This window comes from Scomber japonicus, chromosome 1, assembly GCF_027409825.1.
Source record: "Scomber japonicus isolate fScoJap1 chromosome 1, fScoJap1.pri, whole genome shotgun sequence".
Taxonomy (NCBI): Eukaryota; Metazoa; Chordata; class Actinopteri; order Scombriformes; family Scombridae; genus Scomber; species Scomber japonicus.
Window position 1 is genome coordinate 10,900,609 of NC_070578.1, and position 61,080 is coordinate 10,961,688.

Below are 61,080 nucleotides of genomic sequence, written 5' to 3' on the forward strand. Positions count from 1 at the left end.
GCTCTTTTAAAGCACTTTACATTTTAATCTTTCATTTGCATTCTATGTCCTTTTAATGATTTTAAAGCAAATCATTATTTTATGCTGCAATCTTATATTTAATGCTCTATTCTAGCATTTTATTTCTCTCTTTCTATTTTTCTGTACTTTGTTTTTATTATTAGTATGTGTGTGTGTGTGGGGGGGGGGGGGTAAATTGTATGTTTTAATGTTTCTCAAATTACATGTTTTTCTGTTTTATATAAAGCACATTGAGTTGCCATTGTGTATGAAATGCGCTATATAAATAAAACTGCCTTGCCTTGCCTATAGAGTGTGTTCCTGTGTCCCTTACCTGCACCCACAAACTTAACACAACCCTCTGAATCACATGACACAAATAACAAAATGATGCCAGCACTGGAAGCATGTGACCCATCCCAGCAAACACACCCAACAACCCTCCTCAGATAGTTCACACTAGTGAGCTGTACACATCATCACCAGCTGACAACATGCTACTGAATAACAAGCAGCTAACATGTCAGACAGACATCCTGCCAGAACTGCCATTAGAAATGCTATTCATTTGTTTATGTAAGAAAAGGGACCAGAATGAAAGGATCTATCTTTTTATCATCCTCATCATAAAGCTGTATACATTATTAAAATAAAGAATGTAAATAAGAGACAGATTCGAGTATACAGCCAAGACTTGCTGTGTTTATTCCTGTATCTATTCATACCTCGGCTGATGACGGTGTTGACAGTATTCCATGAGGAGGGGAGCAAACAGATGATGTATTAGTCATAAGTTTGGTGTACTTGGCGGTGAATGCAACACCTCTGCTAGACGCGTCTACCAGAAAAAGACCCTGCTCTCACTTTTCTGTGAGACCCAGCTGCCTTTATCATACGAAGGCTGAAAGCTTTATTTATGGAAACATATAAGTTTCACCACTGAGCTTATATATGAGTTTGCCATACATCATGTAAGGATTAAAAGCACCTGCTGTGTACCTGCTGGGGCACCTGTAGTCCTTCAGTGATAATCCATAAAAAAGTGAGTGAGACCTGCATGGGCTAGGAACAGATCCCATGGGTGTGAGATATCAAAAGCAAGAGAATATAATTTGATGTTGAAACATGCTGGTTAGGAAAATTCTTTCTTTTTATTCAATTTCACAGAGATTACAGGTTTGATCTTATTCACTGCATTACGCTGCGATCTATTCACCTGTGTCAGCTTTGAAGTTTGAGTGAGATTTTTTAAAGCGAGCCAGGTATAGGCTAACAGGTCCCCGCTTAAGCCTGTGACAAAAAGACACTTTGAGCGCTCTGTCTCTTCTGATCCACAGGGACCAGGAAAGTAGGCCAGGCTTGGTGTCAGACTGCTGCGAGGATCAGGACGCTGAAGTTGTTGACTTGTGATCAAAGTTCCTTTTTTTCCCACTTTGGATGTTGAGAATCTCTCACACACACACACACAGACAGAGAGAGAGACAGAGAGAGGGAGAGAGGGAGAGAGAGAGAGAGAGAGAGAGAGAGAGAGAGAGAGAGAGAGAGAGAGAGAGAGAGAGAGAGAGATTTAAAATATTCCACAGGCACACATAAACACAGGTCATATTTTTAGAAGTAAGGCTTTCCAGCTGAAACAGTGCGTCACACAGTGTCATCCAGAAGCACCCAGCCAGCCTTTTAATAAATCATCTTTTCTGGTGATGAGGTTGAACTGTTCACCCCGCCTACTCCCATCAAAGACACACAAACAGAAACATTAGAGGAAGCGGCACAGAAAAATCCTATAGGAGACCCGATTAGCATATACGTGAGTGACTACAAAAATATTAATGGGGAGATGCAACTGGAGACAAAGTTCTTTTGTTTTAGTATATCAATGCTGTTCTGTAACACCAATCCCTCAATGTCAAGGATAATAAATATTTACAGGGGCATTAATTGCGCATGGAGGATAAATATCTGCTAAGAATGAGAGACGTATTTGCGCAGCGGGGACGCTCCATCATCTCAGTCTCCTCTCATCTCCTGGAAACGAGCGCTTTCCTGTACATCAAACAAACTCCAGAGAAACGAGCGCCTCATCCTTTCTAAGTGATGAGGCCAATAAACCAAACTAACCCGTGGGTTAACAGACAGCCATTTGACTAATTTCCCAATTAGGAAGCTTTTTGTGTGTTGACAAACTGTGTAGAAGGCTCCAGCGCACATGACCCTGAAAGAGACAGAGGCAACAAAACAGCCAGGAGACACTGAGGCTCGTCACGTGTTGTTTGTCGCCCCTGAGTCCTGTCTGACTCCATCGTGAGTTATAATCAGACGGCGAATCACTGGATCCCGTGCAGCCCACGATGCACACCCAGTCCGGCGGTGCTTGGGATTGGGTGGAGGGAGTGGTGGCTGCGGACGGAGTCACAGGATTGGTAGAGTTCAGCGCCAAACTTGTTGACTCATAACTGAGCAGCTCCTCTCCATCCTTCACGGCGCGGAGCTGTCCAGGGCCAGTGGTGCTGAAATTGCCAGCTTCCGACGCGCCGTTGGAATTATTTCAGCGTTTCTTTCTTCCTCACGTTCACCCTTTTGAAAGTTAGATGCTCTCGTGCAACACTTCCAAACGTCTGGTTTAAACATCACTTAGCGGCTATCTACCGTCTCTATCTAAGAGCGCGCATCAAAAGCCTTCAACTTCTTAGCCGATCACACAGAGGACACTCCGAGGCGCAGCTATGGCTTTCATGGTGAAACACATGATGGGAGGACAGCTGAAGAATCTGACAGGCGGACTGACGGAGGAGAAACCCGAAGCGGAGAAATCAGATGCCGCCGCGCAGGGGATGACTCAAGAGGAATTTGAACAATATCAGCAACAGTTAGAGGAGGAAAAGTAAGGCAATGATTCAAGCTTGTGATTGTGAAGTTGTAATGGAAAGATACACTGTGTGTAGGGAGAGCATGGCGTATTGAAACAGTGTGTTTTTTGTGTGTAAATAGCAGAGTGCTCCCAGCGCGCCGTGCGCTTTTTTACGCATCAATGCAATAACGCGGGCGCTCCACACACAGCTGCTCCTCTCGCCCAGGGAGCTCTCTGCCTCTTAGTTTCAAATTTTCGTACCACCGTCTATTAATTTGGCTTTCCTGGAGTCGTTCCTCCACGGAAATGTCCACAGGGATTCGTGCCTCAGGTGAGAAATGCTCACATTACTGTGCGTGCGGCTGAATAATGAATCGGATTGTGTGGTAAATAAAGTGGGTAAAGTCAAACCTCTGTTCAGTGATTCTCAGAAGGCAAAATAACCAACAGCATAAAGTTAATATTCTTTCTTTTAACCCACTCTCATCGGTAATAAAAGTTACTAGTCATTATGGTTGCAATCATTTTATCATTTCATGCTGTAAAATTGTATGGCAGCCTAAAAAGGTGGATAAACTGAATGAAGACTGGTGAATCCTTTTATTCTTAGTTATATTGGGTTTATTTATGATGTACACATACAATTCAAGCTATGTGGTTCTTTTGTAATGATTGATCTGTTTAATCTTTACTCTGTGTCTCAGTGAGACCCCCCCCCCCCCCCTATAATTTAAATATTTGGTGTGATGTTTATCTCCTGGGCACATTGAAGGACAGTATAATATTACAGCAAGGTCATTTGGCAAACCAGAGTTCACCCAACAGACAGTAATTCACTATTGATTTGTGTGATGCTTAATTTAGAGCAGGACTCCACACCCTATATCAGATGTTCACACTCCAGGTCATCGCAAATAAGTAACTAAATGTTAATAATATGGAGTAAAGAATGTTATAGTTATATATTTCAGTTTAACATAGATTGTAGGCAGCTACAGCGCTGTATGCTCTTTGCTGGGGGGCAGATTCTTATAAAAAACATTTTTCCCCCATCAGCACCGACACATTGGATGACTTTTAACCACAGTATCTCGCTGTACCATGTGCAGACACTGAATGCATGAGTAGGAAGTGAAATCCTAACTCAGACCGCTGAGTTCTACAGGAGGCCAGGCGAGGAGATGCTTAACGTTCTGCCGTCATGATGTGACCTTCAGTGGAAGTGAATTATTAGTCAGAGGTGCTAAACATGAGCGTAGATCACTGAGAGGCCCATACCGCTCAGATTAAAGCAGAATAAGGTTGGGGGTGGGTTGCTCATGCTGGCATGTCACATGAAGACATTTTATCACCCTCGGCATCCGGGACACAGTGACAACGCTGGTCATCTGATGCCCTTGAGAGGGGAAGACACACAGCTCTGCTCATTGGCTTTGATTGAGCGCCACATGGACCTACGTGCCGTTTGGTGTTTGGCCCGCTCATGTTAATACAAAGTGAACTCGGGCTCACATGGACAGCACCATGAACGCTGCATCTCTAGATAAAACAACCTTCCTCTGACACATTGGGTACAAACACTTTGCAAACCATGCCCGTGGTCCTCCAGTGTCCCCACGCCTTTAAATGCTGCGGCTGATTTGATTCATCTAGGCATACAATGTAACCTCTGCCACTGTAGCTCCGATTTGAAGAACATCATCCATGGTGTTTGTTCTGTTTTAAGCACATACTGTATTTCACTGACTGTGATAAAATGTGGTCTTTTGTCTCTGTATTGGTGCTATGTTTGGCCTCAGGCCATACAGCAAGTTTGTTAAGCATTATATCATATTGTTGACTCATGATGTCGAAGGCATTTCAGCAAATTTAGCAATTTACGAGGGACAATTATGAGCTACATTGAAGCCATAAATATTTCAGTGAGGTTGACTGGAGTGAGCGTTGCCAGCAGCCCATTGCCTGCCCTCTACTGGAGGCATCACATACTGTAGGCTGGACTGTTAACAAGACTAGCTTTAGGATACAAATGACAACAACACACACATAGGCAGGGTTAGAGATTAAGGTTTTCCTGGACAGATGTGTAGAATTTTAGAGATAACACCTCCCTTTTATGCACAGATTTATGAATATTATTAAAATTGGGGTTTTTTTTACACTTCATAAACTCTTTACCTTAAACTGCTCATATTGTAAAAACAGTTAATAAGCTCTTTTCAGGGTTCCCAGGCTAAAAACATTGTAAACATCACTACAAAGTTTCCCACTTAAGAAAGGCCACAATACTACAAAGCTAAGAGAAGTGAATTGAGGACATACCTATGTTAGATACACCTCACTTAGCTCTGCAGTATGTTGACCTGTGATAGTGTATGTGTGTGTGGGGGGGGGGGGGGGGTGGTGGTGGTGGGAAATCTGCAGTTAGTAGGTTACCTCTACTAGTCTATATCCCTAGAGGATTTGAAATGCCCTCAGAGGAGTGTCGGGCTGACAGGATACTGCATCTGGGTCTTCTAAACATGAGCGGAATATTTCTTCCTGCTTTTCTCCCCGTGGCATCACTGCAGCTGCTGCTCCACCTTCTGCTGGCGCTACACATAAAGAGAACACACAGTCAGTTTCAGACTTAATATGCTTGCTGTTTGTAATATTTTGGAGGTTGTGCCTCTTTAAATGCATGTTGCTCGGTTAGTGTTGCTATTCCAGAGTCCCCCACAGGTTAAAGAGTGCACTGTTGATTACTATTGAGGACATTGTCTAACTGTCTTAGTTTGGAAGCTGAGATAAAAATGCGTATGTACTGTGGCACTGAGAAATTCTGCCTAAATCAACATTTTTTTCCTTTCTTGCAGACAAGAACGAGAAGCCGATTTTGCCCAGAAGAAAGCTGAGAGAGCCACAGTTAGGAGTCATTTCCGGGACAAGTACAGACTACCAAAGGTAAACCAATCCCACTCAGCTTTTGTGAAGAAAAGTGAACACAGTGCATTTTTGGATTGACCATGGCAATGACACACAAGCCACAGTGAAATTTGAAACCCATTTTGTTTTAAAGTTGCTGTCTTTCTTTTCCTCCTTCCCCATGCGCCAAATCATGTATCCACCTCAGAATGAAGTTGACGAGACCCAGATCCAACAGGCGGGTGAGGACGTGGTGTTGCCCACAGAACTGGCCAAGATGATAGCAGAAGACAACCAGGAGGAAGCGCACAAGCAGTCGGTGCTGGGCCAGCTGTCCAATATCCAGAACGTAGACATGGACCAGCTGAAAGACAAAGCCCAGGCCACACTGGAAGACCTCAAGAAGCAGACGGAGAATTGCAGTCTCATGTGATCTGGCCAACTCTTAAGTCCCTGAAGATTAGAGCTTGACTTGTACAAATATTTTTCAGAGGCGGAGCTGCTCTGGAGGTAGAAATATTCTTACTGGCACTGCTTGAATGGAATGTCAGTTGGCAGGGTCACACAACAGCAGTTTTTCTAGCTGTACAAAGTTAGACAGAAAAGAAAAGAGAGTAAGAAATGAGGAAGCTACTATAATCAAATCTAGATCTCATGTTACTAACTGGAAAAAAGAAGTCTAGACATACAGTACCACTCAAAATGTGGATAGACTATCTCATTTAAGGTAATAGGAAGTTGTGTCCAGACTTTTGACTGGTACTGTAGTTATCTTGCCTACTGATCTTCCAACATGAATGTCATTCATATTCCTATTGATATAAGCTAACTTGAACTCTGAAAAATTGTGGTTCCTTGGCTCCTCCCAATGAGATTACTTCCACCTTTCGAGCAACTCTTCCTCCGAGAAAAGTTTGGCTAGCCTATAAAATTCTTTCCTCCCTCCGTCCCCTAAACTCCCTTACTCTCTGTGCTTCATATGACCAGTGATACAACATTATGATCCTGCTGCAGAAGTCTCAGGTGTGTATGCAGGTTTTCATCAGCAGTCGATTTCGCCGATGAGTACCTTTAACCAGAGAGGGAAGACTGATCAGTGAAATCGGAGTCTCGGTTGGGATGAAAACTCGCATTCACAGGCTGACACTGGCTAATGTGAGGAGGCCATATGCATGTTGTGTTGAATTTTGGGGAATTTCTTTTAGGAAATGTGAAGTAAAGAAGCTCTTGATTGGGTTGTTTACATTCTACATACAAAAGCACAAAATACTACAAATGGGTAGAATGGATTTAAAGCAACAAACATGGCCGATCTTTGTCATAAGTAGCTTACTAATGTTGGAATGTTCCTAATGAAAGCTCCCTCTAAGCTGCAATGATCATAGTTTTAATCTTTTCCTAGACATATCAATATAAGAATTTTTTCTTTTTTAGCTTTTTCTGTACTTCATTGTGCCTTGGACGTCCGTACAAGGTTGTCTTCTCTAGATCTCCAAGATCGGTACGCTACTTTTGACAACTAAAATCAACAAGTCATTTGTGAGCAGGCAGAAATTGTGTCTTACTTTGGTATTTACAGTAAAGCGTGTGCAATAGCTTGTGTTCCCAAATGTAACCTAGCATCAGTATCAACCACATAGGGAGTAAATTTATTCGTGCTGCATCCAGTGGTTAAAAAAAGAACAACAAAAAATACGAAAGCTGCTCAGATGAGAGAAATGTAAACGCTTAAAAAGTTGAACGCCAAAGCCTTTGTTGAAACTCCAATCAACATAAAGGAATTGGCACAAATATGTCAAACTGTGTAACCGCAGTATGTGTGTGTGCGTGTGTGTATGTGTGTGTGTGTATGTGTGTATAAATCCAACTACTGAGTCTGCATACAAATATTTATGTTGTATAAAATGTAAATGTATCTGCTGTTTGCCTATACTGTCAGCAGCTGCTCATTCTTCACTCTGTTTTCATCAAATCGCTGGGTCATCGTAGTGTTGTTGACCGTCACATGACCTTTGACCTGTCCTCGATCTCATTGAGCCCCTACCCCCCCCCATGTCTCAGTGGTGCAGTTTTGTGCTGGTGGATTCGTGTTGTTTAGGCGATGTGCGATACGTCAAGTGGTGTCTTTGTAAACCTCATCCTGTGGCTGGGAGTGCTGTCACACGGTCGTAGTGTAACACGGCAGACGGTCATACTGTGGGATTACTGCGTAGAACTCAGTATTTTGTCTATGTTGTTTTCTAGCCAAACATAAAGTGAAGGCGGGCCATTTTAAGAGGGGATGTTGTTGATGTCGTGTTACATTCATATACGCCACATTTTGATTGATTGTTGTGTTTGATTTTATGAGCGGTGGTGCCGAGGGGTGACGTCAGCTCTGACCTCACATCTCTCCCCACTTTCTTGTTACAGTTCCACTGCCAAAAATGTTTTCTTTGTGCTCCTTATGATGATAAACTTTTTGCATTTAAAGAGTACAACACTGGATTTAAAAGGAAGTATATATTGACTGTTGTTACCTTATTCTCTAAGAGCAGTGGCCATTTATACTGCTGCTAAGTGAAAACTGCGGAAACACACATTTTCAGTCCAGTGGTTATTTTCATGTAATAGAAGAACAGTATATTCATAATATAAAGTAGAGGAAAAGTTGCAATAAGTCCTTTTGTAAGAGAGCTGTCATGTTTGATCATGAAACATTAATGGATGGAACTGAAGCCATAAAGCATATGCTTTGTACGAGTGTGTGATTTTAAATAATAACTCAGTAACAATAATAATAATAATAATAATGATAATAATAATTATAATATACAAGTCTAATTTCTGTGTTGTCATCATTTCAGGAAATGGCTGCCATGACACACAGTTTCTTCTCGTTCTCTGGCTGTTTCTTTGTTTCACAGTGTATCGCTACTGTTCTGTCTCTCTGAAAGTATTTCAGTGATTTTTTTGAGTTTAAACTGCAATAAACAGATTTTTAGGATAATGTACTTTGTTTCTGTTTCGTGTCATTCTTCCACAGAGTGGTTTCAAAACTATATATGTTCATTTATCAGTTTTCACTTTTAATCTGCAGCATCTTGAACACTAGGTGGAGACAAAAATGCTCTCACAGCTACAGAAACATGAAGAGGGAGGCTGCATACAGTGACCGATTGATTATGATTGACAGGTGAGTTATTGGATGTTGTGTTCAGTTAGCATCAAAAGATGTACCCTACATGTAAGTTGAAACACAGAAGATAGACCAAAAAATAACGCTGCTCTTCTGATGCTGTCAAAGGTGAGAATTTTGTGGTCATTTTTAGAAGCAGTCATTTTATAGTGTTGTATTGAACTGTATTATATATTCCAGTATTATAGTTGTAGTAGGCCTATGTAGTATTATATAGTCTGTTACTCTGCTGTATATACAGAACATAAGGCTTAGGCTGCATATACTGTATAAGCATTTTATTTGTGCATGTTTTAGATAGTGAATTGCAGTTTTTACAAGCTGTTATCTGTCATACTCTTGAATAGATATCAAGTCGGGCATCCATCTGGTTTGGTGAAGCTTGTGCAAAACTGGCACAATCTTCCAGGAGCAGACCTGAAACTGCTTTGCAAAAAAAAAAAAAAAAAAAAAAAACAAGAAGAAAAAAATCAAGTTACTTACCATTTCAATGGCAGGAAAGCCTGAGCTATTGGTAGTTTTCAAGTGTGGTTTGAAAGGGGATAGCTGTAAAATATATTGATGCTGAAACCCCTCTCTATTGATAGGCCGCAGTGCGTGAACAATCTTCAGCCTGGAAAGACACTGGGCCACTGCATGGCCAATCTGACACAATTGGGGTGAAACGGGCCAGAAAATACTATTCTCTCCCATTCTCCTCTATCAATCGGGGCTTAAAGCTGTGTAGAATGGGAGGCAGGAGCGGGAGAGGGAGGAAAGAGCGACAATTAGCGAGAACCTTTAAGTGAAAACCCTCAACGATGAGGCAGTTATCATAGAGGTTTCCCCCTGCTCTGTTTGTGGCTAAAAAGGAACAGATTTGTTTTTCCGCGCTGAAAGTTGGAGCAGTGAAGTTGCAGATGTGAGCTCCTTGCAAAGGAATGCGTTTTGCAAACCCCCCCCCCCCCCCCCCCCTCTCATGCCTTCCCCCTTCACTTGTGTTTTGCAGTAAGTGAAGAGGGGACCACACAGATCCTGTGTTTCATGCAAGGTAAATTATAAACATTTTCATCCAGCCTATACCGTCATGTTAGTGAGAGGATTTGTGCTCAGAGCTGTGCTGCTGTAGGCCTGGAAATGGGTCCCACGGCTGACTCCTCAATGACGACCAATCGGTGGCCAGGATTGTAAATGAGAGAGAGAGAGAGGGAGAGAGAAGGAGCGAGAGAGAGAGAGAGAGAGTGAGAGAGAGAGGGGGGAAGGAAAACTTTTCTTTCTTTTTTCAGCAGAAGGAGGGGTGTTGTGGGGAAATGCTCGGCGGACCGTGAAGCGTAACAGCAAGAAGAGGGACAAAGACGCACATAGCGGGACTAACTGCGACAGATAGAAACTTCTTCCAACTCATCTTAAAAAAGAAAAACAAACAAAAAAAACATCGGAATGCGCGGAGGGATGATAAAAGTGGTGGAGCTGGGAAGAGAAGTCGAAACAAACAATGGAAAGAAAGATGAGTTCAAGTATACAAAGTGAGTTGCGGACAATAACTGTGGTTTAGAGTGTGCCTTCACTTTGGAGAGCCCCGCGGCGCGTTTCAGTGTCCACTCCGGATCTGCACCGGTGGCATGGAGCGGGCACAGGCTGCTGTTTGGAGCATGGTTACCCACTTTTGAACGGACATAGTACTCGGAATGACTATTTCTGCTCTGTTTCTCTTTTTTGCAACCACGCGTGGTGATTTCCCTGAGTCAGATCCTGACTTCTACTTTTGCACAGCTCACTAAAAGGAGGCAAACTCAATCAACGTGCAACTTTGTGGATAATTTATGAAGGATCAAGTGTTTTTTTTTCTTTTCTTCCCCCGACTGCGTTGATAACAAACTGTTTTCATGTATGGAATATTTATGTTAACTTCAGTTTGTAAGATTCAATGTGTAGCGAAATTGTCCTGATCCTAATGTGCTGGTGGAGAAAGTGCACGTCCTCGGACTAGAACTCCATCCAAGCATGAAATGTTGGTGCAGCGCCCTGGCACTTCTCCCGTGGGTGCTGGTGGCCTTAGATGCCCAGCTAATCTGCTGGCAGGCGCTCCTTCGGTGCCACGACGAGCCCGAGTGCGATCTTGCATACAACCAATATTTAGCAGCTTGTGAAGGTAACATCAGAGGAACGAGGAGGCAATGTCCGAGCCACTGTATCAACGCGCTGATAAGGCTCAATCACACCCGCAGCGGTCCTGACCTGGAGACCTGCGACTGCGCACAGGACTTGGATTGCCTCAGCGCCAAGCGAGCCATAGAGCCGTGCCTCCCCAGGAGACACCCGAGCGATGCCGGGGGGATAGGCTGCATGGAGGCCAGGCAGCGCTGCGAGGAAGACAGCAACTGCCACACCTCCCTCACGGCCTACTTGTCATACTGCGGACAGCTGTTCAATGGTAGGAAATGCTCCTCCAAGTGTAAAGCCACCATTCAGCAGATGCTGTTCATCCCAAATGGCATGCTGCTCAACCGCTGTGTTTGCGATGGGGTAGAGAGGCCTTTCTGTGAAGTGGTCAAGGAGAACATGAGCAAACTTTGCTCCATAGGAGACCACAGTGTTATTTCAGACCAACCTGATACTGATGACATCTATGAGGATGAGGACTATGACCCTAGAAACGACAGAGAGGAGGTGTACACTGATCATTCCTCTGCTGCCCATAAGCTGCCCAGCTTCACAGTGCTCCTGTTGCTTCTTCTGGGATTGATATTGTACTGAGATGATGGCATTTGTTGGATTTATTCACCCCTGTTTAAAACTGCAAGATCAACCTTGGATTCGGTAGGGGTTTAAGTGACTTGCTCAAGGACGCTTCAGCAGGGGACTTGAACCCAGGTCTGCTGGATAAGGAATGATTTTTTCACCGCTGGGCCTCCCTCTGAGCCCATTTTAGTTGCAGGGTGATAGAGCACAGTAGTGATTTGTGTAGGCTTTCCACAACCATACAATTTGCATAGGAATTCTTTTCGATGCACATCTCACTCAGGAAACACGTCTTGATTTGGGATTCAAAGCTTCACGTAGATGGCCTCACAGCACTGCTAAATTTAGGGAACGCCTGTTGCCAATAATGGCAAAAGTACCTCTAAATGATGAGAGGAGGTGAACCAAACCTGACTCTTTTTCAGGGCAAATTTGTTGCAGGGCATTGACATTCTGTGTGCCTTTAAACAGCTCCTGTTTGTTTGGTTTGGTTTGAATGGTACTTGGAGTGTGGCTTTATTAAGACCTTAGACAAACATTGGACCCATCCAGTCTCTGTTTGCTCTGCTCTCCATTTCAGGGGCCTCTGCATTGTTGCAGCAACCACACTTCAAATATTTGTGGACACTGTCAGAGGACAGGCAAGGGTGTGGGATCAAGTACTTAAATTAACTGAAGCGCCTCTCCAGTACTCTGTCTGGGGCCCCTCCCCCCACACAAGATTGTTTTACTGAACTTTTCCTGAGACCACCCCTCCCTTTCCCTTCTTCCTCTCTGCCGCCGGCCCCCTTTCATGCTTTTAAAAGACCCCTGTCTTTATTACTGCTTTCACACTGAAGCGTCAGCCCAGGAAACCTGTCTGCTGCCGTTGTGAACAGGTCAACATATCATACCTGTCCGCACCGCCCCGCTTACGACATCAGCCTACCTGGTCTGACACTGCTCTGCTTTGTTATGTAACAAGATTCTAACATCTTAAGCTACCTACAATTAAACAAACTATGTGATTCAAACAGAAGTTGCAATAAGTGAGCAGGAGCTCCTCAAATAGATACTGGAACACTGCAGCAACAACACAATAATCAGTAACAGCAGCGAGATATTCACTCATTAGAGGAGTCAAACACAGGCTGAATTTATGTTTATCATTCTGTGTCTTACTCTCACACAGTGTTTGTTGAAGGAGAGTGAGTGCGTTGCCAACTAAACCAGAGGTGTAGTAGGATACATGTAGAGTACTTTTAACGTACAGGATTGTCACAAAGTGCTTTATGAATAAAATGCACAACTATGGAAAAAGCTTAAACTATTTTAACAAGAGATTGAATTGCTTCACAAATTCATTTTACAGTTCCTTTCCTCAGAAAACATACTTTGAACAATGTAGTAGTACTGTAATGTTTGTATGCGCACACATTTACATGAGGAGATGCTCTGTATGAAGCAGATAACAGGGCTAATGTTTCCTGTTTTGAAGGTCCACACCAGAAGTCCAGAGATCTGAACCAGCAGTCTTTCAGTCTCACTTCTTGCTGTCTCACATTAAGCTGTTTACTTAAAAGGGAAAGTAAAAAACAATGTTTTTGTTAGTTTTCAGTCACTTGTAATGAAGCTGCCAATGTATGTCTTCGCCACTTGAAATTGTGCCACAACTAATCTTTTTTGTTTTGTTTTGTTATGAATTCTTGGAGAACAATGTTGATAAATGTTAAATTATGAAGCTAGAATATGAAGAATGTGTATATATTTTCAATTATATGCAGTAAAACAAGCCAGCGTCTGGACACGGTTGATGAAATGCATTAAAGACAGTGTAATACACACAAACGTAGCTCAAGATTCTGTCTATGAATCCTCCTGACATGATTTACAGTTTTCAGTGTTTCATCTCATCTTGTGGGAATATAGCAGTAAACACTTCAGAGCAGCGTCTTCCATGTGGGAGGCTGAGTTTTTTAATAAAATGTTCATGAGCTCATGTTGTGTAATGATTTGATTTGTCCACGGAGATCAAGAAAAGAACCAATATGATCAAAAATGTCTGTGGCTAGTCCCCAAAGCCTGATTCAGTCCTACATTTTTTGTTAATTAGATTGTGATGTTCTTACATAAACAGATAGTTATTGGTTCAGGGGAACTTTCATGACCCTGTGAATATGTTTATTGATATGATATTGAAAGAGGAATATGCTTCAGTGGTGCTTGGGTTAACTTTTTAAAGACAGGTTTTCATGTTTCTCTGGTTAGATTTACTTCATAATAAGTTCCACGGCAGTACATTTTAGGTTTCTATATATGGTATTTAAATGCCAAAAAATAGAGCTAATTGTTTAAAAATATCCTTCTGAAGTCGTCAAAGTGACTCCACAGTAAACGGTGCATGTGGCCCTCCTCCACTGTCTAATATTTCAGGGATTAGGTCAGTGTAAGTGAAACCTGGTGAGGAATTTTAAGTGTCTAGTCATTGCATAATACATCCTCGTTAGAGTATACAGACAAATTAGGATTCTGTTTACATTTTAGACTCGAGTTGTAATTAAACCACTGTGACTTTTAAGCTGCTATCAGAAGGAGCTCTACTTCTTCTTTTCAGTATATTCACAATCTCTGCTAATGACCAAAAGTCTGATGAGGCACCGGCAACCATTTGGGGGCTTGTTCCACACTTACTAAGGTATTTACAAGTCATTAACAAACTGTAAAAGAGTCACTTAATGTTAGTGGTAGGCATGAGGTGTACACCAGTTTCCCAAATGTCAGTCACTTTAAAAAAGGTACTAAAGTGCAGAGTGTTAAAGAGAACCCTGTTTGTCTCTTTGGATACTTAATTATTCAACAGTTAGGATAATGAATGATAAGATCAGACATATTTTTCACATTTGTACTTTTCCCTTATTAAAAAAGACAACAACAAAAAAATACATCTGGACGTCACAGCATTGCGTGAGAAAAACACCTACATGTGATGATGAGTAATTAGGAAGTTTGTTACTTGCATTACAGGTGGCAAATTTCAACAACATCCCCAAGCATGGAGAGAACTGCTGCACAGCTTCTACTGATTCTTCATCGACCACAGGAATTCTCGAGCACTTCCAACTATCTGCTGTATCGTAAAAAAGCAGACAGATACAGAAACAAAGTGGCCTCCAGCTACAGTATAGAATGACTCCCTCTAGTTTAGTTACATTGCCTCAGGTCCAATTTTGTCTTAACGATTGCCATGTATCTTAAAGTCCTCCAACACAACCACCCCGCCCCCTTCAAACCATACCCCCCCAAACACCACCCCACCCCGATTCTGGGAGCAATATCAAAACAAACATGAGCAGAGCAGCCTTTGGGTAAGTGGGGGAGTAGAGTGTGTGTGTGTGGGGGGGGGGGAACAAGGGGGTTACAGAGGCAGCACTGTGCTGGAGCCCATTTTCTAAATTATCTTTATTCAACATTTCTCTGAAACAGACCCCCCCCCCCCCCCACTCTCCTGACCCCCACTCTCTCTTCAGTGCTCCAAAGTGGGAGTGACCCTGGGATTTAGGAGGCTCTTGTCTCTGATAGGTACAATGTTCCATTCATGATAGCCATCGAGTCACAGTGAACGGCTGACCTGCTCTCTGTTTTTCAGTGAGTCAAGAGTACCCGCTACCTTCAGGTCTAGAACATAGAGACCTCTCTTTAAATGTGACGTTGATGCCAATATGACTCGACTGCTGTCCCGTTAACAGTATCAACAGAGGGAGAGAGAGAGAGAGAGAGAGAGGGAGAGAGAGGGAGAGAGGTGGGAACCCTGAAGGGGAAAGGGCAATAAGTGGTGTTGTTGGAGCTGCAGAGAAATGGAGGCCAATTAAAGCCACAATGCCGTAGGTCGTGGTTAGTGAGAGGAGACTGGGGAGCGTCTGAGAGGATGGGGTGGTGGGTTGAGGTTTCCATTTTAGATTCCCCCCTTTTTCGGGTTGCATTACTGTCAGGATATTCAATGCACTTTTTGGGGGCAATATAAATTGGCGTTTCTCCCAGAAACAAGCAACGGAGCAAGCGCGGGGGTCAAAAATTGTATCCAAAGTTTTCCTGGCAGCAACATGCTCATGTCATGATTAAAGCGATGAAGCTGAGCCAACACCATGGGCACTGTTAGGCAATTAGAAACCCCCTCCTCCCCTTCTCCCCTGCCCCCCTCTCTTCCCCACAGCACCCAGTGGTTCTCCATCCTGTTGCTCCAGGACTAAGAGCCATGCTGCTTCTCTTTTCTAACCGTACAGTCTGGGAGTCATTTGCACCTGGCATGCCAGGTGAATGTGATTAACCAGATGGTAAAGCAGAAAACAAACATCACTGAATCCTGGTTAGATTTTAAAAAACGCTGGTTAAACTTAAAGCAGCTAGAGCCCCACTTTGTGTTTCACTGCTTTTAGGAGAAGGTGACGTGTTTTTCCCTAAGTCACTGATGATTTTTCCAGGATTTTATCCTCTTTTTTTTTAAGTTAGTATTTTAAAAGGGGTCTTCCAGTGATTTGGCATTGCAATTCAGGAAAAAATGGTAGAAATAAAAGCAGCAGACACCTAAATCCCTGGTCTGTATAAAGAATGGAGCCTACATTTCCTATAATACAACTAAAAAGCATCTCTCCATAGATCCTCCCTGACTGTTAAACTTGCTTTCTGTTTTTCCCCCCACCAGTGTAGATAATCCTGATGACATCACTATGACATCATCAGGATTAAACCATAAGGCTGAGTTCAACTAATCATTGTTAGTAAACTTTTCTTTATGTCTAAAATCAGTGGAGTGCCCCATTAAATCTTATTGGTTGACATTATATTTAATCTTTTTTTCAGTGATTGTGGTGCTGATGCAGAGCTCCACTCCAGGTTACTTTTCTCTTGTCCAGAACCTTCAATGAGTGTTCTGGCTAATTATAATAAAGGCAGTAGTAAGACGCTCAACTACCACTGTACTTTGAGAAGAGCTGGGTCTATCATGCATGGCAGAGGAGCTGTGGGCAACACAAGCAAATAAGATAATCAGCTTTGTGTCATTCCCATAGTCTTTGAGATCTGGAGATTTTCAAATTCAGTTTCGGAAGTTTCCCAGACTTCCATATGAATCATATAATTATCAAATGTCCTTACTTTCCCTGCCTGCCTTCCTCTCTCCTCCCCTTGTGGACATGAGCCAGCTGTTTCTGCAGGGCGGCCTTCCAGATGATGACGATGGCCAGCGACCAGCAGCGTAGCTCCCACGACGGCACATAAATCTTTCCTTCGGTTCTGGACAAAGACGAGCGCTCGCCTCGTGCTGTTGACAAAATGTCTGAAGAAGTTACAGACTAGAGTGACTTCAGAGATTTTATTTTTTACATTTTCATTCAATAAATACAGTACATTATAAAATCACAGCTGTATAAACATTCCAATATAAAATAAAACAACACAGCAGTGTGGAACTCTTGCCAGCAGACATACTTATACTTTACTCCCTTGTCTCCTATTCCAGGTATTTTCTTCAGTTGCCTTATAGTTAAAGCTTTTGGAATATTCAAGCACTTTACCTGTTTGAAATCAAAACAGTCAGTGAAGACCTACAACAGCGAGGATTATCAGCCTGCCACTGGCTGTTAAGCTTTTTACCGTTTCACAGAGGCCTAGTTATGAAGGCTTTGCTTGAGCGCTACAACTCACTATATCCCTCAAATACTCGGCCAGTGCCAAACCTAAGAAAATGCAAGTCTAGTGTAAATAAGGCAGAGGCCGCACCTCTCCAGTTTTCCCCTCATAGTGGTGGAGAGGGCTCCATCAGTGGAGAGAGCATGGTGAGCCTGTGGTTGACCCACAGTAAAGGCAGTGGGGAAGGAGGGATGAGGGAGTATCTGCATGTTTGCAGAAGCCTCAATATAATACATTTAATACTACAGTTGAAAACTGTTGGGACACATATTCACGTCACAGGTCCAATTTTAGTCTATTTTCATGTTTTCACAGTTTTTGGGTGTGCTGCAAATACTTGCTGAATGTCGTGGGCTGAAAACAAAATGTAAAAGTCTCGCTTTAACTCGTTTACCATGACAGTGTGGTATTGTCATACAAGCTGTCCAGCATTTACATATGAATGGCGTGTCAGGAGGAGGGATTTGAGGCTAAGCAGTGCAACAACACAGTGTAAAGAGCAGGGAACTCACTTTCACATTCGCTGGTGTGCAAATACAAAATTTTCAAGAGCAACTTTCAGTATTTTCCTATATTTTTCCCCCTTCAATCCTAATAAACACAAATTGTCTACCTGCCAAATCAACTGATAGAAAAAAAAACTTTCCAGCAACAACCAAAACATTGGCCACATTTGGCAGGCGACTGTAGTTTCCCACCCGGACAGTGTGTGTAGTTGGTTAGGGTGAGGTGTGATGCAGGTTTGATTTGGCCCAGGCAGAAACCTGGTCAGGTGGAGGTTTGGCTCTGTGTACAAACAGACATGCTCTGTGGGGCACCCTAGCTGGTTGCCATGGTACCTGTCGAGCTTACTGCAAACAGCAGGCTGAGAAGACAGAAATGATTGATGTGGGTTAGTTGTGGTGTATATAATAAATTAAATATTAAAAGTTGAGTTCACTAAGCAAACACAGTATCACACTGTGTTGGAATTTACTTTTTTTTGTTCACGTGACATTTCCAATGATACCTTTTAAATCCCAAAGAGGACTGAATCATTTCAGTGATCTGAATATATGAGCATAAATTTCAGAGGAATTCATATAAAATCGTAAATCATACAACTTCCTCTCTTGTCTCCTTCGCTACCTTCCAAATGATAAATCTTTATTTATTGGCATCCTGCTGAGTCTTATCCAACATCATGCAGTATACATGGACTCCCCCTTTGTTCACTATGAGATATTACAATAATGAGGGTAAGAAAACAACTAAACTACCACTACACCTTCATCCTTTCTATGTTAGGTTGATATATTCTCACTATAATACTATAAAACAGGGCTTCTACTGTTGATTATTTTCTCTTGGTGTCTCAAGCATGTATGTAATAGGGGATATCAATATCTAGTCCTACACAACAGATCTCTGTTAACTGATTAGTCATTTGGTCTATAAAATGTCTGGAAATGGTTAAAAATGATCATATTGTCCTTACCAACAGTCCACAATGCAAAGATATTTAGTATCACAGATGACTAACTAAACCAGAACATATTCATGTATGAGAATTTTGACATTTTTTCTTTAAAAAATGACTCAAAATGATTAATTGATTATCAGTATAGTTGGCAATTAATTTTCTTGGCACATAAACTGAAACTTACAGTACTTTGAGCATCACACAAAATACTGCTGCCTTGAAATGTGAGCTTTTGTGCCCTCTTACATTCAAACCTGTCATGCTGATGATGCAGGTGGTGTCAATTTAAGACTGTGATGGGTCAGGGCTTGGGAGGGGAGGGGGGGATTTTATGAGCAGGGCACTAAACCACTGCCTGCAGCGTAATGCCTAAAATGTAAATAGTCTCACGGTTACAGTGTAATAATTCTTAGCAAAACTTTGTCACTAGTCTTGATGTCGTCTACAGTCACCAGACGGACGTGGGCGTTGCTGCGACCCTCTCTTGTACAGCTGCTGTTGGATCAGAGCCAGCTAGTATGGCTGACCATAGTGTGGTTTTATTAAAATAACAGCAGCAGAAAAAGAAACCACGTTCCTCATGAAACTCAAGCAGCCTCTAGAGTCAATGGTGCACTTCCCCCATCCCCATTTTTTAATCCATAATTCCCCAGGAATTTCTTGCTGAGAACAGGATATTGTCTAGGCTTTAGGTATCCACTATCCATCTAGGAGCAGAGACCAGAAAATGCCAGGAATTACAGTATGTGTATATAGGTTGGAACTAGGGAAGTTTAAGTATATTAAAATGTAGTTTATATTAATAAAACAGCTTTTTATATGGTTTAGTAATAAGAATATGTAGTTTATAGCTAGAAAAGTTCCAATACATGAAATAATACTACAATACTGCTTTTTATGTAAATGTCATTTTTTTAGATTTATATAGGCAATGTACACTGACTCTTAGAATATATAAATGGCCAGTTGACATGTCTCTGTGTTAGGAGAGTTGCTTTTTGCTAGCACCAAGCTTCACTTTCACAAGGAAGGCTTTACAAGAGGGCAGAGGACAGAGCGGCCCAGGGCTGCACTGAAATGAAATCAAAGAGCCAGACAGTCCTGCAGGGTGGCCAGCACAGTAAGAGAATGGCTCATATTTTACTAGTGGAAAAAAACCTTCACTGAGAAGACATTTCATTACAACTAATTGTCCCCACCTCCCCACACAAAACCTCTATATAGTCAGTTATCAGTGTGGCTGCAAGCTTCTACAAAGCACAGTGTCATGACCGGAGACACAGTTTATACAACACAGGAGAGAAACTCACAGCTTCTTACGGAGTCTCCAAGAGGTTCTCGATCCAGAGATACATCCCTCTGAGTCTCCTGCATCTGAAAAATAAACACACAGCAGTAATCATCCAAAACCAATAAGCAAACAACTACAAAAAACATATACAGATAAATATAGATAGAGATATGATGTAACTACCTTTATCATTCTATCATTGTATCTTTTAGAAGATAATGAACTATGCAGTACAGAATTGTGGAGCATTAAACTGTTTTTGACCAATTTTTTCGGTGGGCCTGAAATCATGACATGATGAAGTACTGGAGCCATACTTAGCATGACCCCTCCCCTAACAATGTTAAAAAATAGTATTTACCTAAATATAACTCCAGTTCTATCATGGATGTATAATAACAACTGGATATGAGGCAGACGCTCTGCTTTGCTTCCAATTGTGCTTCACGGCCGCTCGCAGCCCACAAAGCATTTTCCCCAAAAACCACCATAACAAGACTGTTGACAGGACACCTCAAAAAGCACGTGGTCAGTTATGACTTTTTATTTTATGAAATTATGATCCATGGAGGATTTATATTTGTAAAACTTTCCTCAAGTTGAAGAAAGCGATTTAAAAATCCTTGACATCATCACAATGTAAAGTCGACCAGCCGAGCGGGAACTTGTGGGCAGGAAGCTAGAAACTTTTTTGGCTCATGCACCAGGCGAGCAATTCTTATTGGATTGAATTGGGTCTGGTATCCAGATCTTGTAATCCATTATGACTTCTATGAGTACACGTGGGGCCCTCTAACTGCAGCCTATAGTTTTCTAACCAGGGTAGTTTTATGAACTAGACAACTGGGATTCACAGTAAACCACTCTTACTGGTGAATGGGGCCCTTTTCACTCAATGAAAGCGCTTAAGGAGTTATTTCAATCACAGCTGAAGCAACCGTTGTTAGGTATGGTCGTTGTTAAAGTGGCACCGACCACTGTCTCTGACTTCAGCATCAGCACCAGCTGTTTGGATAGGAAGTCTCCAGGCAGAGGGAGAGCATTGTGGTGGCTACAATGAAGCCGAGGACTCTTCAGTAGAGAAGTGAGCAACGTTAACAACACTCCATTAAAAAAAGAGACAATTTAACATGTTAACTAGTTGTTTAAGTTACATTTGTACTGAAGTAAGCCTACATTTACCCACAAAATAGGTGCCAAATTAAACAGTTGCTCCTAGCGTTACATTCTTTTTTTTTAAATGCATCCATGTTGCTTATCCAACATCTACAAACAAGTCAACAAGTTATTTTAAATTGTGCGTTTTTATAAAGGGGACTTCGGTATGACTTTGAAACCATATTTTAAACACTTGGCAATTTGTATAATCTTTTCAATTTGTCTGGGTGGTTCAGTGCACATTCTTCTGGCGTGACAAACTCAGAGCACATATTTGTAAGCTTTTGAAACACAATATATTCTGTGTACTGAGTGGCAGATTTTGTCATGCAGTGGTGTATTCTTCAGCTGAATACCTGAAAGAAATGCTTACCTTGATGTGCTTTTTGAGGTACTCAGCCCTGGTCATGAGGCTTTTAATCTGGTAATAGAAACAAAATTCCTATGAACTGGACTGATTAAAATTCACACTTCCAATGCATGTGTTTGCCCCTGTTTTTAACAATGTGTTTTCTCCTCATGCTTTGACAACAGAAGTGATGTTAAAGGTTCCTGAACTGATTTGAGATTATTAGGCCTCCCATGCATTGTGAATATAATGAGATGATTATATTTAGCTTGAATTTTACACATGTGAAAGGGTGAATATTCTTTTAAAAAAAACACATTCATACAAAATGCAAAAATCTGATTTCTAAAAACATTCAGAATCTCTGATATATCATTACATTTTTCTCTTTACTGTTAAATTACCAGATGCATTTTTTGGGCTACGCATGTTTACTGTAAACATACACTGGTTGTTTTTATTTTAAAGGGGCGCTCCGCCAACTTTACACATAAACATCAGTTTTCTAGTCGTGGTTAGTGATGTTCAGCCTGTAAAAACAGCTGTATAATATCCTCTGTGGCTCTGGAGGGAGCTTTGTCAAGACTGAGAAAATGATTCAAGTGACAGCTAGGATTTGGAGAGTACAAATTTATAACCCTCTATTTCAAACTGGGGGACGTCAAGTTTGAAAGACGTGCGTGTATAAAAGTTCTCCAACTTTATGGAAGTGAAATACTAAGAGGAGCTCTTTAAGGGCTTTTAAGAAAACATTTCATATGGTGGACATGTGCAAGTAGTAACTGCTGTCATCATATGCTTGAGGGTGCTCTTTAATGTGGTATTCAGTCCTTTAAGGATCATCAAGGTTCTTGGCTGCACCTCATACCTGGTTGTGTTACTTTCTATATCGCAGTATAAAGTGAGGGCATCACAGCAGCAACATCTGTGGGGTCATAATGATCCGACCTAAACTGATGGCTTCCATAATGTCCCTTAAAAACACCAATCTGTTGCGGTAAATAATCATTGTGACCACAGGTTTTAAGCATCCCGCCCTGACCCCAACCTTACGTAGCCACAGCGCTTTAATCACAACCCCTTTAATCACTGAGTACAATAAATGTGGAAGAAATCTGCATGGGTGAGGACAGTGCACAGGGATGTATTGATAACTTGTTGACGTGACTTTTACTCTACATGCTCTGAAATACAAGCTACAGGACCTACATATGTTCAACCATGACGCTACATGGACATTCATGGTACAGATTACATATGAGAAGCCAGGATATTGAATTACGGCTTTGGAAAGGCTAATGTGTGCTCTACAGTAGATATAAACTCACATGGAGGCCAGTCATGGCATGTGTTGCCTCTTTTGGGTTCTCACATACACACATGCTTTCCATCTAATCCCCCACCCCTGCCTCCCTAATGCTGCGTTAGATTATTACAGCCGCATCTGAATTTACTTAAGACAAGCACCCATAAAACTTCAAATAGGGAGGTCTATGAGGCCCACTCAAACCCCCTTCAACCCCCACTTTGGGTTGTGAAATACTGTTGTCTGTTGTTGGCTCAGTTGCTGGCTAAACAATGCACAAAAACAAAAGCGCTCCGAGTATTAATGGCAGACATGCACAAAAAGCCTTTGCATGTGTTTGCCAAACTACAGTATCAATGCTTGTATTCAGGATCTTGATTCTCAAAAGTTACAGCTAGCAAATTTACTGGACCATCAAAATTTCGGGTTTATTCCAGTATGTTTGGTTAGGTGCCCAAAAGGATGTCGCCTGAAGGAAACTTCTTATTAGCGCACTAAAACAAGAAAACTATTTATTTTATTCATTTATTTCAGAAGAAATAAAAAACATTTTCCTGTCAAAACCAAAAATGTTTTCATCGTGGTCATCACATACTAGTTTTCTCTTCCAGGATACATTGTCTGTTAACTTCAATATCAACTATAATTCAATTAAAGTAAAGGTAATTAAAGTTGCAAACAGTTGCCTATTTACACATCGAACAGACACAGAGCAGTCATGTTTCTGGCTCCATGATGACAGCATGACCAATATTCACACTGCTTTTAGCTCCGTTTTTAAGTCTAAATGAACTCCTGAGAGAAATATCTGGTTGCTAAATGTTCTACCATCGCATGCTTTGTTTTTCACCAGCTAGTCGCTGACTTTTTCTGTCGTCTGTTTAGTTCTAGGCAGGTAGCGTGCAGTTGCTTTATCAGAGCTTCTCTGCTGTAAAAGTTGCCTGCTGCGTCTGAAAATTACACTGATGAGAGCCAGAGCAGTTAAGTTGGGGGTCAACGAGCCAAAACAATGAGCAAAAAAGACATAAAAGCTCTACGTGTGACCCTCCTTTAACATACAAGTCATGTTCATGTGATCCATTGTTGATATAAAACATGTATTACAGCCGCTTTAAGTATCCAATTATAAAGTGGGCAGTGATCTATGTGTATGAAAAAGTAATATAGATGATGGATGACGTTATTTGGGTTCCACTACAGAAAACATGCACATGTGACGATAGGAAGAAGGCTCATGGGTCATATGATGAAGCGACTATTGTTCCCTCAGAGCTAGGTGATCAGTCGAAGGCTCGATGGAGGTGACATATATAGTTGTTCTACCATGAGCAGTCAACCAAAAGGCCCCCCACACCTCCCCCTAACTCACCTCGCCGTGGAGCAGCTCTCTCCTGCGGCCCTGGGGCTCAGCTAGCTCACATAGAGAGAAAGAGAGAGAGAGAGAGAGAAAAAAAAGATACAGAGAATAATGAATAGAGGAAGGGAAAAGAGAGAGAGAGAGTCCACTACCTAATCACCTTGTTTGTTCAACACGGGGTCAACTACTAGATTGGATTTCTCTAGTGTGTAGACTGCTTTAATGTGGGCCAGTGTTTTCACAGTCAGTCATCCTGGAAGGGAAGAGTGACAGCGAGTGCAGAGAGAGGAGGAGGAGGAGGAGGAGGAGGAGGACGGCTCTCTGGTGGCGTGGCATGTTGGGAAGCTGTGCAACAAAGAGCTCTTAGCCAAACAAAGAACCAATGTTTTCTCCCCACAATCCCCCTGGTGGTATCTGCTGTGCCACACAACGAGGCTCTGAGGCGCTGTTGAGGGAGGCTGGTTGGGATGGCATGAGATTGGTTGGAATAGTATATCACATGTTACTGATCTACTGACAGGATGATGGTTGGGCCTAACACACTGGAATAAAAAACTTACACATCCATTCAATTGCTCAGCAGTATTTTTGTAAAGTATCTCTACAGCAACAGCTCAAAACCTCACGAAAAAAAGTTTAGGTTTCGCTCTGATGAAGAGAAAAACCAACCAGCACAAACTAAAAGTACTCTATTTCAAGTATTAAATATTGGGTTTTTTTAAAATTCGAACCCCCGATAGTCCTGGCTAGATGATTCAAGCTCTCGTCTATTAGAGAGATAATAGTTTTTTATTTGTTTCCAGTGTGTAATAACACAAAGAAATGAAGTGTGCTGTTTGAATGGGAACCAGATGGCAGGGTTCTCATACCACACACAGGGCGCTGGCACTGGGTCTCATCCCGGCTCAAAGCCACATCTGGATCACTCTATCCTACCTCTTCCATTAGGCCAATCTCCCAGATGAGCTCATGAGCCCGGCCTAATGGAACACCAGGCCACAGACAAAGTTACTGGAGTCTCCTCTGTAGTTCCTCCGTCTGTTTGTCTGACGCTTATTAAGTGTCCCCTCTCTCTGTCAGTTTGACTTTCGCTCTCTCTGTCGAGATCACTTTCTCCAAAGTTATTTTCCATTTCACGGAGACTTTCGGAGAGTGCTTTGATATCCATCTCCGTTCGAGGCTCTCTGAATATTAGAGTCTGTCTCTCTCTTGCTGGTCAAGTCTCTTAAAGTAAAGTTGTATCTCTACTGTCTCTCTCTCTCTCTCCTGGGGTTTTTCATTTTCTCTATCCAGCCATCTTTTCACATGTCTCAGTGTCTGGTTCCGCTCTCAACTCTAAATAAATGTCTCTCCTAGTCTGTTCATTGTACACACTCTCTACATCACGTTATGTGGCTTTATGCCCATCTGTCTTTCGAGAAGGAGTTTCCTCAAAGTATCTCTTATTCTGTTTCTTTAATAACAAATGTGCACACACACACTCAGCAGCTACCGTCTGAAGTATGAGAGACTACAATATGGTTTAAATTTCTTCCTCAATAACAAACTATACTGCTGAGGTACCCTTGACCAAAAGACAAAACAGGATTATTGTATAAAGTGATTTTTTTAATGGAAAGAAATAAGCTTGTCTACCTGCAAGCACCAACAGGAGTTCTCCTAAGCACTGCTGGTACACATCCAGAGCCTCATGATCATCCACTCCGCTCTCCTCCTATAATGAAAGGCAACACATTGTTTTACATCTGACTACACCAACACTTCATTCTGGGACTAGCATAATTATACTCATTCATTATACTAAATCTGTTAGCACTGCAATGTTTGTTAATTCCTTCTTGTTCACTCTTAATTTTTTTTTTTTTTGGATTGTTAACAGCAGAGACCCACAAATATGTGAAAGTTTGCATGACTAACGTGACGTCAGACGAGCGAAACCACAAAGTAGATGTTTTTGGTTCACCAGTGATCTTCACAGATGTGGTTTGGAAAGTAATCTATGTGAGAGGAGTGGGTTTGTATTCTGCTAGTTGTGTTGGTTTTTTTTGGGTTTTTTTCAACCAGCCTTTGTGTGTCTCACTTCCACCAGTAGCCCAATCTAACCTTAGCAATGGCGGTAGAGGCTATATTCAGAGCAGTCAGCAGCCGCGGTTGGTCCCGAGACATTTCTGTAGTAGAAGGAAAGGGAAAAGACTACTTTAAGTGCTACTATATCAATTTAAATGCACAATAAATAATGGAAATACGCAGAACTGTGTAACAGGCATCTCCCTAGCAGTATCTTAAATTTCAAGCATTGTAGACCTCAGATATATTGATTTCTTTAAGATTTCATGGCCATTTTGACCATTACCTCTGGTGCAGGAATTTAAAACTAGGGTTTTATTAACCATGATTTTTTTATTTTTTGGGGAAAAAATGTCAATATATCTTGTTGTGAAGTTGTCCTGTCATACAGCTCCTGACCAGACAAGCCTGATACCTGCATGCAGTGGCCCCACCTCTACACTGAGCTGTGTTTTTTACCTCGGAGGATATCCCTGGAGGTTCGGGCCTCCTCAAAGCTCAGTCTGTTGTCTGAGGCCACCAGGGCTTTGAGTTCCTCCGCTCTGGACACATACTGGCTGACCTGCAGGAAGTCCTCTTACATTGACTCAACTTAATCATGTCAACCACACCATATGCTCTCCATGCACACCATATGGTATTAATAGAGAATTCATACCAAGTAAAAAAAAAGAAAGAAATTGAAAATAGAAAGTAATCCAACTGTGAATGAAGGGAGTGTTTTGAGGCCTACCTTCTGCCTGAGGGCATCTTTACGTTGTCGGTCTGTCTCGTCTGGGGTGGGCAGAGAGAAGACATGTTTTGGTTTTACATTAAATGAGTTTACTTTGCCGGTTTGTTCTGGTGGAACAAATGCAGTACGCTGTTGAAGGGCTTAAGGCACAGATGCTATATGAGAGGTTGTTGCTCTTACAGTGAATAGCAGGAACAAAGTGCTCAAGGGCGCTGCAGTAAAAAGACAGGGCAGCGGTTCTCTCCCCGTTCTGGTCCTTCTGAACAGCCTGCATGACCAGCGCTTTCTGCAAAAAAAGAAACAGAAACTGGCATCACTGAAGCTGACCTACTGCAACTATCCACTGTTTCTGCATGCATGCAGACTCAAATGTGAACGCACATGTGAGGCAGGAATGAACGCAAACCAACAAGCACAAGTGTACATATGCTCAGTCAATCAAACATTATTAACGGGCATCTAGAGTAGAAACACACATGCCAAAACATATTTCCTCTTTCTTCTTATTCTCTTACCGCTTTCCCAAGGCTCTCTGCACTTGGCATGTGCTCCAAATCCACAAAGGGGTGGGTGAAAAACTCTGCAAAGGTGATCCGGGCATCTGGATTTCTCTCCAGCAGCCGCAACAGAAGGTCCCTGCAGTCCTTGGATACCCTGGCCCCTGGAGGGAGCTGATGCACAAAACACGGCCTTATTATGTTGCACTCAATCCACAGGACAATCCAGTTGAAAGGACAGCAGATTGTTGCCAAAGACCATCTAGTCTCACATCACTACTTTTTATCAAAAGATGACCTTAAAACTCTGTACGTGAATCTTTGGGTAATTGACCATGTGCTAATGCAGTCCATTAGTTTGAAACAAGAATGCAAGTGTTTTGAAAGCCTTTCATCATTTTAAGTACAGTTAGTCTCTTTGGTGGATACAACGGTAATAAAAATGTGGTTTGTGTATGCAGCAGGCAAATCAGGACAGTTATTTTAAATACTAACATCAGTTATTATTTCTCGCTGACATATTAAAAAACAAGGAAGAGAAAAACTCTTTGACATATTTAAACATACAATTATAAAAACATTTGCATATTGTGTTTCCAAATAAATCATTATTTAACAAGCCTTGTTTCAGCCCCATTCCCAGTCCTTGAGTAGACAAAGAGTACAGTATACTGGGTATATTGGGAAAGTATGCCACCTAGTGTTTTAATAGTTAACATTCACAAATACAGTGTGAAAAAAAACCCAGTTCATGCCTTGGTAACACTGCTGTACTGACACTTTCTGGGAGAATGAATGCATGACTCATTATACTCTTCTACAGGTTTACACTATTCATATTAGAAATCACACTTGTCATCTGCACAACACATGCATGCATCAAAATTAGGGCCCGACCCATACTGGATTTTTGTTGCCAATGCAAACACTGATATTAGGCAGTAAAATAAATCTGATATTGATATTTCATCTGATAATACATAAACACACTTTTTTTTTTGAAATGATCCCTCATATGTGGTTATCAAACAGTGTAATGAAACAGTAAACTTCACTGAGAATAACTATTTTTACAAAAAATCAGAACAAAAAAAAAAGTATGATATACCTTTACAAGATTAAACAAAATATCGGCACATATTGGACAATATATTCGCCGACAAGAATACATCTATGATAGGACAATACCTGCTGATAATATCAGCTGACCAATTTATCAGTCAGGATCTAATCAAAGTATGTAGCACAATGTAGCACAATGTAGCTCTGTTTTAGAGCACCAGTGCAATCAGTCATAGCTGTCTGTCTCAGTCCAGCACATTCACTAATGAGGAGCTCATTGGTTGCTCAGCACTTACCTCGATACGTTGGCTACTCCGGATCTTATCCTCTAATTCAGCGTATGACCTTGATGCGAACGGTGCCCGCCCAAACAGAGCCTCTGTATGCATACAAACAATGTTGAGTAGATTATTACAAAGGGATCATCTGCAGTCATTACAGAGTGCTTAATAATGAAAACTAAGTCTAAGATGTGCTATTAGACAGGACATAAATGATGGATGGATCAAAAGCAGGTGTCTTCACAAATAAATAGACATATTATGGTTTATGAATTGTTTGTTACTTTATCATTCTTGTAATAATTGGTAGTATCATTATTATTATTATCATTATTATTATTATTATTATTAATAATAATCTACTTAACACTGATCATATCCATATTGGCATAAACTAGAGGAGCTTATAAGTGAAGTCTAGTGGAGTCTGCATCACAAGCCATCCCTCTTGCAGACTTGATAAACTGTGGATTTGGACAGCTCTCAGGAGGATTTCAGGAGAAAATACCTGTTAAGTCCATGAGTCAGGGGAAGGTCAGACATTTTGATCAAGCCTAGCAGATGACCTGATGCACTCTGTAATTCATGTTGACAATATACCACATTTAAAAGAAAAATGAAGATCAAGTACTCACCATAGAGAATGACTCCTACTGACCAGAGATCCACCCTGGAGTCGTACTGCCGCCTGCAGACCATCTCAGGAGCCATGTAGAGAGGAGAGCCTCTCAGGACACACTGCTCATCCCATGGTGACATGTACTGGGCAAAGCCAAAATCTGACCAGAAATTTAAAAAATGTAAACAATAGATCCCAGAAAAGTCTCAGAAAATATATTCCTCCTGAAACAACCTAACCCCCCCTGCTCAGCTCTATTAACTGACATGTTTTTTTTAAGTGAAGAGTGTACAAGCAGGTGTTGCCTCCATACAGTTTAAGAACCCTTTAAAATAATGTTAATATAACATGAATGAGCAAATGTGGCCTATGCAACAAAAACATTCACTCTCTTGCCCTGCAGACATAGCAGCACAATAGTGTAACAGTGACTCAGTTCTCCTAGTTTCTGACTCATAGTTATAAAAATATCTCAATCATATGTGAATCAATGCATGCTTACATGCTGGTGTGAGTGTGTGAGGGGGCATGAGATTACCTGCCAGTTTGAGGACAGAACCGCTGAGCAGGATATTCTGTGGTTTCAAGTCCAGGTGTGAAATGTTTCGCTCATGAAGAAACTGGAGGGCGCAGGCTGTTTATACACACACAAACCAGTATACACATACAGAATGAGGGAAAAAAACCCATTACAAATAATCATGATAATAATCTAATACATGTTCTATACTTTTCCCAGACATACGTAGCTACCTTGACTGTAATTTCCTCAAACGGTGGGTTTGTACCAATTTTCCAAATAATTCACAGGTGTACATAGCTGAAAAAAGTGTCACAATTCACAAAATAAATACTAAATAAAGATGGAAAAGTATACAATGTAGCTGTTGACATGTAACCAAAACTAGTAGTCACTGCGAGTCAAACCTTTGTTTTCTTTCTAAAAGTATGGCCTGCCTATCAACGTCAAAGTCAGCAAGAAGATATTTGAAACCAGGTTTTAACCAGGTCTGGCAATGACTCACTTATCTGCTGCAGGAAACGGTGAGCCACTCTCTCAGGTAAGATCCTGCGACTCCGGATGAAGCGGGAAAGATCTCCTCCAGAACACCATTCCAAGATCAGATAAATGTTTTCAGCATCCCACTGAAGGAGGAGACGACACAGGGAGAAAAGATGACTTCAGATTCACGCGATTTGCTCTCAACATTGTTTAAAAATACAGATTATAGCTTCATCCTGTCCTATGGCCTAGAAAAATACATTTAGGTAAACTCTTAATCACATCCCTTTTATAAGCTACATCTGATTTAAAAGCTATAGATGAGCTTACCAGAAAGTCTTTGAGCTGGACTATATGAGGGTGACGCACAGTCTTGAGGATTTCAATCTCTGTGAGCAGGTTCTCTGTAGAGGCCTTATTTAGGGTCTTCTTTGCAACCACTTTCACCGCCACCACTTCTCTACTGTCTCCCTGTAACGTGACAGTGAAGAACATGGACTCCCTTTTGCTTTCATTTTTGACTGAAAAACCACGATGAGCCTCGATGGTTACTGCAACTATATTAAATCTAGCAAAGCAACAGACAAAATTGTGAGAGCAGAAAGCACTTTTATTAATGGCTAATAAGTTTCACATTAACTTATTAAGTAAGGTGAACAAAGCTCAGTAAAGTAACAGGAACATCACTACTCAGCAGCTTTGGTCTGATTAGAAAAATGAATGTTGTAGGTGTTTTTTGACTTCCTTGATGTTTTGACTGTCACCTCCACAAACTCACCTTCCTGTAGGCTTTGTAAACTGTAGCGTAGGTGCCACTGCCCAGCCGCTCTGTGAGGATGAAGTCAGCCAGTTTTGGAGGGGCAAAGCTGGAGGACGAAGCCATGCTGACAACAGCATCAACGTTTCCCAAGCAGGTCTGGGCTTCAATGTATCAACAATATGCAATTCATTTAAAGTAAATGGCCTGATCTTCAGCTTCCCACAGTGAGGTTAGAGGTCAGGTCCAGCTGCAGAACAATAATGTTAACTTTAGTCCTAATACCTCTATTATTACACACACGCCAGTTATTTCATTTTTTTCCCAAGTACACCAGAGTGTCAGTCTGTAACTTACAGTTTTACTGTATCATACATTCTGATAAACACCACACAAGCTTAGCTACACACCTTGTCAAATTTCAGGATCTTAATGGTTTATTTTACTACAATGACAGCTTTTGATGAGGAGTAAAAGTTAGAATAAAAGGTGAATAAAATCAACAAGCTGTCTAACCTAGTTTATTGTTTGTGTCGCTTGGTGTGCCCTGAATACACACCACATTTCACACAGGCTCTGAAAAGGTTTTGAAGCGTGTTTGTCTTCCTTAATAAGCAGAGGAACTGTAAACTGCCAGTTTATGAACCTGAATTTGGTTGAACACAGCTTCAGAAGGTAGCCACTCAAGTTGTAGTTAAAGTAGAGAGTTAGCTCAAATGTAAACATGACTGTATGTGTTAGCCAGGAATAAAGCTAAAGTAGGCTAGTTAGACTGCTCTGCGTTCATTAAATAAACAGAGGTGTGAAAACTGCTGACTTACCTGACGGCTAACAAATCCACTCTTCACATGAATGACGTCAATGTTTAATAGTTACTTTGGTATTGCTCGTACGCCTCACTGCATCATATTCTTCTTCTACTCTCATTTTACTGGAGAAACTAAAATAACTTAAAGGTCCATACCGCCACCTACAGTACAAGACTGTGGAACATCATGTCATTTTACCCTATTTCTTCAGTTTAACCCACTAACTCTGTGTCACTTAGGAAAGTAAAGAGTGCCTTCCTGGTGATTATTGCCCCTGTCATTTCACTTCTGCTCCCAGTCTTCCCTTCAGATCAGTATGCTCTCACTCTCACACGAGATATTGTTTTCCTAGGATGGCGAAATCGTAACCTGTCCTACTCTGTCTCTGATTGGCTTGCCCTGATATTCTTGCCGATTTCCTAACCACTCCCACTCCACATGCCTGAACCTGACCAACCCAACCAATGAAGGCAACGAGTACCAGCCAATCAGAAGCATGGTAGGGCGGATCATGACTTCGCCGTACTAGGAAAATAAAGTGGTGTCAACATCGCTGTGACCCGCTGATGTAAAAAAAAAAAAGTATAAGAAAACATGCTACTGCCACCTGGCGACCGTGCTATAGTACTGCAGGGGTGTCGTCTGCAGAATCTGAAACACTTGAAAGATGTATTAATTAAATAAATCATAATACATCCAGGAAACGATGTAGACCCGTAGACCTCAGTTCAGTTTTATCAGGATAATAATTCATTATTTTGACTAAACAATAATGTTGTTGAATGTAAGAAAGTTTTGCAGTTGTCCAAAAAATGATTGGTCATTTATGCTGGTCTGATTTTGAAAATAATGACATACACAACATATTTATATTAGCCTATATTTAAAAAATAAAAACATATATATAGCTATGTCGCATTCATATGCATTCATATTGATAGATTAATTATATTCTTTCTTTTTCTTTTTTCAACTCTATTTTTTAAGATAATGTATGAATGAGCCTTATATTTGTAGTAAAGCCTCACCGGAAGTCAGCTGTTAATGTGGCTACGGTGGTCATTTAAAGATGGCGGAATGCCTGGCTGCACGTTTGGCAGCTCAGGAGGAGCAAATCCGACTTCTCGCCGGGGAGATCTCTTCTCTTCGAGATGGACTAAGCCGAGGTAGTCTGGACGCCGGCGGTGCTGCTGCTGTGATCACCCCGGAGCTGGAGACCCTGAAGACGGAGAATGACAAGCTCAAGTACCGCCTGCTTCACCTCCGCCGTGGTCTCCAGGCAGAGCTGCAGCTGGAGGAGGAGGCGAAGAAGGCGAAGGGCGGGAGACAGAATGGAGTCAAGTGTGGCAGCGCTCCAGAGGGCAACACCAGCAAACAACAGCAGACAAACAACCGAGCGGATAAAAAGGTAAAAGCTAGTGGTAAACACTGGACCAGGACAACCAGCGTGAATGGACACATTTGTAACATGATACCTGGGTGAGGAGTAACTATGTAGCGGGCCGGATGACAAACTAACGGCCCTCATTTCCAGAAATAGCCAGAGCATGTTCACTGACATTAATAACAGGCTGGTATTGTGAGTAAGAGGGGATTATTGTGAGTGTACAGACAATCAAGGTCCTCTCTGCTTGTTACAGGTGGCAGCTCCTGCTACTAAACCAGGTGACAAGAACAAGGAGAAGAAGCAGGAGAAGAAGCAGGAGAAGGGACAAGGAGCTGGTGGTGTGAAAGAGGTGATTATTCAAAAAATGTAACCTGCTCCACTGTTCACACATTCTTCTAAAAGGGACTTCACCTCTTATATTTCAATGTCTCACAATTCATTTTAAATATATTCTCTATAATCCTTGCCTATTACAGCATTTTGGGATAAAACTGTTCATGTTGTGACAGTAAAACTGGTGATTGGATTTTCACAAATTAATTTGGCATCATATTGGACATTTCTTGACTTTGACTGTATGTTTGTTTCCGTGTGTAGCTGAAGCCTTTGCCTGGATACATCCCAGAGCGCCTCAGCCTCTATGAGGAGCTGAAGAAGGAGAATGACGCCCTCCTGGCCAAAAGAGCTACAAACAGCAAGCCCATTACTGTGGAGCTGCCAGACGGAAGTAAGGTGGCAGGCAAGGCTTGGGTCACCACACCCTACCAACTGGCCTGCAACATCAGGTCAGTCACCTGCACTGGAAATAGTGTTGACATGGTGTGAGTCATGTAGATAAACACTTAAACAGGTTTTGGAGAACTAGGAAAGTCCCTAATATTGGTCCTAATGTTGTCTTTTCATTATAATGAACATCACACTATCCATATTGATCTTTCAGCCAAGGCCTGGCTGACAATGCAGTGATTTCTCGGGTCAATGGGGAGCTCTGGGATTTGGACAGACCTCTCGAGCAGGACTGCTCTCTTGAGATCTTGCGCTTCGACAATGAAGACGCCCAGGCTGTGAGTTAACAGGACTGTTAGTTATTTACTAATGAAATAGTCAAAACCACTTTTCTACTGTCATTCTCATGTTGGTAGTGGCTACAAAACATATTTTGCTTTGGCAAATTCTACATTTGGATTTGCCAGATTACAATTCAGGGCATTCACTCCACATTATTATTACAAATGTGTAAAGAATAAATATAAAAATGTTAAAGCCACAGCGCCCCAACAACACACTGCCTTTTAAATAAAGCTACTCTTTCATAACACATCTTCATCTCATATCATCCTAGGTGTACTGGCACTCCAGTGCTCACATCTTAGGGGAAGCAATGGAGTGCTTTTATGGAGGCTGTTTATGTTATGGACCTCCCATAGAGAATGGCTTCTACTACGACATGTTCCTGGATGGACAAAAGTGAGCAAGTATTGCCTATGTCAACATCTTTTCGGTTTAGCTCAGCTTTCCAACTCTAAATGGATTTTTCTGGGATGGGTTATAATGATCATTGATTTAAGTTTAAACATGTCAGCTGATTTCATAAGTTTGCTAAAGTTTATACATTCCACTTTCAGTCTTTTGAATCAGTTATTAATTGCTTTGCTATATTGGCCCAAAAAGTGTTTTATAACAGAAAGAAAACAGTCCTCTCCTTTTAAAGCATACAATGTGGAAACACAGGATCATCGTGTCTAAAGAGAACATGATTAAGTCATTACAGACACTTAATGACACTTGTCAGAACAGCGCTGACCGCGATCATTTTTAATAAATTGAACATGGTTGATATTTTCCAGGGGAGTATCCAGCACTGAGTTCGGGGACCTGGAGACTTTGTGTAAGAATGTGGTGAAAGAAAAACAGCCCTTTGAGAGGCTGGAGGTCAGCAAGGAGACACTGCTGAAGATGTTTAAGGTAAAAGAAAGTTGAATCCTTCCACTGTCAACTTGGGATTGTTTTATTGTCTTAAAAAATGAACCGTGGCATATTCGCTGTCCAATTTTTTTTTTTTTTTTTTATGTTGGAAATGCATTCATCTGTGTCCCAATACAGTTTGAAAGATTGTCTTTACTCAAAATGGCCCTGTTCTTATGTAACCTGGCAAATAAACAGTGAAATCTTTCAATCAAGACAAAAAATATTAACCCAAGCTATTTGTACCTTCCAGTACAACAAATTCAAGTGCCGCATTCTGAATGAAAAAGTCACCACCCCCACTACTACAGTCTACCGGTTAGTTGGTTATATTAATATTATGTTTAATGACAAGAAATAACAACTGGATCTTTTGACTTTTAAAAAATTCTTGTGATTCTTGGTAGATGCGGGCCCTTGATTGACCTGTGCAGAGGTCCCCATGTAAGACACACTGGCAAGATCAAGGCCATGAAGATCTACAAGGTATGTGGAAGAGAGACGCAGGGTACAAAGTGATTTTTTTTTTTTTTTAATGTCTGAAGTCCACAAGCTCCAAATCAATTCATCCTGTCTTCAAATAATGTGTTTTTTCTTCACATATTGTCATTTTGTAACAAGGAATTTTGGGCGTGTTAACCAGTTATATCCCAAAGCTGTTTTCCACTATCTGTAACTACTCAAGATATATTCTTCCAACTCTGTACTCAGAACTCTTCCACTTACTGGGAGGGCCGCTCGGACATGGAAACACTACAGAGGATCTACGGGATTTCCTTCCCTGACTCAAAGATGCTGAAAGAGTGGGAACGTTTCCAGGAGGAGGCCAAGAATAGAGACCATCGTAAAATTGGAAAAGTGAGTCACTGTTCATGTTCGAGCCCACCCAGCCAGCTAAAAAAACCTGGAAAGAGAAGCCTGGTCCAAAGTGAATTTTGATTCATAATTGTATAATCTAGGGACTGACTCATCCTTTTGAGGTTCTGGTGGGAGTTTTTCCTGGTGAGCATCTAGGTTCATGTTTTTTTTAATACATGTGGTGAACCCTGAAATGAAACTGGATCAAGCGCACAGTCTCCAGGCAACTGCAAAATTGAAACAAAGTTTTATCCATTAAAAAAAAAAGTATGAACACCCTGTATTGAACTCACCGTCTTCATATTCATATCCTTCTTGACTTTAATGTTAGATTAAGACACCTTCACCAGCTGCAGATCATTTTACAATTTCACCCTGTGAGTATTTTTTTCTTGCAGTGTTTGAACTTGGAAACCATAGTTGTTTTGCACTCAGTTGTTGCTTTACACCAGCTGAGGGCACTGTGCCTCTTCTTACTGGCACATTTGGATCAACTGTGAGTCATCTGAGCACCCCAGTTGGTCTCCCAGCAAGGGAGACGCAGGCGACGGCACCTCCATCCGTGCTGATTACAACACACTTCCATATTACACGCAAGTGTCAAGATATTGCTGTTGAAGACAGCGAGGTGACAAAGTGGCGTGTTGCTGTAAATATGGTGCTGTGTGGTGTGATCCAAAACTGACCCCACTCATTAGCACGGTGCATCGTGAAAGCACATTTTCAAAACCTCTAGATGCGGTCAAGTGACATGTAGATACAGAATATAAAAACATCAGAAAACCTCTAATCTTGTACTTTGATTTACCAGTATTTAATATGAGTCAGTGAATAAGACATTTTGAAAGACATTTCAGCTACAAAACCTCTTTCTCAAACCAAAAAAATAATAATTGTCCAAGCTTTATTGTCATTACAGTATTTGTATCACTGCCTTCAGTTCACTTTACTGCCTATTTGTCTTTGTTGTGAAGGTGCTACTGTTTTTCTTCAATTACAGTGTAGCTCAAAGGGCAGAAAGAGAAGGATGTGCACATGGAGGCAACTATACTGTTAAAGGCTGCTACAGAAATCATGGATTACTTGATTTGTATTTTAGGTGTATGAGAGAAAATGAACAAGATAAATGTTCACATTATTGTGAGGAAACACTTTGGAATACCTGTCTCTCTCTTTTTCCCCCCATATTCTGAACCCATTGAGCTTTTTTCTGACAGTAAGTCACTGACAAAAAGTCGTCAGTGACTTACTGTCGTGTGATAATTGGATAACTCCCCGCTGTGTATAGAGGAGTTTCGTGCTGCTTGTACCTGCAGATAATAAGGATATGTGAAGTCATTAAAAAGTTATTGCTCTGCTTCACAGGACCAGGAGCTGTTCTTCTTCCACGATCTGAGCCCCGGCAGTTGTTTCTTTATGCCGCGGGGAGCCTACATCTACAACACACTCACTGAGTTCATCAGGGTAGGAGCTGTTTCAGTTGTTTTTGGAGTAACCTAACATGAACCTGAAGTATTTGCATTCTTTGTTTATTTTTAATCATGAATAACAAATGTCTTCACATTCTTACGAGGACACAGTTGTAAAAGATGAGGAGCAAGCCTTTTTAGTGATAAATAATTTTGCTATCACAGTAAGTTTTGTAACAGTTCCATTGTCATTTTGTCATAGCCAGAGAGAAAAATTAAACACATGTGTATCTAACTTGGAACAGAAATAAGTTTTCATCTGCATCTATATTGTATTTGTGGTTTAAAAAGTGAAAAGCTGCACTGATGCCTGAATAGAAATATTTAAAAACTGCTTTGAATCTATGGGCATATGATCCATTTTCAGTTGTATTTTTACATTTTCAGTGTACTTGTCGTGATTACTGACTCATTGACATGCAAATAACAACCCAGTGACTTTTGCGGAACATGCAATCACCAAGGTGCTCAGAGATAAGCTGTGAGTGCAACAGTGACCTGAATAGTTTAGTTCTGCTCTGTCAGTTTAAATTCTGCTTCAGAACAGGGTGGACCAGTCATGTCTGAACTATGGCCTGAAGGGGTTTTTTTCCAGTCACTTTAGACATAACTTAATGGTATAAACTGAACATTTAAAAAGGCAAATGTGTCAGCCCCAAAAAAGGTCAAGATTTGCAGATTGAAGTCTAAATGGCTCGTTTGGTGTTTCCTTTGTCCACTTGGTCTCATGGGGTGGTGATTTAAAAGCAGCCTATTGTTTTAAAGATGAACTCCTTCTGTTTGGGAAGCCACCAGACTTCGACATAATTAGAATGAGTCATGGCTACAGCAGAATACAGTCTTGTCCAGAGTTGAGCAAGTTTTAAATTTCAGAGTAACTTGAGCATCTTTGCCAATTTCAATGACTGTGCAGGAACTTATCCCTGAGGCATGTTTGCATGTTAGCAACTTGAAGAGTTTCACAGCACCCACTTACACACCAGACCAAGCCAAGAAGGCCTCGCATACATTACACAGAAACGGTGCAAGATCATTATCGCTTCACTTTAGTCTGTTTCACTCGGTAACAGACTGGTGTGTGTTGTGTATTTCCTTCCATGTCACTTACTACTATGCAGGCAACCGCTGCTCAAATTCAGACTGCCTCCTTGTAACTGCAAAGGATGTGATATTTGCAGTAAATGGAGTCACATGACATTCAGGTTTTGCAGTCGTCCTCGTCTGCTAAACTGTGTTTAGTCAGGAAAAAGCTGAGCGTGCATGATCTCTTTCAGCACCTTCCTGTTTCATACTCACAGTTGACATCAGCCTAGTTAAACCACTCTCTTACTGTTCTGTAAATCTCTACTGGACATACTGTTTATATTCAATCATGATGTGGCTCAGCTCAATAATGTACCTTTGCAGTCCAGCTGGTGTGTTCAGTTTGTTTATGTGGTTTTGTTGTTGTTGTAGGATGAGTACTGGAGAAGAGGTTTTCAGGAAGTAGCCTCTCCCAACATCTATAACAGCAAACTGTGGGAGACATCTGGCCACTGGCAACACTACAGCGAAAACATGTTTTCTTTCCCTGTGGAGGATGACATATTTGCACTCAAGCCCATGAACTGCCCTGGACACTGGTAATTTCAGAGCGCTCAGAGTGGAAAACAGTCATATTGTAAAATCAAATTCACTATCACTATCAGGTGCTCTAACCCTAACCCTCTCGTTGTCCTCTAAGTTTGATGTTCAGCCACCGGCCTCGCTCATGGAGGGAGCTTCCCTTGCGGTTGGCGGATTTCGGGGTCCTCCACAGGAATGAGCTTTCAGGAACGCTGACCGGGCTGACCAGAGTGCGCCGCTTCCAACAGGATGACGCTCACATTTTCTGCACGATGGATCAGGTGACCAAAGCAGTAATTTTCTACATGTTTCTACTGTATATACTTATTATGAGTCATCTTCTCAATGCTGAATCTTTTTTTTTTTTTTTTCTCTCTTCCACAGATCGAGACAGAAATGAAGGGCTGTCTTGACTTCCTCCGCTGTGTTTACGATGTGTTTGGCTTCTCCTTCCAGCTCCACCTCTCCACTCGCCCAGAGAAGTACCTGGGTGACATCGCTGTGTGGAACCAGGCTGAGAAGGTAAAGTGTATCAGGCATCGTAGTTACAATATAAGGTAGAAAAATAGCTGTCACTCAAATTTAGGTACATTTTCAGTGTTTGAGCTCACTATCTTCCACCTATGAATCATTGTTTTGGTGGCGAAATTCAAGGTTTTTGCCACACCTTTTCATGTTTGCATGCTCATGATGACACTGACTTGGCACTGTTAATGAAAGCATTGGTTGCCTGCTGTGTGATTATAGTATCAGAGCTGTGAGTCATTGTGAAGTCTTGAAGATGTAGGTGTGCTGTCAGGAAAAAGTTTGGTTTGCCTTGAGCTCTATTATTTTATCCTATTGTAAGTTGCATAATCACCTAATATGTAAATGTAGGAGTGCTTTAGGCAGTGAAAAGTCTGGACTGTGTGTCCTGTACTTGATTGTGTACTTCAAGTCTTTCACACTTCACACTTTTGATGATTCGCCTACTTCTCAGAAATTGCCTGTTGGTGGTTTTTTTTTAGATTCAAATGATATTTTAACCCGTGCCTCATTTCTGACAGCAATTGGAGAACAGCCTGAATGAGTTTGGGGAGCCATGGAAACTCAACCCTGGAGACGGTGCTTTTTACGGACCTAAGGTCAGTACATTTCTGATATTTCCTGCCAAACACAAAATCAATTAAATTCTTTAAAGTCTGAAAAAGTACTCCAACGCTTTCTGTGCCGTCACAGATCGACATCAAGATCAAAGATGCAATTGGACGTTACCACCAGTGTGCAACCATTCAGCTGGACTTCCAGCTGCCGATCCGCTTCAACCTGACCTTTGTGGGGTGAGTCACCTAATCAAAACATTGGCACAATGCCGAGTCTGTGTGCTTTTCTGCACCAAGGATTATATGTTAATCCTCTACTGTATAAGACATCTCACATTGTGCATTGTGTTCCTTAGACATGTTTATTTAATAAAATGAGGAGTTCTATGTAAATTTGAACTCAATGAGCAGGTGAGTGGTTGATTTGTCATCTCGGCAGGAGCTTCAATCTGCAAACCAGCATGGGGAAACAATGTTATAGACAGCAGGAGGTATATTAGTTAATGGTATTCACAGTTGCATGAATTAGTTCAATCAGCCCAGTATTACATATGGAAAGGGAAGGGGATGGATGTGTAGAGGCAGGTTATTTCATCATCTGATTGCACAGCCAGTAGGCGGACACAGTGATCATGATGTTAATGGTGAAACTTTGTTGTAAAGATAAATTGACCAATAAGCTGAGAAAAAGTCTGGTTTACATGCACACTGACACATCTTACAGGAAACCCTAATATTCTTTATCACATCATCTCTTACAGGAAGGATGGGGATGACAAAGCCCGGCCAGTAATTATCCATCGTGCCATCTTGGGCTCAGTTGAGAGGATGATTGCCATTCTCACAGAGAATTACGCAGGGAAATGGTGAGGTCATTCTGGTCACTCTTACTTTTGAGAGAGTCATTTAGAAAATGTTGCTTGTTACAGATGTTTAAAGAAAAATCTTAAATGTCAAAAAAAAGTAGTTATGATGGCAGTATTTTAACAGTGATGTCTCTCTAGAACTGTTTAAATATTCCCACACCATAAAGATTTGAAGTTCCTTTTTTAACAGTAGAGATGGTAATGTTTCTATCTTTACAGCAGTATATCATTGTAAAGGTTGTTTTAGTTTAGCCTGTCTGTCCTTCCACCAGGCCTCTGTGGATCTCTCCACGTCAAGTGATGTTGGTGCCTGTCAACCCCTCCTGTGAGGAATATGCCAAGAGGGTACGTCTTCAACCTCTCCTAACTCAACCACATTTAAGTACAATCATATGAATGTAGACGGTAAATGTTGGATTCAGAATCTTCAAATGCTCTTTAACCAAATATTAATGGAAAGTACTTCTGCCCGTCAGGTTTGTAAGCAGTTTACTGAAGCTGGTATCATGGCAGATGCTGACCTGGACTCTAGCTGTCTTCTAAACAAAAAAATCCGCAACGCTCAGTTGGCCCAATATAACTTCATTCTCGGTAAGGACACGTACTGTCCTGCAGTACGTAAGCACTGTCTGACCTCTGATTTAAGAGCATTTTCTGTTTGTTCCTGACAAGGTTGCCTGCAGTCTATTCAAAAGTACATTTCATTTGTTACTGCTGCAATTTTCAAGGTCTACTTTATAGAGCATATTATTGATTTTTCCCTTACAATCGCTGATTGAGCAATCCACTTGACTAAGTGTTCTATTTTTGATGACCATGAGGGTTATGGTTGCATAATGTTTTTTTTTCTTTTTTCTTAATACTTTTTATTATGTTTTCCAATTCAAACATTGGTTTTCATCAGTTTTTACTATAATCATATTTGCTTTTGGTTATGTCAGAGTTGCATTTAATTTATTGGAAGTGGTATAGACTTTCAGATCGATCTGCAGTTACATCTGTACATAGAGAAAAGCATTAAAACTTGTAAAACATAATGTTTTTCAAAAAGGATAAGTTGGAACTGTTTTAGTCCTTTTTAACTGCAGTGTTGTCAGCAGACTCACCATCAGACTCTTGGTTGAATGTTGAATGTAAAGCAAATGGACCTCCAAGCTGGCTAACACCCATAGTTGTTGAATTCAGTAGCACAAAGCGGGGAATGTGTTAGGGTAACTGTGCATGTGTGTGGTGTGCCATGTCAAGCTGTTGTGTCTTTTCGTATCTTGTCAGTTGTCGGAGAAAAGGAGAAGATGACTAACAGCGTCAATGTGCGCACGAGGGACAACAAAGTCCACGGAGAACTGTCGGTGGCCGAGGTGCTGGCTCGCCTGACCCTGCTCAAACAGTCCCGCTGCAAGAACGCAGAGGAGGAGTTCTGATCAAGACAAAGAACAAAGCGGACATTTGAATACCTCAGTCTTCTGAGAGATGAGCAAGAAAGGGACAAATTACATATGCCACATAAGAATGGTTCAGGGAAAGTGTTGTAAAAGGACAGAAGTCGGAAAGAGTAACTGGTGAACAGATGGGTAGATCTGGAAGTAAATGAACGGGGCTGCAATATGCCCACAAGGTTAAATGTGCAGGATATAACTGTGGTGCTTTCAGTCATTTTAAAGGACAAAACTTTTGTATGTTGTATTGGTATCAAATCTGTCAAAGTGATTAAAATCTGTCTGAGGGGAAGTGACTTAATATTGAAGTAATTTAAGGATAACAATGCAATCATGGTCATAATGAAGGCTGTGTGAATTTAGCACTGACTTGTTTCATAAAGGTCTGTCTCTGTGGGGAACAGTGTATGCCCAGAAACAAAATAAAACTGTTGAACGTGACTGTTTTGTTCTTTTTGCACTTAAACAACTGAAGAAGCTTGTTTTTACAAGAATGAGATGTTATGATAAGCAGAAGTAGGTTGATTTTGTAATGACATGCAGCCTTTTTAATGTTTACTTATTCCGAAGTAATATCATGATATGAGCAGATGCTTTCAGCAAGCAGTTTTCAGTGTAATGTCTTGGTTTGTAGTTGGCTGCAAAGGGATTTCAGCCTCAGCAGTGGCAGTAATTGTTCACCCTTGGTTCCTCTTTCCATATGACTGCTCTGGTGTTACTAGGACCAAATTAATGTTGAGGATTCATAAATTCTTCAGAAATCCAAACTAAAATGACATTTTGAATTTGAGTTAAAATACAACATAAAATATTTAATTTGCAGTGGGCGTGGCAAGATGAGGACGAGCAGGAAGTTATGTTGCTTGTAATGCTGCGTTCACATACACCATAGGAAATATGCAATGCGTACTTAAAATTCACATTAGAACCTAACTGACATTCAACTTTAACGGTATCTTTAATTTTCCACAAATGCAGTTCGAAACCAATATTCAAATTTGAATTAATAACGGCCATTACAATACACTCAAGAATATTATAGAGGTTATTACGTTGCTGTTTTATGCAATATTTAGTGTACTTAGACCTAATCCGAGGCATAGTCGAATGGTTGAATGTAAGAATTGCGTTATTATCTATACGATGTCAGCACCCTGGCATCTTTACGGCAGTAATACGAGAAACGGATTCATGTATGAAACTCATTTTGCGTCAAACTACCGAAGGGTCGCGTTTTCTCCTACAGGACTTGAATGCAGCGTCGCCTCGCTCTGCAGCAACAATGGCTACAATCTGTCAGATATGGAGACCGGACCGAGGACGGTGCTTCAAAACCTACGCAATTGTTCTCGTATTGTGTATGGATCTGGTCTTACAGTGTGTCCACGGTATGTTACAGACTTACATCACCTCGACATGTGTGTATGGCCAGTTTACATTTGGGTAAATGATCGTTACCGTACTAACGTCAGCCAGCTTCCTCTCACTGAGTTAGCATCAACTGGCTAGCCAGCTAGCTCACAGCTAGCAGTGAAAACGTGAAGCAGTGAGCAGCACTGATTGAACAGATATCTGTCAACCACAACAGGCATCTCTAAATATTTGAATAGTATTTTACTGACTGTGTTTGTACTCTACAAGCCCTGGATAGCAGTTACAATGGGTTAGTTACGGGTAAGTTAATGTCTTTAGCTAGTGTGCAGAGGGCGTCACGTCAAAATGATCGCGTCATATTTTTTTAGTGTAATGTTAGTTAAATAACTTTTAATAAGTTAGAACACTTGTTAAAGACATGACATGGATGATTTCTCATTGTGTTTCACTGTGTTAGCAGAGAGTAACGCGTTGTTGCCAGCTAACACCTAGCTGTACTGTAGGTTAAAGTTATTGTGAAGCAGAAATGTTACGTGCTTTATAAAATTAGCTTTTCAGTGTTATTAACGTGAAACACCTAAACTACACCTCAATATACGTCTAATCTATATCTAACTATACGTTTGGCTTGTCATCTTTTTGTTACAATGAGAGTGCAAACGGTGCCCAATAAGGCAAACGTCACAATAGTTTTGTATACTAGGCTTGGTAACTGCAGTCATCGCAGATTTGGACTCATATATTATATTCTTTTCATGGTCTTTTTTTCCTGTCAGGATATCTGAGCTCTCCTCATACTGGTCAGGTTCTCCCCTACGCCAGAGATGCCCAGCATGGCCCTGTAATCACTAGCCCAGTGGTCCCTGCTGCAGCCTCAGGTAAACACTCAACCACAGTGTGTTTTTAGGGACCCACCCTTACATGTTTTTATGGAAAACAAACGTACAGAGAAATATAACACTGTTATTTACTAACCTAAGTCTGAGGTGGATGACGTGCAGTTATTTCACAGATTGCATTTTCTGAAATCATAGACTGGCTTATGACACTCAAATCACTCTCCTACTCAAAAATAGTTTTATCAGAAAGGAATTTCTTACCTTGGAACAATTAACTGCACATCTGATCATATCCATATTACATAATACACAGGTCCACTGGGAATTTAAAATGTAATATGTTTTGAACTAAAAGGATGTATTTGACTTGTTCACCCTTTGTTACATCAAAGAGAACACGACACAACACATGTCTTTTGCTGGCTAGTAGGTGCCCAGAATAGAGCAATCACGGGTAAATGGCCTTCCACAAGGACTCTCTGATGGTCTTTTTGATGAGGGCAGAGTGCTAGTCATTCAACTCCCACAGCCTTATTTTCCCAAGTTGGAAAGAGATTCAAAGGGATTCAGTCACGAGTCTCCCATTATATTCACATTAATGATCCCATAAATTAACTCAGATATCAAACTTGCAGAAAATGTGCAGTTACAGCCCATTGATTATTCTAGTTAAGTCTTTATGTTTGCCGTTTTTCAGCCTCTCCTGCAGATGAAGAGAGCTACACTTCGAGGTGCCCAAGTGGGGGTTTGTGCAGCCGCTTGCCAGCTGATTGCATTCACTGCAATTTCCAACACAACTGCACATATGGGAAACCAGCATCTTTCACCTGTAAACCCAAAAAAGGAGTTCACTGTATAGTAAGTAGCCGTTGATGCTGTGATATTGGTACGATTAGTAGCTCATTGGTAAAAAAGAGAAATGGCAGATATGGTCCTATCGTGCTTGTATCATTTATGTCAGCTGTGACGCTTGAAGTCATCAAAGTGTTTTCTTGATTAAAGTCATCCAGACAAATTGTTGCGCACGATGGTAGAATTAGAAATTGTAATGAAAAGCTCTCGAGCTTTAATTTTAGAGATTGCTTTGTAGTGATGACATGATGTTTTGTTGTGTGTTTGCAGGGAGAGTCGGGACAGCAGCAAACCAACTTCTCTTTGTCTATCATATGTCAGTTCTGCTGGCAGCTGGATCCTTCGCAGTACCGCTGCTCAAACTCTACCAACTGTATGACAGTGTCCTGCCCACGCAAGCGCTACAACGCCACCTGTGACGTCTTAGATCATGTACATTGTTTAGGTATGGAAAAGGATCTGTTTTAAACCCCACTTGGTGTTTTTAGAGTAGAAGAGACGACAAATTGAACTTTAATTGTTAGCCATTTGTGGTTACTCTAAAGATTACACAGTGAGTCTTTCTCGTGAATTTCCAGGTTTTAAATGGGAAATGCAGAACATGTAAGGGAAAGAAAATAGAAAGTCAGTTGTCTGCTTTAAAACCTACTTGGTGTTTTTAGAGTAGAAGAGATGACTCTTAAGATGGTCATCAGTGGAGTGTGTGTGTGTGTGTGTGTGCGTGCGTGTGGTGCCTGAGGGAAGTGTGGGTTTTACAGATTTTCTTGATGACAAACTGAACTTTAATTGTTAGCCATTTGTGGTAACTTTAAAGATTACACAGTCTTTCTGGTGAATTTCCAGGTTTTAAATGGGAAATGCAGAACATGTAAGGGAAAGAAAATAGATTGTCAGTTGTCTGCTGTTACACATCTATAGTAACTGCATATGTACCGGTAGTTGTAAAACCACTGACATTTTAAACATTGTGATATCTAAATATCATACTTTTTGAGTGATTATGAGTTATGACCCATGCAGGATGGGTCATAATCACACATCAGGATGACTTTTAGCTTTCTGTTGTACCAATAAAAAAAGAAGAGTAATTTAAAATCTGTTTTAGCTATATGATATTTATCAGACTTTACATCTTAACTGGCCATACGAGAGCAGTAATTGTAGCTCCAGAATTATTTTTACAATGTGTTTACCAGCATCCGACCAATCCTCTATCTGTCACTGTGTATGTAGTAAATTAGGTCATTTATGACAAACGAGGTAGGTCACACACTGAGCTGTGCTTATTAAGAGTTCTTTTCACCTTTTTTAAATGAAAGTTGCTCTCAACAGTGAGGTGAATATATCTTAGGCATCTGTACCATTTGGAAAACAACTGGTTTGAAAATAATTATTGCACATGACCCATGATGTCCTTAGATAGAATGTTGCACAATCAAGAGCCAGACTGAGAACCACACAATGTTTTACAAAATGAAACACATTCTGTGGAAATGTCGTCACTTATCTTCTTTAGAAATGTTTTTACATTGGAAATATGTTTTCAATCATGCTCATTTGTTTCCTGAAATTTGAGGCTTTAGTTTTGCTGTGAAGATCAGGGCCACTCTACTGAGTCCACTAAATGTCTTTTTTTTTTCCCTCCTGCAGGTAGAAGACGTTTTCAGAAACGTTTATTTTGCAACTGGACTGGAGGATACAAATGGTCAACAGCACTAGCACTCAGGTGAGAATACGAGTTATGACCGGCTTTGATGTTGTCAACAGTCTTAAAAGAATCCTTATTGAATCAGGATGTGTGCTCTAAAAGCATCTCTGATTTTCTCTCTCTTTTTTTCTCTCATCTCTTTCTGTAGCATTACGCTCGGTGGTTTTGGGGCAGATCGCTTTTATCTGGGCCAGTGGAGAGAGGGTCTGGGCAAGCTGTTCAGTTTTGGAGGACTGGGCATTTGGACTTTGATAGATGTTCTTTTGATAGGCGTTGGTTACGTGGGACCTGCTGATGGTTCGCTCTACATCTGAAACAAAGCTCTGGAGACATGGCTGGATGGTTTGCACCCTGTTCCGCTTCACTCTCGAGGACTGAAGATCCGAGATGCCATGTTCTTAGCACGTTCGCTCGTCCAAGCTTGCTGTGCAACACATCCCCATCCCATCTGCTAACAAGCAGGAAGTGTTTTCCTCATCACACCAAGGATGACTCTACCCACACAACCATCAGATCAATCCCAATCATTCTGCGTCCGTCTCCTGTTGAGATTCTGCAGATGGAGCTGTGCAGGGGGATGAGAAGCCAGTAATTATGTCTATTTGTTCGGTTTGACTTAACTGACTGGCTGTGTCATGCTGATATATAGATATGTTTGGTTTCCTGTGGAGCTGTGCTTTCACAGACATCCTGTCACCTAGGAGCCATGTGTTGACCTCTCTTTTGGCAATGTAAATGCATCGATGGGCGTCAAATGGTAACCATGGCTACAGAGCTTTTATGGTAGCACCAGACAAAAGACAAGCTGTAAGATAATATTTATTTGCTGATAGAAAGTGAGAATATACAGAAGGAAATATATGTTCAGGTGTTTTAACAGGCAGCAGATAAATGTACCTGTAGATGAATACAACAGTTACTTTGCATGTACATGTTTTTCTTACATTGTGAGGCTACAACTGTAAGAGCATTGCCCCAAAGGCAAGATATAATAATACCCTGGCCTTTCAAAAGCTCATATCAAATGTTGACAAGTTTGAGATTATTTTTAAAGTTCATATGGTGTATAAGTAAATGCACGAGAGGCACTACAGGTTTAAATAGCAACTGGAACTGGTAAAGAACCTGAAGCGGGCACAGGTGCAAAAACTATAATTGCTGTCATCATTTACTGCAACCTTTAGATAACAATCTCTAAGAGTGTGTGTTTTTGTACATGTTCTGACACAAATATGTTGCACTAGCAAACCACAGTGAGTTTAGGTTTTTCTGTGTTGGAGATATTTGAGATATTTTTCCCCGAAAAAACACATATCATTCTTCACATTGCATCTGTGTACTAACACTGTAGGATCTTTTCTTAAGACCGTGTGGCATAAATGGTTCACCTCTCAGTTCATGTCAATTCTGTGGTTGATGCCAGGTTCTGTTGTAACACTGTAAATGACATGTTTTTTTAAGTTATGTAAATAAAAATTGTAAAATATTCTGTTTATCTGATTGTGTTTCTAGTAGTAACAAATTGTCAGTCAGTGTATGAAAACCGTGACTAATGTTTTTATTTACTATGGTGAATCACGCAGATCCTGCACACATGATCAGGTTTTATAGTAAAACTAGTGAAATTCGAAGGCAAAACGAAAAGCTGACCAAGTATTTACTGAAGACATATAAACACTAATGTACTGAAAAGACGCCTTTCTATTAATTTTCATGAAGCAAACAGTCTGGATCAGTAGTTGACTGTTTCAGTCATGGATTAAAAAAACCTTTTGATTTTCTCTCTGATGTTTTATTGATTCCTTTAAAAGACACGTTATTCTCTTTTCTCCTCACCAGCGAGGTCAGAGGTTCGCATCATTCCAGGATATTGAACTTGAGCAGGACAGATGATTTGATTGAAGGGACAATGAGCATGTTTCTTCTGGATGAATGCTGTTCTCCCTGCAGCCTCTGATAGGAATACAGAGCTCTATTATTAGCTGAGGTCATTTTCACAGATGTCTGATGTTTTTCTCACATTAAAACACAGTGATTGGTGCCAGAAGCCTATGTAACCCACAGGTGTGTGTCAGAGGCAAAGGGTCAGGAGTGTAATGTGGTGGTTGAGAAACACTCCCTGCTTAAACTATGGCTGTGTGGGAGCCTTTGGGCAAAGCACTACAGCTGGTGCTGGTGGTGAAACATGTTCAGCAGAGGATGGCAGAGTATGGCAGTGTAGTCATTCCAGTAAATCAGTTATGTTTTTACAACAGCACTATTTAGTTCCACTATTCATGTCTGTGTTCATGTTACATAATGAGAGGGGGAAAAAAAGAAAAAAAAACAGAAAAAAAAATCCCTTGCTAGTAGGTTTGTGGGTTTTGTGTCAACTTTTCCAATTGGCTGCTTTGCTCAGGCTGTTGTAAATTTACTCCACCCTAATTCTAGTTCCTCAAACTTGACACCAGTGGCTCACACACGACCTATTCTCCCTCACATTCCCTCCTACTCCCTCCCACAGACTGATGCAAGTGTTAGTCATATACTCTGAGTTGAGAAAAAGATTTGAAATGCTCACCTATATTTATAGGGACATCATTTAGTATCTTATGTTATGATGAAATATTGATGAAAGGCTTTGTAACCCTGCATCCACAATGTAGTACTCAGTATTGTTGCCACCGAAGCCCCAAAGTGACTTCAGTTTGTCAGACATGAGTTTACATGCATTTGTGAACTTATGTGAGCTCTCAATGTGTATAACACAGAGTGCAAACTCAATATATGTTTCTATGTCTGTATATGTATGAATGAGTATACACATTTAAAACTGAGTATGATGAGTAAGATGAAGGTAAAAGTATATGGTTGAATATAACGTTTAGTGACATACTCTACAATACTGAGCACAAACACTAAGCTGGAAGGTACTATTCCAGACCACGGATGTGATCTGATCACCACATTTTACTAATTATGTCTGAGAATAATCAAGTCTGGACTAAACAACTAAATGACTGCACTTAATAACACTATATTTATGCATCAATGGATACTACCCAATTACAAATAATGACCAGAGTGGTACTCTGCTATTATTTCTCTTTATGACATTGTCATTTCCTGTGCGAATGAAACCATTCTTACTGGTAATTATACAGAACTTGGTGTTATGAGAGTTATAGTTTGATGTGCTACTTATTCTAAACAGTAATTATGCACATGGTTAGAATGAACAAACATCGGGAGTTGAGCCAAAATATTGTCTGTCAAAGACAGACAGTATCACGACTTCCTAGTTTTGAATTGCTAATCATGCAAATAGGAGAACAAAAGTTTATTCATCATTCTCTTACGCAATCCCACTTAGTCCCATCGCAGCTCTGAATTTTCAAGCATGGGTTGTGACCCTCTGTATACCCAGCAGAATGTCCTCACATTATGCTCACCCCTGCAGGAGAGGTAGCATCAATAACAGAGAGTGGATTAACAGAATACTGGCACCAGATTAATTCAGAAAGCCACTGTTTGCTCCCTTTCTCTCACATTTAGGAGTATTTGAAACCACCTGAGGATGTGGCACATATTACAGTGCCTATAAAAATTCATCTCCACCCTTAGACTTTCTCATTTCATGTTGCCACACAACACTGAATTACAATAGTGTAATTAGTTTTTTTTATACTAATCAACAGAGAGGACAGTTTGAGAAAAATAAACACAAATCTCAACAATAGCATTTAAATTAAAAAATATATATACAAACCAAAATAAATGATTGAATGTCCTCTTTGCTAGGACACACAAAGCATCAGCAGTACTGCCTTTTGTTTTGTAAAAAATATGTAATTAGTTGAATGGAGATCACCTGTGTTTAATCAGGGATTGACATGTGCTTTCAACATATTTGAGAGGTCCAACAGCTGGGTAGTTATATTCATGACAAAAAAAAGAGAGGAACATTCCAGACTAATTTGATGCAACTTCCAAAACTGAACATATATATATAAATATATCTCCAATGTTTTTGTAAGCGGATTAGTGAAGAAGACATCAAGGGGAGCTGCAGGGTTCCATGAATTAGACAGGACACAGTGAACACAGCTGCTGCTTCTCCACTTATACCTTTATGACTGTCGCTGGCTGACATCTGGGCTGGAAGACTAACACAAAAATGGAGGAAATTGATGCAGTCAAACACACCAAATCATATGTGTGATGTGAGTCAAACACTGCACATTAGTGGAAACACACCATCCCTAACATGTAGCCTGATGACGATGGCAGCATCATGCTGTGGGATTGCTCCTGTGCAGCAGGCGCGGAGAGGCTTGTGAAAGGTTAACATAAATGCAGCAAAACATTGACAGGAAAACCTGCTGCAGTCTTCCAGAGAACTGTGGGAGATGATTTATTTTCCAGCAGGACAGCAAACCCCAAACATAAAGCCAAAGCAATGTAGGAATTTACTGTATTCCAAACAATGAAACTGTCTCGTGTCCAATTCTGAATCAAAACCTCAATCCAATCATGAATTTGTGGCGAGACATAAAAGAATAGCTGCTCAGTCGCAGTCGCTATACAACTTGACAGAGATTGAGCGAAAAAGAAAGGGGAAAATCCGGGTGCAAAAACCTCATAAATGCACAGACTCGGGCTCTAGCTGACAAGGTGCCTCTGCTGCATATGGACTTGTCCGTGTGAATGCTAATGCAGCCACTTAGTCTATATTGTATTTAGATGTGTGTCAATTGCAGCCTTTTTTCCCCCCTCCCTTCATTTTGACATTACACCATCCTGTATCCAAAACTTACACCCACTAAATTTAACACTGTAAAACTAAAACATGTAAAAGTCCAATGGGAGTGATACCATTTTTCAACACTGCACCTACTAAGATACTGGGAGCTTGAATAAATCACCTTTGTGACTAGTCTGTTTTTCCATTTTGTGAATGTTTTCTGCTCCTCAAAACGTTGAATTTGCTTATAACCCATTAATTCTCTTTTCATCCTCCCATCTGTGCAGTCCATTTTAAAACATACCAGTGTGCCAATTCTGCTTTCCGAGTCTGGAATCACTCCTACAGTCTTGGCGTAGCAGCAGCAGTAGCTCTTTACATGTTAAAATTAAAAAAAGAAAAAATTAAAAAAAAAATGTGTGGGTCATTGTTGTTTCAGACCATCATGAACACCTTGAAATGTGTCACAAACAAAAAAAAGACAGGCCAAATGCAATTTTAGTGATTTATTTGTACAATAGGAATCGCACTGTACAAATACCCCAGCTCAGATGTAAAGGCAAGAACATAAGACCTGCCTGACCTGAACATCCCTCAAACCTCACTGTGAGCTTAGACTGATGAAAACAGTATGACATATGACTAGGGAAAATAAAAATAAAAGCTAAAAAAATAAATAAAGCAGCTACCTGCCCAACAAATAAACATTTACAAGTCTAGAAGAGACTCTTCCCAACTAAGTGCCAAAGCATACTGAAAAGATTGAAATTAAAAAAGGCAAAAATAAAAAAAATCAAATTTCAACTGTCCAACCTTTATGGCAGTGGAGCGATTATGGCCTCAGTTTAAATAGCATGTAAAAATGGAACTCACAGTAGACAAATACAGAGAAAAAAGGCATATGGTGATATCTCTATCAAGTCCATGTGCCTATGCCAGGTACACCACTTACACATTTACACAGCATCCACAGACAATGTTGTGAGCTTTTACACGCATACGTCAAGACAGAGGACACTTTTCAATTTAAAAAAGGAAAAAAGAACAAAAAGAAAAGAAAGTGAGATTCCTTCCCCAACCCGCTCCATGTAGAACAAGTTCAGACAGTGATGGAGGTGAAATGTTTCATTTCAATGGTGTCTGTGAAGTTATCTCTCAAACCAATATCAATTCATATTCACTCAAATTGCCATTAGTAAATCTCTAATGTTACCATGTCAACTCAAAACGTCGTATAAAAATATAACAAATACTGAAAACCGATGCACTCAACAAAAATATATCTACACAGTCTCAAAATGTGGGGTGGGGGCTGAGTGACATGGCCAAGAACAGCTCAAATGTCCAACATCGTTTTATCTCTGGGGGATAAAGAATGCATAAGGATCCTCCGCAGATCAAGTCTGAGTGGCTGCAGTCTTTCCCCTTTCACCAATAGTGACACAGTGAAAGCCACGGGTTCCGTCAGGACCCCTTGGCAGCCTCATTACACCCGGTGGCAGGCCGTCGGCGTTCTGGATCTTCCTACCCAGCATCGGACTGCCTACTGGACTGCTCTCCTGAGACGCCACCTGCTTGCGGCGCTGAACCCACGGGCTCCCTGAAGGGGTAAGGCTACTGTCCGAGGAGTAATCAGCCCAGCGACGCCCAGGCTCAGGGCTCAGTCTGCCCTCAATGACTAATGGAGACTTGTGGGAATGAGGAGATTTACGTTGAGGACATGGGCTGGCACGAGGACTTGACCAGGGGCTGTTACGTGGGGACATTCCAGGACTCAGGTGATTGTTCTGGAAGCTGATGCCTGCAGTAGTGGGGCTGAGCTTGTTGCAGGACTGGGACTTTCTGGCCAGCCTGGGTGACGTGGGAGTGCTCTCTGTCTCTGAGGAGCTGCAGGCCGAGTCATCCCCGTGGTACTGAAGCTCTCGTACTCTGCTGTTGAGCGAACGACTTTTTCTCATCCCTCCCTCCTCACGCGGCCGTTCTTTAGGTACTTTCTTCTTGGGTGGCTTGGTGCCAATCAGGACGACCTTCAACCCCAAGCTGGCCCCTCCGTCCTCACACCCCACAGCTTCATTGGCTTTGACAGCAGCTTCCACCTCCTCAAACTCTACAATGGCACATTCCTCTGTGCCTAGCTGGGTGTAGCGGCCGCTCAGCCTCTTTAGGTCAGCTGGTAGGTCCTTACCAGGCTTTAGGACTCTGACAGAAGCGATGGCGCCGTATGTTCCGAACGCCTTAAGCAACAGCTTCATCAGCTGCTCCTGCTGAGTAGCTCCTCCCTCACTGCTTCCATTATCCTTAGTGCCTCCTGCGAGAGCAGCCAACTCTGGCCACCTGTGCAAATCACTTAACAGAAGCATGCGACTAGGCAATGACTCGCTGGCAAAGACTGGCACTGCGGACTTGCGTCGCACCTTTCGCCCCTCATCGTTCAGCTCAAGTATCTTTGAGTGTCTCAGAGCATAAGCAGTTGTTCTCCAGTCACGGGTCAAGTGCTTCACCTGCAAAGAGACAATGCTTGTGTTACATGGGTGAGACGCTGAGTGGTTTAAGAGGGCCAACATATAAACACTAGGTCACTAATTTGATGTCTGCGACACCTCTTTGCGAGTTTAAAGCATCAGCTATAAAACATACATTTAAGTCATCAGCAGGATTTGTCAGTAGTGTGTACTGCCTTCCTTTTAGTCATACTTCCTGAATCAATAACCGCACTGATGACATTATAAGCAATTCCAAAGAAGCAAACATCCTGGCTTCATGGCTTCATTACTCAATTCATCACTATATTATGAGTCACCTCATATTTGAATTCTTGTTTATTACAAAGATGTGTGTAGAGAATCTGATCACTTGTGGCATAAACAGATTAAAAAAAATAACTGACAAATCTGACTGCATGAGCCTAAAGTAGCACCAGCTGTTGTGAATCAATGTGAGAATCTCATTCTGTCCTCAGCAGATAGTCAGGGTTGACAGTAGAAACAGTCATTGATATTCAAATTCTTATGAGCCTCTGCGTCATTCAGAATTAAAAATGGCAAGCTTGGAGCTTTATCAAGGTCTCCATTTGGTTTCCATTTTAAACATGCTTTTCTCCAAGCCTTGCTTTAATTTCATTTGTACATTTTTTGTACATTTTAGTCAATATCGTCATGTATCATGCTGATTTTGGCTGGAAACTAGACCCAGCTGACTATCACCTAAGAAATATCCAAATATAAAAAAAAAAAAAAAAAAAAAATATATATTTATTTAGCTATTTAGCACATGGAGTGTACACTATATGCTTGCTTATTTTAGCCTGTAATAGCAAAGGCTTTGTGTGCAGTTTCTAGCCTTATCAGGACAGGGAATTTAAATTGATTTCTATTGTGCTTCCAGAGTACGCTTGTGTGCTTTGTACATACAGTTACCTTTTTGAATGAGGTGAGCAACTTGACACTGACAAACCCAAGCTTGTTGCGTCTGACGTGTTTAAGCAGAAAGGCATCATGCTCCAGGTTCTCATCAGACAGGTAGTACTCGATTTGAGCAACCAACTTTTGAATGAGCTCTTGATCTGGGGGCTGCCAGCTCTCCTCCTCCAACTCCCCTCCACTGGTCCCCGCACCACTGTGTGTAGGAAAGACAACATGCATAATGGTCAGCGGATTATTCTCTAGTTCGATCACTGAAAAACAGTAGAATGCTTCATATACTCAAATGCCAGAATTACAACTGTTACACATTTCACTTTCATTAATACCATAAGCCCCAGGCTTGCAAGTTGTTGGCAGGAATTCATCCTCATTCTGGCATTTCCCTCTGCAGCATGCTTGAGTGAAATGAGATTGACTCTGCTGCTGTTTACTTCCCCCCTTTTACGTTTTCCTTACAGCAGTGACAAGCTGAATCTCTAGCCACAGTCACCATACCTCAGTGCCAGACCTCGACACGACAGCGCCCTATCAATCTTGAAACTGCCAAGACCTCTCCATCTGAAGGATGCAGAGTCACAGGCTCGCCCTCCCACACAGAATATGGTGGCTTATTAAATCCACTTAACACAATTTACAAAAACTGGTCGAGAATCACTGCAGAGCTGAGAGTTAAGGCACAATTTGATCTCAGTCAGACACCTGGCTGACACTGTGAAGCTGCGCAGTAAGTTCGCCTTGCAGATTAGAGTGAGGAGTGAGGGTCTGAATGAAATTTTGTGGGATGACTCATCAACTCCTCTAGCATCCTCCCTCCTTTCCTCCCTCGCACACCCTCAGTCAACAGCTTTCCAGCCTGCTGACCACACAGCTGGCAAGAGCCCACAGCTTCCCCGGGACTTCTGATGAAGACAACGGCAAGCAATAAAAGAATATTGTCAGCCCCTTGAGAGCATCTAAACAGTAGATTAAAAGGAAACACAGCATGAATGCTGGCGATAGTGAAAATGTGTGGTGCTGTGATGAAGTCGACTCTTAAGTCACACTATCACTCTCTGAAGGAATGAAACACCCACATGTCATGAAAAATGACAATCTGCACTTCCTCTCCCTCTAAGTTCCGGGCATGCTTCCCATCAGTGATTGCGTAACTTAACATACATCCTGTGAGAGAAACGTGTTGCAAGCAAAAGGTGTGCACGGGTTTGACATTAAGTCTTTATGCATGGGGCCATTAAGGTGTGACCTACAAATAAACTGAAACGCTTGGTCTGGAGAGAGCGATTTATTTTCCCCTTTGGCCTTTCTATCACTGACTCACTCTTTGCGCACGCAGTCCGAGTAGGGAACTTATAGGCTAGGGGATAAAAATAGCAGGCCATGACGCAGGGGAATTAGATTAAAGTGAAGGTGCCATCCTTTATCCTCAGGTATCTGCTTTTCCACCACTGATGCTGCCTACAGGTGGTATAAAACACGTTACCGCCGTCCCACCCAAGAGATACTAATATCCCCTCAAGTATGACTGTGTGATTTACTCTCCCAATTGTGAGCATCTATTGTCCTATCTCGCACGTTGTTCTGTTTGCCGTCTTTTTGTGATACACCTGTTGAAATTGTGGGTTTATTAGTGCAGCTTCTTTCTACACCACTGACATTCTTTCAGTGAAACAAAAAAAAAAAAGAAGAAGCAACAATCTAACAATAACCAAAGCTGCTCTGCTCGTGTGCTGGCTGTTCACCAATTGAGGTAACCGGCCAATACTGAAGCAATAAAAATCCGACGCAGAAATAGTCTGGTAGGCTTCCAATAACCTTGACAGCGAGGGGAAAACGTGTCATTCACCCTCCAGCCTTACGGATCCCACTTTGTACCCTCGTGTTTTGGGGGGAAACGGTTGATCTGAATGTATGGACCTAACACATTTGACACATTCATGAAAGTAAAAGTGGTTCACGAGCCAGAAAGCAGTTTTTATTTACTCTTGTTACCACATCATTTAATGTTAAGCCAATTAACTTAAAAGTGGCAAATAACTCAAACCTCGATTTGTCGTGTCTTCCGATTTCATCCTCGCTACAACTGCCTCCGAGGAAGTCAATATTGTTGGAAGAAAATTCTTCGGGTTCCTCGTCCTCTGCCGCTTGAATAGCCACTGTTATCGTCACCGTGCCCATCTCTTGCGAGTGCTGATCCACGGTGATTACCTCATCGATGCCCTGCTCAGCTGACGCATCCGAGGCGCACTCCTCTGGGTTCGGTTTGGGGATCCCTGCGGACCCACTCATGTTCCACGGATAAGTCAAGGTGCTTCCACCCCCTGCCTTCCCTCGGTCGGTTGTAGCAGCAGCAGCGGCAACAGCAGCGCCTCCCTGGAAGCTTGTAATCTCGCTCGACTCGAAGGCACAGACAGGATACGGGGTGCGTAAAGCTGCTCGACGCTTCCACGGGCACCAGTGATGGCGGAGAAGCACCCAGGGGGCTCCGAAGACGCGCTCCACGGCTCGCCAGAGACCCCCGATCCAGATCCGACCCAACGGAGGGCCCTGAGGAGCAGCGGGGCTTGTAGCAGCCAGCGAGACGCAGCCTGGACCTGGTGAGACCGACGGGCTGGAGCCTCCTTGTGCTTCTACTGCTGCTACTGCTGCCGCTGCTACTTCCTCATATGTAAGAGGCTTTCTGCTTTTGAAACGAGCTCTGGGATTGGGCCGCGGCAGCGTCTCTTCGCACTCATTCCCAATCCGCAAGCAAAAGCTGACACAAAGCCAAGAGGGAGGCAAGAGGAAGGAGAGGCAGCGCATGAAGGCGTTCACCAAAGCGTGCATATTTCTCTTTCTCTTTTTTTTTCTCTACAAACAGATTTTTGCACACAATGTTGTCTGTTTCTGTGAGGACACCAATGCCCCGTTTACGTGTGACTAAGTAGGGAAGCAAATTTGCGGGTTCCGCTCTAATTAGGAAATTGCCGTGCCAAGGACTACCCCTTCTTTAAGGTCCCTAATTGGATAATAGGCTTTTTAGCGTCTGGTTGCACTCAGGAAGTAGTAGTCGGTAGATATCATTGAATGCAAAGGCTAGTAGTTTACTAAAACCCCAGATTAGACATGTAAGATCTGTGGACTATAGATTAAATTATGAGGACTTTTGTTTGGTGGTTTGGTGCACACCTCTTACCCAGAGCCTTCACCAGAACCGCCACCAAAACAGTCTATTAATTTTTCTCCAAACTTTTATTTTCATTTATTTTATATATTTATTTAACTATCCTAAATGCTGTTCAAAGCCTTCTCCACAGCTTGGAACATATTCCTGGTGGTAGAGAAATAGGCTTATGGATTTCCTTCACAAAACACAATAACAACCCATACAACAATGTTCTGCCCTGAAAACAGATCTAGTATATATAACATTATTGAAATAAATATTAGTATCAACCCCAAAACCTCATTTGTATATAACTGTAGTATGTAAACTCTCCACCAGGTCTGTAAAACGTTCACATACCCAGAAACAATACTGATGACATGATCTCCTGCAGTAAAATAATAAACTGTGATGTTTTTTTCTTGACCAAGAAATCCACCTGCACCTTCAATAGAAGGTGTGTGGACCAGGAGTTCATTTAGAATCAGAGATTTGTGTGTGATAGCAGGTAATCAGCGGAGAGCATTGAGCAGTCATTTGAATACTTGTCTGTAGGCTACACCTCAAGTTCATTTTAGTCACTTGTTGTTGGCCTCCATCCCAATAACTCGGTAAATCACCCATACCAATTTTGTTGGCTGTTGCCAGCTCTGCATGAAATGTCTTTACTCCACGCTTTGGCAAGCGAGGCTCACAGCTGGTGGGCAGACTGACTCATTCTCTGCACCACATGCCATACAGTGCTCTAGTTTGTGTACAATGCAACGTGGGGGAGAGAGAGCGAGAGAGACAATGTGTGAGTGAGAAAGAGGGGGATAAGTGAATAATGTGAGGGATTTAGTTTCTTATTGGGGACTAAAATCTTATTTTCTTGGATCATTTCAACAGTCTAAAATTTGAATCACATCTCATTTGTGATCAGACATATTCTGTCTTGTTTAATTTAATATGCACTAATTTCTAGCAAAATGACTTGAACCAGTATGAAGACATGAATCAATGTACACTGTAACCTGCATTTGAGGCAACGTGAGGATGGAAAGCACCTGCAAGTGGAGTTGCTACCCACTTCCTCTTTTTAAGGATTGTTACGCCGGTTTGATGTAGAGGCTCTTTGAAGGTCCACTTTCAATTCTATGTGCCCAAAAGGTGTACAAAAACTCATCAGAAATGTACAAAAAGGGGATTTTGTCCACATTTACATACGTCACTGGGAGTGTACAAATAGAGACACCTTTTGGTGTAATTTGATACCACAGTACTACAAAATAGCCTTCAACATGTCCATAAATCACCACCTCTCTAAAACATTCTTGATAAAAATTAAATGATCATGATACATCAATCATTTAGATAAGGTTCTTGTACTGTATTAGGTTGATCTAGTTGCACTAATAAACTGGAGATTCAGTCAAGCTTTATGGTGCCATTCTAAAAATCCTTCTCCAGGCATTTCCCTTTAATTCACACACCACATGGCTTCTTCATTTTGCATAATTACCTTTTTCTCACCTCTGGCTCCCTTTGCACCCCCAGCCCTACAAACCAAAGTCTCTCTTTAAATTGTATCACTGGAGTACTTTTCCTTTTTCTTCCCCCCTTTTTTATTCTTGTTCTTATTCCTTTCCCTCTTGTTTATTTGATAGGGACAATGCAAGTTAATGTAGTACCACTCCCACTCATTACAAACAAATTGAAGATGTGATGTTCTGCATACAGAGAGTGCTATCTGTGGTAGGTTTTCCACTGATATGATGCTTGGTTTCTTTGTCAGTTTATTTAAAGGTTTCCAAAGGGGTATGGACCTACCTTTGGCCTCCTCTATTAGTTGAAAGAAATATAAAACTTTCGCTTTTCTTAAAACCATTGTCACTTTATTTGTGAGTCCTATGTAAATAAAATCAGTGGACAATCCACTTGACAATGCTGTTTTAAGAGCAAAATCTCATATTTTGTATTAGTGAGAGGATCCTGCTATTTAACTGTGGTTAAAAATGCTGTATTTCTCAACTATTCTGGTTAGGTCATCAGTCAGTGAGTTGCAACACATGGTAACATCATCCATTTGCAGCATATTGTCCCATTTAATATCTCTAATATCATTTTACGACTGTCGACTTTTCATCTTTGTCATTCCCATTTTTCTGGAGGCGTTTTTTCCGATAGTTCTCTCTAAGGTCATGTTATGGTCAGATAATCCTGTTATTAAATGATACATTTTTGTTATCCATTGTTTTCTATTGGTGAATATTGAGTATTGACTATTGACTACTGACGTTTTGTTGG

General features: G+C 41.3%; 7 protein-coding genes across 8 annotated transcripts; 4 read left to right on the forward strand and 3 right to left on the reverse strand.

Annotated features, from left to right (window-relative positions):
* The first annotated feature begins 2,723 nt into the window (after positions 1 to 2,723).
* cplx3b (complexin 3b) lies at positions 2,724 to 6,185 on the forward strand. The gene is made up of 3 exons (XM_053323101.1): positions 2,724 to 2,881; positions 5,704 to 5,791; positions 5,961 to 6,185. Exons 1-3 carry the CDS (start codon positions 2,724 to 2,726, stop codon positions 6,183 to 6,185), a joined length of 471 nt encoding a protein of 156 aa, XP_053179076.1.
* Positions 6,186 to 10,742: 4,557 nt separating this feature from the next.
* On the forward strand, positions 10,743 to 11,666 carry si:ch1073-459b3.2 (growth arrest-specific protein 1). The gene has a single exon (XM_053315091.1). The coding sequence runs from the start codon at positions 10,914 to 10,916 to the stop codon at positions 11,664 to 11,666; it is 753 nt and encodes a 250-aa protein (XP_053171066.1). The 5' UTR covers positions 10,743 to 10,913.
* A 5,350-nt stretch (positions 11,667 to 17,016) lies between these two features.
* On the reverse strand, positions 17,017 to 32,183 carry ulk3 (unc-51 like kinase 3). 2 transcript variants are annotated; one of them, XM_053323063.1, is made up of 17 exons: positions 32,079 to 32,183; positions 31,279 to 31,507; positions 30,831 to 30,971; positions 30,523 to 30,643; positions 30,036 to 30,131; positions 29,514 to 29,657; positions 28,894 to 28,976; positions 27,554 to 27,709; positions 27,219 to 27,324; positions 27,039 to 27,079; positions 26,765 to 26,867; positions 26,342 to 26,406; positions 25,874 to 25,952; positions 24,251 to 24,291; positions 21,600 to 21,647; positions 20,088 to 20,151; positions 17,017 to 18,180 (listed from the first exon to the last, which is right to left on the reverse strand). In XM_053323063.1, exons 2-17 carry the CDS (start codon positions 31,381 to 31,383, stop codon positions 18,164 to 18,166), a joined length of 1,410 nt encoding a protein of 469 aa, XP_053179038.1. In that variant the 5' UTR covers positions 31,384 to 31,507; positions 32,079 to 32,183; the 3' UTR covers positions 17,017 to 18,163. The 2 variants fall into 2 exon arrangements, with proteins under 2 accessions (XP_053179038.1, XP_053179045.1); XM_053323070.1 differs by having other exon boundaries at positions 31,279 to 31,421; positions 32,079 to 32,161.
* A 946-nt stretch (positions 32,184 to 33,129) lies between these two features.
* Positions 33,130 to 43,175, forward strand: LOC128362287 (threonine--tRNA ligase 1, cytoplasmic-like). Its single transcript, XM_053323031.1, has 19 exons — positions 33,130 to 33,474; positions 33,707 to 33,802; positions 34,051 to 34,238; positions 34,394 to 34,517; positions 34,796 to 34,920; positions 35,301 to 35,418; positions 35,672 to 35,736; positions 35,826 to 35,904; positions 36,130 to 36,276; positions 37,642 to 37,740; positions 39,201 to 39,367; positions 39,469 to 39,631; positions 39,735 to 39,872; positions 40,397 to 40,474; positions 40,569 to 40,669; positions 41,194 to 41,298; positions 41,571 to 41,643; positions 41,775 to 41,889; positions 42,571 to 43,175. The coding sequence occupies exons 1-19, from the start codon at positions 33,136 to 33,138 to the stop codon at positions 42,717 to 42,719; spliced, it is 2,469 nt and encodes an 822-aa protein (XP_053179006.1). The 5' UTR covers positions 33,130 to 33,135; the 3' UTR covers positions 42,720 to 43,175.
* Positions 43,176 to 44,001: 826 nt separating this feature from the next.
* On the forward strand, positions 44,002 to 49,169 carry tm2d3 (TM2 domain containing 3). Its single transcript, XM_053323090.1, has 6 exons — positions 44,002 to 44,122; positions 44,885 to 44,986; positions 45,645 to 45,805; positions 46,070 to 46,244; positions 47,450 to 47,525; positions 47,656 to 49,169. Exons 1-6 carry the CDS (start codon positions 44,017 to 44,019, stop codon positions 47,819 to 47,821), a joined length of 786 nt encoding a protein of 261 aa, XP_053179065.1. The 5' UTR covers positions 44,002 to 44,016; the 3' UTR covers positions 47,822 to 49,169.
* Positions 49,170 to 52,727: 3,558 nt separating this feature from the next.
* On the reverse strand, positions 52,728 to 57,834 carry larp6a (La ribonucleoprotein 6, translational regulator a). The gene is made up of 3 exons (XM_053317257.1): positions 57,694 to 57,834; positions 55,647 to 56,551; positions 52,728 to 54,731 (listed from the first exon to the last, which is right to left on the reverse strand). The coding sequence occupies exons 2-3, from the start codon at positions 55,869 to 55,871 to the stop codon at positions 53,628 to 53,630; spliced, it is 1,329 nt and encodes a 442-aa protein (XP_053173232.1). The 5' UTR covers positions 55,872 to 56,551; positions 57,694 to 57,834; the 3' UTR covers positions 52,728 to 53,627.
* LOC128355027 (uncharacterized) lies at positions 57,281 to 58,475 on the reverse strand. Its single transcript, XM_053315214.1, has one exon. It carries the CDS (start codon positions 58,473 to 58,475, stop codon positions 57,585 to 57,587), a length of 891 nt encoding a protein of 296 aa, XP_053171189.1. The 3' UTR covers positions 57,281 to 57,584.
* Positions 58,476 to 61,080: the final 2,605 nt, after the last annotated feature.

Excerpts from the sequence above, each read along its gene's own strand:
- LOC128355027 (XM_053315214.1), bottom strand. The coding sequence starts at position 58,475 with ATGCACGCTTTGGTGAACGCCTTCATGCGCTGCCTCTCCTTCCTCTTG.
- cplx3b (XM_053323101.1), top strand. The coding sequence starts at position 2,724 with ATGGCTTTCATGGTGAAACACATGATGGGAGGACAGCTGAAGAATCTG. Across the intron at positions 2,882-5,703 it reads CAACAGTTAGAGGAGGAAAA|ACAAGAACGAGAAGCCGATT; the intron begins GTAAGGCAATGA and ends CCTTTCTTGCAG. Across the intron at positions 5,792-5,960 it reads ACAAGTACAGACTACCAAAG|AATGAAGTTGACGAGACCCA; the intron begins GTAAACCAATCC and ends TATCCACCTCAG.
- tm2d3 (XM_053323090.1), top strand. The coding sequence starts at position 44,017 with ATGGCTACAATCTGTCAGATATGGAGACCGGACCGAGGACGGTGCTTC. Across the intron at positions 44,123-44,884 it reads GGTCTTACAGTGTGTCCACG|GATATCTGAGCTCTCCTCAT; the intron begins GTATGTTACAGA and ends TTTTCCTGTCAG. Across the intron at positions 45,806-46,069 it reads AAAAAGGAGTTCACTGTATA|GGAGAGTCGGGACAGCAGCA; the intron begins GTAAGTAGCCGT and ends GTGTGTTTGCAG.
- si:ch1073-459b3.2 (XM_053315091.1), top strand. The coding sequence starts at position 10,914 with ATGAAATGTTGGTGCAGCGCCCTGGCACTTCTCCCGTGGGTGCTGGTG.
- ulk3 (XM_053323063.1), bottom strand. The coding sequence starts at position 31,383 with ATGGCTTCGTCCTCCAGCTTTGCCCCTCCAAAACTGGCTGACTTCATC. Across the intron at positions 26,407-26,764 it reads CTCCAGGGATATCCTCCGAG|AAATGTCTCGGGACCAACCG; the intron begins GTAAAAAACACA and ends CTTCTACTACAG. Across the intron at positions 20,152-21,599 it reads ACCTCAAAAAGCACATCAAG|ATGCAGGAGACTCAGAGGGA; the intron begins GTAAGCATTTCT and ends TTTATTTTTCAG.
- larp6a (XM_053317257.1), bottom strand. The coding sequence starts at position 55,871 with ATGCATGTTGTCTTTCCTACACACAGTGGTGCGGGGACCAGTGGAGGG. Across the intron at positions 54,732-55,646 it reads TGCTCACCTCATTCAAAAAG|GTGAAGCACTTGACCCGTGA; the intron begins GTAACTGTATGT and ends GTCTCTTTGCAG.
- LOC128362287 (XM_053323031.1), top strand. The coding sequence starts at position 33,136 with ATGGCGGAATGCCTGGCTGCACGTTTGGCAGCTCAGGAGGAGCAAATC. Across the intron at positions 34,518-34,795 it reads ACAATGAAGACGCCCAGGCT|GTGTACTGGCACTCCAGTGC; the intron begins GTGAGTTAACAG and ends ATATCATCCTAG. Across the intron at positions 39,873-40,396 it reads TGTGGAACCAGGCTGAGAAG|CAATTGGAGAACAGCCTGAA; the intron begins GTAAAGTGTATC and ends CATTTCTGACAG.